Source organism: Rhinolophus ferrumequinum, chromosome 23, assembly GCF_004115265.2.
Source record: "Rhinolophus ferrumequinum isolate MPI-CBG mRhiFer1 chromosome 23, mRhiFer1_v1.p, whole genome shotgun sequence".
NCBI classification, from domain to species: domain Eukaryota; kingdom Metazoa; phylum Chordata; class Mammalia; order Chiroptera; family Rhinolophidae; genus Rhinolophus; species Rhinolophus ferrumequinum.
The window spans coordinates 4,484,537-4,549,846 of record NC_046306.1 but is presented as its reverse complement, the minus strand read 5'-3'; the positions used below and the strand labels follow the sequence as shown (position 1 = coordinate 4,549,846).

The 65,310-nt window shown below is 45.2% G+C and overlaps 2 protein-coding genes across 3 annotated transcripts; both read left to right on the top strand.

The window, feature by feature from the left end:
- Positions 1 to 32,260: 32,260 nt before the first annotated feature.
- SPO11 (SPO11 initiator of meiotic double stranded breaks) lies at positions 32,261 to 44,109 on the top strand. Of its 2 annotated transcripts, XM_033095272.1 has the most exons (13): positions 32,261 to 32,397; positions 34,304 to 34,417; positions 35,666 to 35,754; positions 36,166 to 36,232; positions 36,463 to 36,571; positions 36,921 to 37,004; positions 38,097 to 38,133; positions 38,473 to 38,582; positions 39,239 to 39,338; positions 39,645 to 39,682; positions 40,621 to 40,697; positions 42,844 to 42,955; positions 43,463 to 44,109. In XM_033095272.1, exons 1-13 carry the CDS (start codon positions 32,267 to 32,269, stop codon positions 43,580 to 43,582), a joined length of 1,188 nt encoding a protein of 395 aa, XP_032951163.1. In that variant the 5' UTR covers positions 32,261 to 32,266; the 3' UTR covers positions 43,583 to 44,109. The 2 variants fall into 2 exon arrangements, with proteins under 2 accessions (XP_032951163.1, XP_032951164.1); XM_033095273.1 differs by lacking the exon at positions 34,304 to 34,417 and having other exon boundaries at positions 32,267 to 32,397; positions 43,463 to 43,582.
- A 4,892-nt stretch (positions 44,110 to 49,001) lies between these two features.
- RAE1 (ribonucleic acid export 1) lies at positions 49,002 to 64,007 on the top strand. The gene is made up of 12 exons (XM_033095227.1): positions 49,002 to 49,066; positions 51,666 to 51,762; positions 52,342 to 52,446; positions 54,203 to 54,295; positions 56,711 to 56,797; positions 57,793 to 57,879; positions 58,001 to 58,072; positions 59,089 to 59,196; positions 61,343 to 61,449; positions 61,533 to 61,608; positions 62,188 to 62,382; positions 62,885 to 64,007. The coding sequence occupies exons 2-12, from the start codon at positions 51,673 to 51,675 to the stop codon at positions 62,969 to 62,971; spliced, it is 1,107 nt and encodes a 368-aa protein (XP_032951118.1). The 5' UTR covers positions 49,002 to 49,066; positions 51,666 to 51,672; the 3' UTR covers positions 62,972 to 64,007.
- The last annotated feature ends 1,303 nt before the right edge of the window (positions 64,008 to 65,310 follow it).

The following is a 65,310-nucleotide window of genomic DNA, read 5'->3' as shown; positions in this document are numbered from 1 at the left end:
TTTGTTCTGATTAAACTGTTTTTAATGATCCCTTCTAAGCCGGGCCTTAGTGGAAGTCTCAACAAGGCCACTCATTGAGACGTCCTTGAAAGAGCCAAGTGGAGCAGAGCACGCGGGAACCCTCCAGAGGGGCTGGCGGCCCTTTGCTCAGCCTTGGTGGTCCTGCCGCAAAGGACAACTGGGCTATTTTATTTGTTGTCTGAGATAGAAAAGGGGTGGGGGGGTTGGTGAGAGGAGGACTGTCCCACAAATTCCCATAATTAGTGCCTGCAACGTGTTAGGGACACCCACACCCACACACACACACAAACACACGGGCGCACGCACACGCGTGCGTGCAAAGTAACATCAACCGCTATCCTGAAGGGACACGTACCGAGAAGCTGAAAACCCAGAAGCTGGTAGAGTAAATCCCCTAAACGGAACAACATGTGTGCCCCTGCCCGTGAACTCGGACTGCATTAAGGGAGCCACATTTCTGCCCACTTTGCTTTTCATCTGGAGGCCTCAGGAGGCCCTTTGGTTCACACAGACTCCGGAATACAGAAGGGAAGAAACAGACTGAAGTTTGTCAGCCATGCACGGGGCACGAGATGCTGCCTGCTCAACGCCCCTGTCACAACCTGAGGGGCAGGACCCGTCCTCTGAGGGGCTCCCGGGCGGCACCTGAGGGATGTTGTCTATGTCACAACAGGAACCAAAAAGATAAGGAAACAAAAGCTGTGATTTATCCCTTGGAGAAAGTGCCGCCACTTTTAACTGTACATGGGCACTGAGATTGTAAGCGTGCTAATTTGTCCTTTTCTACAGAACACACTTTGGTTCCCCCTGTTAGTGAAGTCTAGCTCAGTGGTTCTCTGCCAGGAGTGATTCTGCCACCCAGGACACATGTGTCACTGCGGACACTTTCAGTTGTCACAACTCGGGGAGGGTGCTATTGGCATCTGGTGGGTAGAGCCCAGGGATACTGATCAATGTCCTCTGGAGCCCAGGACGCCCCCTGCCCCCACACCAAAGGAGAATCCCACTTAACTGTCCCTAGTGCCGGGCTGAGAAACCTGGGGCTAGAAGTGACCCAGACCCCAGCAGAGCCCCACCCCCTCGCCCAGATTAGAAGGAACTGGATCCTCATTTAGTTGAAAGTCAGTGAAGATCGAGCTGTTTTCTGATTGGTGGAGGCACAATTCCCCCTCCCCGTGCATTAGAACAACAAGGGGGGCTGTGGCTCTTTGAAGCGAGGGCTTTGGAGTTAGTCTTTATTTGGCACTAAATCATCTTAAATTGCATGGGGAAATGGAATACAATTCAAGTTATATTACTAATCAATCTTTCAGTGGAATAAATCATGTGGAATGATATTCTATTAAATCTGTAAGTAATTAAAGGTCATGCGGACTTCGTGGGGAAAATTCTGGACTTTCATCACATTTCCCTCATGCCCACCTCCTCCCAAAAAAAACACACCTGCTTCTATCACAAGGGACTGTCTGGAGGTAGAACATGCTTATTATTTGACATATTGATTTATTAGTCGTGTCTCTTTTCCTCCAAGAAGTAATGAGAAAGGGCTGATATCAGAGAACTTTGAACAGAGAAGAGGGTGAAACTTAGAATCCAAGTCCCAAGGTTTGAGTCTTGGCTCTGCCAGCTGTGTGACCTTGGGTAACCTGACTCCCCTCTCTGAACCTTGGGTTGTCTCATCTGTAAAAGGGAAATAATAATAGTTCCTTCCTCCTGGGGTTCTTATCAAGATTGAAATGCGATCATGGAGGTAAACTGCTCAGCTCACTCTCCGGCCCTGGGAAGTTGTCAGGGGATGCTGGCTTTATTTATGGTCCAGTGTTGTCCCTCTGCAGGTTCTGACAAGCCTGGAATAATAAGGTCCCCCTGCCTTGTGTTCTTGGGACACTCCGATTCTCTGCACCCACACAATTACGGCATTTCTGACTGGAGTCTGTGCTCCCCTTGAGAATGTAAGCTCCCTGAGTGTAGAGGAGGTCCATCTCAGGGCTTGGCACAGGCACACAGTCAGCACTCTAGATCAGTCTGACATTCATGAACGGCAAAGAGAACCTCGGACCAATGGCAATGGCCGGGACTTCTAGTCCTTTCTCTACAACTTACTAGCTGTGGATTTGGAGTAACAAAGACAACAGCCTTCTCATTCTCTTTTGCACATCTAATACAGAGGGCGCCAAAAAAATGTATATACATTTTAAGAAAGGAAAACTATTACAATTGCAATACTCCATATATACTGATAACAAAAGATGAATACAAGTCACGTGTGACTTCTGCAATTACAAGAGGTGCTCAAAGTGGTTCCCATCAGCATCCAGACACTTCTGATCACGGCAAACTATTGCTTGAGCAACGCTGACCAAAATGTCCACTTGTATTCAATTTTTTGGCACCCCCGGTATCTCAGCAGGTTCTGCCACCTCCACCTTCAAGGTAGACTCAGACGACCCAGTTCTCCCACCTGCACCTGGCTCCAGGCCGCCATCAGCTCTGCCTGGACAGTGGCCGTGGTCTCCGCCCTGGCCTCGCCCAGATGCCCACGCCACAGTCCACAGGTGCCCCACGCTCTGGCTGCCTCATCACTCGTGCTCATTCCAGGTGTTCCAACCCGCCTGGTCTCCTCCTTACACATCACCACCCAGACCACCCTATCGAAATAGCCTCTACTGCTCTGTAGCCTCACAAACTAAGGCTACTGCCCCTAAATGAGTCCCTCTCAAAATCCATTTCGGTAAAGGTTCTTCAGGAAGCTGGGGCTACCGCTGCTCAAAATGAGATCACCCCCTCACATTATACCCCCTGGCTTCTTGGCTTTGCCCTCCCCTCATTTGGACTAGCTTCTTGGTGATCGGAGGTTTTAGGGGCATTCTCTGTTGTCTCCTCATTATTCTTCCCTTTCCAGGTGGCTTTGAGGTTCGTGGGCAACCCCAGACTGACTGAAATCTGAGCTTGAAGTCTAGCATCAAGGTCCAAGCCAGCATTCTCTTTCAATTTCTCTTTTGCCATTACAGATAACAATGACCAAGGGATTACATATGATGCTTTTTATTTTTCTTATTAGTTTGCAGTTCCTTATGCATACAGGAAAGCAAGTCCCCAGGAGTTGGAGATAACTCTGAATTCCATTGGTAACTTTTACCTTTGTAGCTCATTGCAGCACAGCTGCTGCTGCATGCCATGGGTGACCACATGGCCACCCCGGAACCAAGAGTCCCTCATGTCCTGCCCTTGCGTCCTTTCTCTTCTCAAACCACATGTTTCTATCAGCCAGGCTGTGCTTAACAAATCCCACTTCTGACACCATCTGTTTCATCTCCACATACGTGCAGTTTTATTTTCCCTACACCAATCAATTCTCCACCTCTCTGGACACCATCTGGGTGGCCTACAATTCAATTCTGGCACTAACTACCTGGCGTTAGCACAGACCCCACACGGTAAGGTCTCCACCCCCAAAGACTCCCCTACATCAGATGTCAGTCGCAAGTCCTGGGTCTCTAGCACTTCTGACCAACACGCTATAAATTGGGGGTTCCCGTGACCCTCCCTCCTCAGGCTCACCAATTTGCTATAACTGTTCACAGAACTCAGGGCAACACTACTTACATTCACTGGTTTATTATAAAAGATACCATTAAAAATACAAAGGAAAAGCCAGATGAAGAGGTACACAAGGCAAGGGCCCGACGAGTCCCAACATGAGAAGCTTCTGCTCCTGTGGAGTCGGGGGGCACCCCCTCCCAGCACGTGGGTGTGTTCACCAACCCAGAAGCTCCCTGAACATCACCACTGAGGGCTTTTTCATGGACGTTTCGTCACACAAGCATGATCGATTATTAACTCGGTCTCCAGCCCCATTCTCCTCCCTGGAGATTCCAAGTTTCTAATCAAGATTTAGTCTTTCTGGGGACCGGCCCCCATCATGACGCTGTTTAGGGATCTGCCAAGAGTCATCGCTGAAGAAAAGATGTTCCCATCACTCACAAAATCCCAAAGGATTTAGGAGCTCTGTGTCAGGAACCAGAGGCAAAGACCAAATATTCTAACAAAAGATGCCCCTGTCACCCGTTACTCAGGAAATTCCAAAAGTTTTTAGGAGCCTTAAGCCAGGAACTGGGGATGAAGACAAAGCATACACTCCCCATTATGTTACAGCGTCACGCACCCCTTATCCTCCTTTCTGTTACCCCACTACCATTATCTGTAATGCTTTGGCTCATCTGCTGTGTGTTGTCTGTCTTTCCCTGGGAGCAGGGGCTTTATCTTCCTCATCACTAGATTCCTAATGCCTAGAATCGTGTCTGGCCCATTTAAAACAAAGTTCAACAAATAATTCTTGATGAACGGATTGATTTAAATAATTGATTAATTATCGGTGAAGAGTCTAGGTTCTGGAACCAGGCTGCCCGGGTTCTGACCTTGGCTGCTGTGCATTTTAGTCGAATGTCCCAGGGTATGTGCATTTGGCCTTTGAGCCTCAGTTTCCACAAAGTGTCGGCCCCGTCTTTGGTGCTATGACAAGGATGGAGTAGTGTCTACAGTACCTGCCAACTTAGCCCAGGACTGGCATCTCCGACACAGTCAGTGACTACTTGTGGAATGAGTTAATGCCTTTTATTAGTACAACACTTACTCATTTTCAAAACACTCCCACACTCTTCCCTTTTAACTGATTCAGGTAGAACCTTATGGAATTACTGACACTTGACCATTTTTGACCTACAAAAATGGCAGTTTCACAGGGTTCTGTCCACGTAGGTAGGCAGGACAAGTATATTACTGAGCTTGTTTTGCACATAAGTAAAATTAGAGTCAAGCAAAAGCTAGGGAACTTTCCCCGGGCCACACAACTGGGAAAGGCTGGAGCCAGTCTTCAATCCAGACCTTCTGCTCAGTGCTCTAACTGCGACACTTTGAGCCTTTAGAGAAGCTGGCATAAGATGCCAAGAGAACTTCAGAATTCCTTTGTTCCCCTCTGGATGTAGGAAGGAGGCCTCTATCAAAACAGAGGTGCCAGCAAGGGGTAGGGGTGGGGGGGCCATAGCAGGGAGCACTTTCCACTGAGCAGGAAATGAACTCATTCTGTGATAAGAAGATAGTTCCTACCAGGCCCCAGGAGAGCCCTATCCTCCAAGCATATCACACATTTCCCTTTCTTCCCTTCCCCCTCCCTCCCTCTCTTCCTTCTTCCTTGCTTCTTTCCTTCCCTCCCTCCCTCTCGCCTTCCTTCTCTTCTTTCTTTTCTTCGTTTTTTAATTAAACAGTGACAGGATTCCTTTCTAGAAGTTTCACAAGGGGTGAAATCACTTAGCAACCTTAATTATTTTCCACTTAATAACTTCCTGGGGTGGGGGGAGAAACGGAGCCCCCAGTAGGTGAAGCGCCTTGCTGGTTAAGCTGCGCAGAGGCCGGTTCTGGAGTAAATGAAGCGTTTGACCAAATACTTCTCATATTTTCTCTCTCCCTGGTAAGCGCCTTTGTTTGGAGTGAACCTTTTCTTCTCCCCTGATAAACATGAGTGACTACAGTTGACTGCAATCTTTTCAGCTGGCTGTAGCTTCAAAAGTTGGAGGGTTTTGAATTCCAGGCTTTTAAACTACTTTTTAAAACACGTTTTGCTCTCAGACACACCTAGAGTAGATAGTAGAAATATGAATTTCACCTTCAGATAAGAGAGCTAGGGTGGTGTGTCGTAGGGAGTCGTTCTCGTGGGGTCAGACTGGTGTGGACCATTTCCAGTGGTGGAAACCCCTCCCGTAGCTCATTGCAACGTTCTGAGCGATGACAGGAACGTGTGTTGCCGCTGTCCAGCCCACCGCTACCAAATAACCACAGGAAACGCGGACGGAGGCCTGACCATGAGCCCCCGCGCAGGTGCAAAATCATGATCCTCAAGCCAGCCCAGGAGGCGGGTGTCAGGCTTACCGAGGGAGAAGCTGGGACACAGAGACGTTAAGCAACTTATGCTGGGTCCCAATGCTCGGGAGTGAAGCTGAACCCAGAGGTGGCGTGCTTCCAAACTTGCCTGCCTCCTCAGAGGCGCTCACGCCTCGGACTGAAGGACTGACACTCTATGAGCAAGCAGCTACAACTCAAGACCAAGAAAATACCTACTTTGAAGTGCTGCTGTGATTCAATGAGATAAAGGGCATAGATTCTGGTAAGTGATTCCTTAAAAAACATTCGCCCATTTCCTGCCTCTCCCAGCTGGCAAGACACATTTGTAAATACCAAAGACAAAAAGATTCAGACAGATTAGGGCTCAAATTGGGCACTCATCTTGCTGACTGGTCATGTGATTGTAGGTGAGTCATGTAACCCTGAGTCTCAGTTTTCCTCATCCGGAAAATGGAGCTAATGGCAGTGAATATGCATGGGGCTGTGGTAACAATGAAGGAAGAAAGGTGAGGGAGTACGGATCAACATCATCTATATTTTCTGAAAAAAACAGTAACAAGCTGGTGGAACGACAGAGGTTGCACTGGCAACATGGAGTGTTTGCTGAAACGAATTTCATGATCCAGCCTGAGTGACCTTACCCAGCACCTGCTTTGTGCTCCAGCGAGCCGAGCTCTGCTGGGCCCCTGCAGTCAGTCAGCGAGAACTGCGTTCACTAGGATTCTCCCACTGGACCCTCACCACAACCCTAGGAACTGGGTCCAGGTATGAGTTCGGTTTTACAGACAAGGAAACTGAGGCTCAGAGAGACGTCATTTCTTCAAGGTCACTCAGCAAGGGCCTGGCAGAGTGAGAATTGAAACCCAGGCCAGTGCGAAGACCTCCACCCCACTTCCCAACCCCAGCTACCCATCGCTCCACGGCACTCACTTTCTGCCACATTTCCATTCACTAAAGGGTTGGCATCTGTCTTCTGTGTCCGCTGCTGAGCGACCTGACACCATCACAGGACAGCACAGTCCTGATGTCCTCACCTGCCCCCTTCGCTGTTTAAAAATGTTTTAACAAGGACAGGACTTTGGGGAAAACTCGGAGATTCTCCTATAGCTACTGCCTTCATGACACAGCTTGCAGGGCTGCTGTCAGAGGTGAACAGGGGTCGGGGTTCTTTCAAAACAACCAAATCCCACAAAGCAGCCTGGCTGCAACCTGTACAGACACCCCCCCCCAACACACACACATACAGAGCCTAGTAGAAGCGAATCCCTGAATTCTTGCAGCCCCCCCACTAGCGAGCAGAGCGTGGGTCTGGTGGGATATTGCAGCCTCCATGGTGTCGGGAGACACAGCAGGTTCTTTGTCATGTTAATGAATCATTTTAATAGAAGATTTTAACAGAAACATTCATCACCGTTTGTGCAACCAGGCTTTTCTTTTTTTGTCTGAATTAAATGGTTAAGTAGGTCATAAACGCCTATCAGCTCCACCACGACAGGCTGGTGTCCCTCCAAACCGTAAATCATCCCGGAGATTATTATTGTCCTGATAAATTAACGTGGAGGAAACTGGTAAGCCAGCGTTGGGGCTGGCTGTCCCACAGGAGCCAGAAGAACAGCTGGTTCTCTGAGACACGGCAATCTGCTGACCAGTGTGGGTTTGCTTAGAGGCGGCCACGCTCCCACCCACCAAGGCCCTACTCCCACCCACCGTGCTGCAGTGCCAAGCCAGGATGGGCACTTCTCCCCCTCAAACCCTCACCCTCTCTGTCAGTTACAAAAGGCCCTACCATGTGCCAGGCACTTGGCTAGGCCTGGGGCAACCAAGAAGAAGGAATCAGATGGCACAGTCACCCCCACAGAGTGAATGGGTTTCTGGGGGAGCCAGACAGGGATGCCCAGTGACCCAACGACACACTGTGATTATGCTCTGGTCAGCCTCAGGAAGGAGCTGGGCAGGCCCTGGCTTGGGGTCCTCCACGAGGAGGTGAATTTCTTCTGGGAGGCTGGGGTGTCTCTGTCCTGACGTGGCCAGACCAGGCCATGTATCCCAGAAGCCCGTTCTCGGTGGGTGTCTGGGCCGGGCTGCATTTATTTCCCTATAACAGAGTACCAGAATCTCAGATGGCTTCAAATGACAGAAATGCATCCTCTCACAGTCTGGAGGCCAGGAGTCCAACACTAAGGTGTCGGCAGGGCCATGCTCCCTCTGAAGCCTTTAAGGGAGGACCCCTCCTGCCTCTTCCGGCTTCTGGTGGCTGCAGGCATTCCTTGGCTTACGGCTGCACCACTCCAATCTAGGCCTCTGTCTTCAAGTCCCTTATCTTCCTTCTATGCCTGTGTCCAAACTTCCCCTCCTCCTAAGGCCACCAATCCTAGTGAATTAGGAGCCACCCTACTCTAACACAACTTCGTCTTATTATGTCGACTAATTACATCTGTATGGACCCCTTTTCCACTGAAGTCACGCCCTGAGATGCTGGCGTTAGGACTTCCGCATGTCTTCTGGGGGACACAATTCAACCAGAAACAGAAGGCCTGCAAGAGAGGTTCTTGTGAGAGTTGGAGGGAGAGAAGCGGCCACACCACTTTTGGGGCTCATGTCACTGGCACGGGGTGACCACCAGGCCTGCCACTGACCCCCTTCCCCTGGCTCCTCCTTCAGCGTGACTCCCGGACCAGACGTGTGTTCAGCTCCGTAGTGAAGGGCCCGGCCACTACGGGACCCTCGTCACACGGTCAGAGAGAACAAGAGCCGATGTGGTTCCAGTCTGCCCGGTGGGCTCCAGCTCAGACTTGTGGCTTCCCCCGGCACGTTCCTGCTCTCACCCACGTTACTTCCACCTTCCATTCTCAACTGTCTGTCCTCCAGACCCCACGTGGCAGCATGTGCCCTGGGCTCCTCAGGTCTCCCTCTGCTCTATGCAGAAGCCCCTGCACCCCTCCACTCTCTTCCGAGGATGGCACCTGGCCTGCTGTAGGTGAGGGAGCAGGAAGCACCTGGTTGTGGACGCCCAGCAGCCCTGAGCCCCTGACCGAGCACTGTGACCGAAAGCCCAGGCCCCGCCTCTGAGCGTCACTCGCACTCCAGAGATCCCTGTGGGACCCGGAACCTGGCATTGTCCTGAAGCCACCCCAAGTGTGGTGTCCTCCCACCCCCATCCAGATGCTCCTGAATCAGCATCTGGGGGTTACTGCAGGGGGACTCGGCCTCACACAGAGACATTTAGTCAAGTGGTTTCAAACAGGTTTCACACAGGTTAGGGGTCAAGCCAATCGTGTTCAAGTTTTGAGAAGCCAGCACCAGGGGCATTGTGTGCCACCGTGTGTGCATTTTGAGAGGCTTCTCCATCAGGCCGTGCTCTGTGTTCGTGGGGGCCACACAGGGTTGGAGGACTGACCAAGGAGACACCTGGCCCTCCAGGACCAGGAGAGCCAGTCGCGCAGGTTGCCCTGCCCATGGGACAAGCAGGGCCTGAAATCAGGCCCACTAGGACGGCTGGGAGGAACGGGTTCCTTTTCTTGTTAATGTTTTGGTTTGGAAGTAATGTTAGAGTTGCTGCAGAGCTGTGAAACCATTACAGAGTTCTGGAATGTCCCTCATCCCGCTTCCCCTAATGTTAGTTTCTCACATACTCATGGCACAAGGGCGTCTTTTACAAATTCACCCCAAGGTACCCACAGTTAGCAGCTGCACTCCCCCCAGAGGGAGAACGAAGGGGCAGCTCTGCCTTCTACCCCAGGGGAAGGTATTCCAGGAGGAAGGAACAGCTTGTGCAAAGGTTCAGAGCAGGAAGCGTAAGGTCTGGCGGGTGCAGCTGGAGGCCGCAGTGTGAGGGGAGTCGGGGTGGGGGGTCGGGGGAGGTGGAAAGGGCTGCCAGCTACAGGTCCACACGCTGAGCAAGCAGTTTAGACTTGATGTGCACACCCGGGGACCCCTGGCGGTTTCTTAGGGTCCTCCCTGGGCCCCAGAGCTCGCTGTCTTCACCCCAAGAGAGTGGAAAGGGAGTGGGTGAAGATGTGCCAATGAGGAGACCCAAAGAACCCGCAGAGAAGCTAGGGCATGGGACCCGTCCCCTGGGATGGCCTCAGAGTCTAGCTGGGGCAGCCACAGGCTTTCCTGATGCAATGAAGGCAGTGACCTTGTCACCCGAGGGCTTTGCAGGCCACAAGGAGGCCCAAGCCCTCCCCAGGTCCAGCACATGACTCTGGGCCAACCCTCTCCATCCAAGCACCCCACCCACCTTCGCCTTCGCAAGTGCCCAGGAAACTGCCCCTCTCCCCACCGATGGGCCAGTTCTCGTCCTCCTGGAGTTTGCAGAGGCAGCTGTGTCTCTACAGTCACCACTTAGTCACCCCTCTCAGCCGTGTGCTACCTCGCCTCAGAAATAAGTCTGTCTCCTTCCTGATAAGCCCTCAGGGGGAGTTTGGGTATCTCGGAGACAAGGTGTTGATCTAATTAGCTGAGTAAAGCAATTGACACTAAGGTGTGAATGACTGATAGGCCTCCCTTGGAGGTGGCGGTTTGTGGGTCACAAAGGGAAGCGGATGAGTCCAGACCAGTGTGCAGCAGAGGGGAGAGCAATGGGAGGGACACAAAGGCGGCTACCCCAGAAGTGCAGAAACTCCCAGAAGGGACTCACCGGGTTGTCATCTGAAAGTGGAAGGCTCACTCCCATCGTGCTTCTTCACCTTTGAAGGGATTCCCTGCCCCCGCTGCCTTCCCTGCTAAGAGCCATCAAAGCCTCACCCTGGGAAGAGTCCTGCTCTTCTGTGGATGGAACTCTGCCAAGCTCTATGCCCAAATCATCCTTAGCTGCCCCTCCAAAGGCACTCTCACTGCCATCCACCAGTGACACCAAATCCACCAACAACATATGCAGGAAATGACCGGGGAGAGGGTCACCTGAGTGGTCCAGGAACCCCTCGGGTAGCCATGGAGTTCTTATGACCATTTTATGTAAATGTCCTTTAATTTGAAAAGTAAACAGATATCCTAACCTCAAATCTCCTTGTACCAGCTGGATGATTTTCAGCAAGCAGTCAACCTGGGGGCCTTCGTGGTCCCACCGGTAAAGTGGGGCAGTAACGGTTCCTATTTCATGGGCAGCTGTGAAGGGCACAATAGGATGACACACGAAGCATTTACAAAGCGCTCTGAGGATGAGACCTCTGGTCCTCAGTGGCCCCCTTGGCTGGAAAGTAGGGAGACGCCCTGTCTGTCGGCACAAGTGTCCTTGGGCATGACCTTCCTGGAGGTCAATTTTGGAATGTGGCTCAAAATTTAAAACACACTTTTTACCAGCTGTGGGATCTCAATCACTTCACCTCTTTGTGCCTCAGTTTCCACATCTGTAAACTGGGCTAATAGTGACTGTTTCACAGATTGCTGTTAAGGATTAAATTAGTTAATAAGCAAGAAGCACTTTAGACAATGCCTGGGACCTGGTAAATGCTTGCTTAATATTATGACTATTATTTGACCCAATGATTCTACTTTCCCAATTCTAACTCCAATGTTTAATTTTATGATTCAAGTGCCATACAATATACGCATAGGTATTTGGAATAGCAAAGAATTAGAAACTATCTACATATCTACCCACACGGGAGGGAAAATGTACTATAGATCATCCATAAACAGATTCTTTGTAGCTGTTATAACAGAATGACTGATTTGGAGTGATGGTTAAGATGTGCCTCAAGTTTTAAAAAAAAGAAGGTAACGAAACAATATGCAGTGTTATTCATTTTTGTTTAAAAAGTATGGTCAAACTCCTCATTTCTGGGTACTTTTTACATGTATGTTTCAATATTTTTACAATGGGAATATATGATTTATGTAACATAAAAATAATAGTTATATAATAATAAAGATACATTGACATGAAAAAGGCCATAATTGCACTCCTCAGAGGAGGGCGGACCTTGAGCTTCTCAGAGGCGGGCAGGAACCAACCACGGAATAGTCTGACCCTGGAAAGGGGGAGAGCCTGGCTCCAGGGGTCAAATTCCACTGCAGTGACCTGGAAAGGGCTGTGACATACTCTGCAGAAGGAACCTCAGTGCATCGAGTGTGACTTTCTCGTAGGTGATCTGTGGGCTGGACTAGGAGATGCTTTGCTGTTCAGAGGTGCAGGCAGGCGAGGCCTGGTGCCTGCGGTGCCGTGTCAGCCGACTCTGGCCACAGAGAGACCTACTGGCTGCTCAGACCCGAGAGACTCTGGGCTCAGAGCTGACAAAGAGGTTCCTCCACCTTGGGATGTGGCTGCTTCAGGGTGGGACGGAAGGCCAAGGGGTCATAACCCTTTCCTTCCCGTCTCCCTCAGACCCACCTTCTCTCTGAGACTCACAATTCATGAGCTGGCACAGAGCCGTCCAGGTCACAAGCCTGCTTAAAGGGAGTGTTATCGTGGGCTTTCTCCAGGCAGGCACTGTGTGCGCTAAGCACTTTTCGAGGCTCACTTCATCTCCTGAACCAGGCCGTGGGTGAGGTTACCATCCCCTATTATAGCGTCAAAAACCTGAGGCTCAGAGATTTAAATCATCTACTCAAATTACATAAATCCTAAGTGGTGAAATTTACAACTCTGTCACATGTACATCTTTTCGTACAAATGACTGTTTTTACAAATTGTAAAAGTTGGAATTTCAACTCATTATATGTTGAAACCATCACAAAACAATAAATCTGGTTAACCAACATTCATTGCTGGCAAGCTCTGTAGAGATTCATTCCGTCATCCCCAAAAAAACATTTATTGAGCATCTTCTATATACAATACACTGTTCAACTCTTCAAGTCCTGAGATGCCTGCTAGTACCTTCAAAAGGACCTCAACCAGTCGTTTGGAATGAATGAATGAGTGAGTGAATGAGTGAATGAATGAATGTGGCTGACAATTTTTGGCATACACTTTTTAACAGTTAAGAGTTACTCTAAAATTCTTGGGTCAAAAAATCTGGTAGGTGTACTCCCTGGATGAGTTTGGAAAGAGACAGGCTAGGAGACAATGACAACACATTTTCAGAAATGTAAATGTACGGATGCTATAACTGCCCACCCTAATCCGATAAAACCGCAATCTACTGAATTTCAACACTTACTTAAAATCTTTTACAATAATGTTTAAAATTGGGCTTCCTTATACTAATGTCTGCAACAACTCCCAAAAAATTACATGAAGTGAGGGTAGAAAAAGGGATGGACAGATAGACAAATGTGAGAAAAAGCAAGTTTAGTAAAATGCTAATGATAGAACATAGGCCATGGAATACGGGTGTTCGGTGTACCATGTTTTCCCGTGTTCTATTCTTTGAAAGTTTTCACAATAAAAAGGAAACAATCTGGACTTTCTTATGGAGCAGCATGTTAAAGAGTGTTTCGATGATTGCTCATGCTGATGTCTCTCTCTTAATAAGCTAACTGATCATAAAATCTAGTTTTTAATCTTGTAACTCAAAAGGACACATGACATGAGAATGGAAAAAAATCCACCTGGCAGGGTAAAGCCAGATTCAGACTTTCATGTGAAGAAAAGCAATTGTCCTGCTGATGGGGGACTCAGGAAATTCTTTCACTGGGGGTTGGGAGGAGGGCCGATGCAGCAGTGGGGGCTTTGGCATAGCTCAGCTTGCTTGTCCTTCTCCCCTGCCCGGAGCTGTAACAACCGCGGGATGTACATGTGGGGCGCGAAGACTGAGGCACAGGAACCTCCTCCAGGGAGCGGGGACAGCCTGCAGGGGGGGCTGTCATGTCCTGCGTCGGTCAGGGAGCCCACCAGCAAGAGGTCGATCATAACTCCCCAACTTCCGCTTCTCCTCTATAAAAGTTTCCTCTCCTTTGTTTCTTGGGACTTGCGTGTCGTTCGCCATTAGATAACATGTCCTGAATGGTACTTCTTCGTTGTTCCTAAATAAACCCATTTTGCTGGAGAACTATCTGGCTGTGTATTGAAGTTCAACAGGGCCGGGGACGACCTTGAGAACCCCCTAGCAGACAGCCCTCTGCCTCAGGCCAGCCACGGGAAGCAACAGGATGTATGAAAACTTTTTCTATTTTTAAAACTCCTCCTCTAAAGGGACTTGTACCTCTCACTTCTCAAGATTAGAAATATTTAACCAAGACGTCATCCTTTTGCTGGCGTCAGGATGGTAGGCTCTAAGATGGTCCCCAAGGATCCCTGCCTTCTGATAGTCACACCTTTGTGTAATCCCTTCCCCGTGAGCCTGGGCTGGCCTAGGACTTGCTTTTACCCACTGGGACGTGGCAAAGATCAAATGAGGCCTACCCCGATGAAACTTCTGCCAACTCAGCCAGGTTTTAAGAATATAAATACCACCATCGGCAAGATTCAAAGGCCAGGGCCACGTAATGACTACCCCTCATGGCTCCTTAGTCTAAAGCAGGTTTCAGCTTGCTATGCAGGGTATGGAGCTTCTTACAGGCGAGGCTATGCAGCAAACAGCCTTACCTTGCAAGGAGCATTTCTTCTCAGCTTAAGGAATAAGAAGCACATGAGAACTGTGCTATCTTCTTGGTTCCGGGGTTCAACACTCTTAAAGCAGACATGGAACCGTCAATGAATGGACAGGAGCTAGAGCACACTAGGTAACCCCATCACTGAATGGAGCCTGGGAATGAACTGGAACAGCACGCCCACCCTGAACCGTCACTGAGGATGCTACCGGGTCATGCTGTGTGTTACTGGAGCTTTTTCCACTCACAGAGCACTCTTCAAACATCCTGCTATTTGTGAGAAAATGCTTTTACCACCACATGCCATTGAGGTCGCACTCAAGCCCGTGTCCTTGCATAACTGGGGATTTTCTTGGAATGACACGTCAGTCAGTCCAAAGCATTCTGGAAGTCAGGGGATAGTTTTGTGAGCTGGGTGTAGGCTTCGAAGCCAGTTCTAGTGTAAGGAATGGGATCTGAGTGGTGGAAATGAAGCACATTGTCTGCTTGACTTTCTTAAGTGCAATGCATTGTACAGCACAATTTTTTTGTGCAATTGTCTCCTCCCCCATAGTAAACTGCAAACTCCTTCAGGGCAGGATGGGTCTTGTTTGGCTGTGTCTGCTTACAAGCTCGCTTAGTTTCCTAGTCTGCTAATGGTTCCTGCTTGGTTGGGCTGCTATAAAGATTATATCCTTTATATGCTGTGCCTGTATCCCACACAGGGCGTCCTTCTAAGTGTGCTACCATGTTTTCCCCAAAATAAGACCTAGCCGGACAATTAGCTCTAATGCATCTTTTGGAGCAAAAATTAATATAAGACCTGCCATTATATTATATTGTTATACTATATTACATAAGACTGGGTCTTATATTATAGTAACGTAAGACTGGGTCTTACGTTCATTTTTGCTCCAAAAGACGCATTAGAGCCAATTGTCCAGCTAGGTCTTATTTTCGGGGAAACACGGTTACATGCATTACCTCATTTAATCTGGGCAACATCCCAGTGAGACAGGTACTAATGTTATCCCCATAAAGACACATAATATTTATGTATGAGGAAATTGACACAGAGGGAACCTGAGCAATTTGCCCAAGGTGACAGATCTAGCAAGTGCTGGGGCCAGAACTGAACCCAGGTAGTTGGACAGTAAAGCCCAGTCTTCTGACCACATGCCCCACTGCTCCCTAGTTCAACACGCTAATGGACGGAGAACACACACACACACAACACAGCCTCTTCATGCAGCAGTCCATAAACTGTAGTGTTTGGTCACTATGTGTGTCCTCCACAGTACTCCATACAGATCATGGAACATCCACTCATTAATATCTAGTGAATGAATTAATGCAACCGCTCATCAAATACTGACTGAGTTCCTACAATGCGCAGGGTATTTTTCTAGATGCGGGGAATGAAGCAGCCGACAGACTTGCCAGGCGTCTCCTCCAGATGTGTCCATTCCAACGGGAGGAGACAGACAGCAAACCGAGAGTCACATACAGTATCAGAAACAGTGTGAGATGGTGATAGGAAGAAAAACAAAGCAGCCCAACCAACGGGGAAGATGAACAAGAGCCGAAATGATTTAGTGTGTTTGAATAGTGGGAATTTTTATAATGGGAGGGGCAGCGAGAAAAGTCCCAAAGGGAATTTATCTGTGACTTTCTCACACTTCGGTCATGTTAACGGCCATCCCATAGCAGCAAAAGTTGTAACAGGGGTTTTGAAAAGGCCAGAGAGCAAGAGTTCCTGAGGATGGCCTGGGGACAGGCAGAAACCTCAGTCCACACCTTCTCGCCCTGGCTTTCCGAGCCTAAGGCACGGTGTGCCGAGAGGGCCCAGCCCCCAGCAGCGGCTATCCACAGGCACCTGACCAGCTGGCTTAGCAGACGTGGGAAGAGGCCTCTCGAACCCTGTATTTTTGCCTACTCTTGGGTGAGTGGCAAAGAGATGAGCACAAGAGCAGGATGTCGTTCACGTGTGACCAGCACGGAAGAACCAAGCACCCCAAGACGGAACGTTCAATGGGATCCACAGGTAGATGCTGTGCCCCCAGTTGCAGCAGCTGGACGCAGAGTGAGGAGCTCCTTGAGTCGGATTTACAAGCACAGGACGATATGGACAGCTTTCCTGGCTGCAAATCATGCAAAAGAAGGTTGGTATTTGAGAGTCAGAGACAACTGGGTAAGAAGGAAAGGAAAACAGATGTGTGTGCAATTCTGTCCCGACACCGAGTCTTTAGAAAGCACACGTGCCGTGTTCTGCAGGAGCTGTGATCCGCAGGCTGCGGCCTCCCTGCTTCTCTCCCTTCTTTGACGTCCCCAGGGAGCTCCGTGGTGACTTCATTAGTGTCCAGTTCTAATGGTCCGGAGGGAGGGAACCGGCTGTGCAGTGTCCAGATTGAGGTTCGCCAAGGAAATCCGCAGAGAGAGCCCAGGATCAAACTGAAGAGCAAACAGAAACATCCATCTTTGACCCAGGGCTTCCCCACACTGGGTGGAATTCCATTAAACAGGCAATGGCTAAGCAGGATAGCAAAGAAGACCTCCCCCGGTGCCACCCCCACCCACACCAGCACCTCACCGTCCCCTTTGGGGGCTGGTCAGATGGTAAGACCACCCCCGCAGAAGGCAGGGGGCCTCACACCATGTGATGGCCCAGTGATGGCGGTCTTGCAAGCTAACAGAGTCACCTTAAAAGAAGCACGGAAATGACAGAAGCGTGGGAAGGAAGCTGAAGGTTATCAAAAATTATCAAAACTCCCCAGTGAAGTTGGGATTTGGCATGCAAATAACAGGCCCCTCTTCACACGCTCAGCCCTGGAGACAGAACAAGCGTCAGCTGCTGTGGCCGAGTCCCTGATGACACATCATGTTTGTCCTCTGCCTCTAGCATTTGAGGACGTGGCTGGCTTGGCCATCCCCAGAAGAAATCCATCTTGACAAGAACATTCTCATTTGATTAGTGAGGCATCTGAGCCAGGGGGGTTGGCTCTTCCCTGCCTCTCTGGAAAGTGCATCGGGACCAACTGTGACACACAGAGCAGGGACATAACTGAAGGCCCTGTGCTGGGATCTCCAGGAACAGAAGGTAATTTCACTGTGCCGGGTGTGCTGGTCACACAGAGTGCTTCCACATGGGACATGCAATGGCAGGGATCTTGTCCCAGGAGAAACGGTCTCGTGCAGTGGAGAAGCTCTGTAGTTTGGGAGACAGGCCTGGATCCAAGTCCCAACTCCACCCCCTTTCTTGCTGGGGGCCCTGGGGCAAGTTCCTTAACCTCTCTGAGCCTCGGTTTCTCGCTCCGTAAAATTCCGATAATACAAGCACTGACCTCCAATGACCTTTATGAGGACTCGAGGAGCCAGTGCACACCGAATGCTCACCAGACCCTCACACGGAGTATGCGCTCCGCGAGTGTCTCTCATTTACTGTTAGCGTTACTGCACTTCAGTGCTGAAGGGCTTCCGTGTTCCAGCAGCCTAGGGCTGACATTCATCAAGCACTCACAGGCACTAGCTCTACGCCAAGTGCTTTACAAACATTGTTACCTCATTTAATTTACCACAAACCTATGACCCAGGGACTGTTATTGTGTCAGAATATGTCTGACAGCAGCTCACAGGTCAGCCAATTAAAAGTGGATTGAACAATGAGGAAAAGGGATTTTTTTTCTCCAGGAATGCGATGTCTACTGGTAGGTGGTCCCAGTCGGGACCAGTGTTCCCTGAACTCTTCAAGGACCCAGGCTCTTTCTACCTTCTTTCTCCCCCATCTACTGCAGGCCAGCTCGTCCCCTCGTGGCCATGAGATGCTGCTGCAGCTCCAGGTGTCACACAGACGGCGAACCCTGTTTGCTCCTGTCTGTCGCTCTGTATTAGGGAGAGACTCTTTTCCCCTAGGCCGTCGGTGTCATCTGCCCTCTATTTAGGCCCCTGGTTCCCTAGCAAGGAGCCAGCTGGAGGGTTCATCTTCCATGGTGGGAGGGGGGCTTTGTCAGTGAGGAGAATTAGGTGAGGGAGGCAGTCGCTAGCACCTTCTAAAATGCTAACCCACCCTTCACAAGGAGCTTAGGCGCAGAGAGATGAAGCAACATACCCAATAGCACATTGGTGGCAGGTGGCAGAGCTGCGGTGATTCCAGCTCCACAGCCGACCCAGTCCTTCCCACCTAGAACACTTCAGAAATCCTTCCCTACCCAAAGTCATTATCTCCAGTGTTTTCTTCCTGTTGTTTTGTTTTCATACATCGGTCTTAAATCCATCTTGAATTGAGTTTTGAGTGTGATATACAGTAGGAATTGAATTTTTTAACATACAAAAAAAGTTACCACAGCACTATTTTTTCTGAATAGCTCATTCTTTCCCCTTATCTTTACGGTGACCTAACAAATACCAGGCTCTCTCAATAAGCAGAGCTTTGGAACAAGTCTTGATGTCTGGTAGGGTAAGTCACCCCCAAACTTCTCCCAAATTGTCTAAGTTATTCTTTGCCTTTTGTTTCTCCATTCGAGTGTTAGGATCAATTTGTTACGTTCCACTAAGAATGTGAAATCCAAAAATACTTATTAGAATTTCACTGGACTTAAGTTGATGTGGGCACAGTCTTACCTTTATAATACTGAGTCTCACACCCACGAATGTGGCACGTATCCCCATTTATTCTGGTCTTCTTTCATGTCTTAATGTTTTGTAATTTTCTCTGTAAAGGTCTCTTCACTGTTTCCTTAGCTATATTCCAGAAACCCTCATTGGAAAGAAAAGGATCCTAGAGCTTTTCTGCTCCAGTGGCCCTACCTACAAGTGAGAGACTGAGAAGGCGTCTGGGTCTCTGTAGGGGATCCCACCTAAGCACCCCCAGGAACATGCTGCAGCATCAGGAGCCGTAGGAGTGAGAAGCAGGGAGAGGCAGGGAGGGCAGGGGAGTGAGGAAGGCCGTGTAGAGCAGATGGTCCTCAGGCACAGACAGCCCCAATCAGATGAGGGGAGATGGCACTCTGTGCGAGGACGAAATAGGAGTGGGAGATTGCAGGCAACGGTTGGAGCAAAATAATTGGGTGGGATTCCCCAATGGCGGGGAGGCAGAACTGGTTTTATAGTTAACAAAACCCAGGATCTGAAAGGGGTCAGAAAGTAGCTTTTGGCCAATAAAGGCAGATCTCATGATCACATCGCCAGACATAGACACAGAGAAGCTGTGAGCAGAGTTCGAGCACGGGCACATACTGACCTCCATGTTCATCACAGCTGGAAGATACCGATAACGGTGACGACGTGTGGGGGTAGAGATGATGACAGCTAGTAGTCACCCAGCACTGACTATGGGCCAGGCCCCGTCCGAGACCCCTCAATGTATTAACCCTCCCAACAACCTGTGAGGCAGGCACTTTACCATCCCCCACCTGAAAGACAGAGCAACTGAGGTCCACAGAGACTGATGACTTGCCCAAGGTCACACAGCGAACAGGTGGCAGAACTCTGGTGTGAATGCAGGGAGTCTGGCTGCAGAGCACATGCTACTAGTCACTATGAAACCAAAGTGAATTGTGTCTGCAACTGGGAAGTTGGGCTACTCTCAGCGAGGTTTGCTTGCTTCTGGTCCTGACTGTGGAGCCTAGAACCCATCTTTTGAAAGAGACGCCAAACCAACTCCTGCTAAACATGGTAGAACTAGGGTTCTAGGAATTTTTTTCACTTTCCCGTTCCCGAATCCCGAGATATAAACTGTTTTCTGTTCTCCATGATGAATCGTTTCCACAAAGTGACGGCCGATACTACGAACCATCTGGATTCAAGGAGCCGATTTTCCCAATTTCCCAACCAACTTTTCTTGGGATTCAGGAATGGGAAAGCAAAAAAAAATTCACGAGAACAGGCGGGAATTCCCGCCCGGAAACCCTAACTAAAATAATTCAGTTCGAGGGGCTGTCCAGACACCAGCTCTACCTCCACACGTAGGATTCACAAAACAGTTCCAAAGCGCGTGGATATGGTTTTCAATGTCGTTAGAAGAAAACAGTACACGAGGTAGAAGCTACTGCTTCATTTGCTGCTACATCCGCCACGGAGCCAGGGGGCAATTCCCACTCATGCCATGAAATAAGCTGGCAGCTAACTTTGTTTAACAACAGGTGGGCTGGGCGTTGGCAGAGAGCAAGGAAAGAGAAATGAGTGATGCCCTCAAAACGAGACCGTACTCAAAGCTACAAGACCCATCCACTCTATTTTTATTCAGCAGCAAATCAAGAGTTCCAAAAAGCACCAGGCAGGCATAAGGATTTCTGCTTTAAGAACCCCACGCTCTCTGAAGCTGAGTCAGGGAAGGGGAACAGAGTCACAGAAATACAAAGATCCTCGTTGGCTTCTATCACATGGGACTCCTCCCTTTCCCTTTTTCTTGATTACAAAGTTATCCCTACCTTATAAAATAATTCACATTTCAGAAATACAGACTGTAGAAGTTGGAGTTCCCCCAAAATATAGTCCACGACCGTGGGATTATGTGACACAAGTGGCTTTTTCACTCAATGTACCTCGGCAGTACTTTGTTCTTGTCCGCTTGTCGAATTTTCCACTGTATATATGGAAAACATTGATTGAGTCATTCTTGTATTGGAGAATATCTGAGTGTTTGCAATTTTTTTTGTTTGTTTTGTTTTTGCAAACAGTGAAGCAATGAATAAATCTGTGCCGATTTTTATGGATGTGAATTTTTTAGGAGAGACATTTGGTGTCATTACAGGCCTTAGAAATAATGATTGCTCACACTGCATGTGTCTTTACATTGTGGATGCATTTTATCCCCACTTTACAGATGAGCAAACTGAGGCTCAGAGAGGCTCAGAAACATGCTCAGTGTCACAGGGCTAGGAAACGGTGGGGCTGGGACCCAAAACGAGGCATCTGAAGAGGAAACGCCTGCGTCTAACCTGTATGATTCTTGCAGCAACACAGCGTGAAAGAATGCAAGGAGTGGGGGAGAGTGGGAGCCAGAGCACAACGGCAGGTCAGGCACAGAGCTGGTCAGAAACAAGCATACGTGGGAAGACAGCATTTAAAGTACTCGTCTTTTCGGGGCTGGAAAGATAAAACTGCCCCTGCAAGGCAAGAAAGCATCATACCTCCATCACAGGGCTTCAAAAGATCCGTCGGTGAGGAAAGCTGATCGGCAGATTGCCGAGGGGCCTCAGACACACTGACGATGGAAACAGATGCATCGTTCTCAATACCGCGGACGTACAGGTGACCTGGGAGGCAGGACAGTGGTGTGGTTAGGTCTCCAGCCTCCACATCTGGATGGCCGGGGCTCACGTCCAGCTGCCCTCCAACACTAGCAGTGCCCTGAAAAGTCCTATCACTACCTCAGGCTCCTTCTCTGTCCAGTGGGGATTTGAACACTGGCTCCTGTGATTTTTCTGAGCGTGAAACAAGTTGTGCCTCCCTTAGCACAGTATCTGGCACCCAGTAACTGATGAAACCTCTGTTCTTTTCTGCCATTGTTACTCTGTCTTCTGAACACGTTCCCAGACCCTGCCCCCACATGTGGTAGACACTCAGCTGTCATGACTGGACCTTGTGACTCTGCCCCCGATCATAAGTGACTGGGCCCAAGAGGACCTCTCAGAGGTCAGGAGGCTGGCTCTGCCACTAACTTTGGCTGTGTGACCTTGGGCAAGTGTCTCAACCTCTCTAAACCTCCATGACCTTGTATGGGAAATGGGGGTCATAACAGACCTACATCCCCCATAGGATTGAGATGAGGATCAAATGAGTTAATGCCTGAAAAGCACTTAGGATCGTGCATGGGAAGCACCCTTAGGTATTAACTATTCATATTACTATTGATCCACTTGACCGAAAGTTACTTGCAGACCTACTGCATACCAGGAGTGTTCTAAGCGTTACACGTATAGCAGTAAACACAACCAGACACACCCTGTCCTCGCAGAGATTGGATTCTAGGGGGAGAAAGCAAACAACAAACAAGTAAATGTAACATGGGATAGAGAGCGAGCGGTGCAATAAAGGCAATTACAGCAGGGTGGGTCTGCTGATACAGGGTGAGGAAGGAAAGTGGTGACACGGAGCTGCTCACCCTGTGTTGTGGATTCTCCTTCTGGACCCTCGTGACTTGGCTTTGGCTGATGAAATGTGAATGGAAGTGATAGGTGTCACTTCCAAGTGGAACTGCAGTCACTGCGTGATTTGCCACATGCCTTCCCGTTGCCACCACCATTGTGACCATGAAAACGCAGGTAGAGATGGAGCCTCGGTCAGCCTGGCCTCTGAGTGACCATCAGAGCCCCCTGGCGATGACACTGGATGTGTAGCGTGTGTGAGACATGAGCCTTCGTTGTGTCCAGACATGGAGAGTGGGGGTTGCTTGTTATTACAGCATAACATGACTGAGCCTGACCCCAAAGTCCTGTGTCTCAAGAGGGCACCTGAGCAGAAGCATCCAGGAAGTGAGAGAACAAGCCACAGGACTATGTGGAAGAGTGTTGCCGGAAGAGGGCACAGCAGGTGCAAAGGCCCTGACATAGGAGGGTACTGGTGTATTTCAGGAGCAGCAAGGAGGCTCGTGCGGCTGGAGCAGGTCCAGCAGCAGAAAGGTGTCAAGAGATGGAGGTAGAGGTGTTTGGGGTGGGCCACTGTAAGGCAAGCACAATGACTACAGGTGTCTGGAGAGGGGAGTCCCCACCAACCAGCACACCTGGCCTCCAGAACCTGTTCCCAACACCTTTAAAGTAACAAGGCCAAGGTGCAGTCCCTGGGGGCCCCCCGCCCTCCACACAGACAATGGGCTGAGCACCCCGTTCTACCCTCCTCCACCCCACGGGCGCTCCTCCTCCCTGGCTCGGGACCTTCCAGCTGGCTTCACGTTTGGCTGCAGGTCCTTGTTTGTTTGGGGCTTGGAGAGACTTTCCAAGCTGTTCCTCTCGGCATCTGTTTATGAAGATGACTCCGTTGCATGAGCCTCCCAGGGCTGTCCTGTTGGTCCAAGCATCTGTTCAGCTGAGTCTCTTTCTTTCTTTACTTCTCCAGTAAACAACCAGGGCAAAGGCAGGGTTCTGTGCTATTTCCACAACCCCCACTGCCGGTGCCAAGATCTAATAGGATGCAGAGATGACAAAGGACAAACGGAGGCCCCGTGATCTGAGCAGAACAGTGTGTGAAGCTCTGGAACCTCCAGGTAGAAGCTGCATCTTTGCTGCGAGCACCCACGGCACCAGAGGCCTGGCCACTCTGGTGGACGTCTGCTGGCTTTGTCCCAGCAGTGTCTGTTCCCTCTTTTGCTGCACACAGCATCCCACTGACCCCCTAAAGGACCATCCCTCCCCTTTCTCAGTCCGGGGGGTTTCAAAGCAGGCCTGAAGCCGGCTGCTCTGTGCCCGCCCCCCTCCACACCCCACATCCAGGAACAGATACATGGCTGAGGCCTGGCCACTGAATTTCTTCTACCTCCTCCTGGCGTTTGTGACCCAGCAGTCATGTGACCCATGCTGGACCAATGTGACCCATCCCAAGACTTGCAGGGGACCACATAGGAAAGGTGGGGTCTCTCTGTTTGGCTCAATAAGATGGCAGGATGTGAGCTCACTGCTTCTGGTGACCATCTCAGCCACCACGTGCTGAGGGAGGGGGGAGTCTGCCTGAGAATGAAGACAACACAGAAGAAACCAAAATGGAGGGATGGAAAGATACAGATTTCTTCTGAAAGTAATATTTTAGCTCCTGGATCCAGCTACGCCTGAAGTCCCTAAATTTAGGGGCTGAGTAGTTTGTGTGGTTTCCTGTCACTCAGTCAACAGCGCCCCGACCTACTTACACATGCACATCGGTAGATGGATACGTGGCAGTGGGGTGTGGTGGTGGCATGAACGCTGGGCAGGATGGGCAACGAGAGAAGGCGGATGGTGAGGAGCCCTGACAGTGACGTGCCTGTGGTGGTTTTCCACGGGTCTCAGCACCGCTGCCAAAGTCTTCTCATGCCCAGCATGCCCTGAGGGATCACCTCTTGGGCCTCCTCTGCTCTTTCTCCCTCTTGTACCCTTTGTTCTAGCCACACGGCGTCTATATCCAGTTTCTATGCTGTATAACAAATGGCCCCATTTAGCAGCTTCAAACAGCACCTATTTATTCGCTCACATGGTGAGGCTGGGTGCTCTGCTCAGGCTGAAATCAAGGTGTTAGCTGGTTGTGTTCCTACCTGGAGTGAGGCTCTTCTTCCGAGCTCGCTCCTGTCATCAGCAGGATTCGTGCCTCGTGGTTACAGGACTGTGGGCCCCATTTCCTTGATGGCTTTCAGCCACTGGCAGCTCTCAGCTCCTAGAGGCCACTTTGTCACGTGGCTCCCTCTGTTTTCAACCAGCACCAGCGCTTCCAATGTGTCTCCCGCTTCCGGTCCCCCTGCCTTCTCCTCCTGCCTCCAGCCGGAGAAAACGCTCTGCTCTTTAGGGGCTCGCCGACTAGGCGACACACACCGGGTGCGTCTCTGCATCTTCAGGTCAACTGACTGGGGACTTTCATTCCAAACGCAGAGTCCCTTCACAGCAGCACCTAGATGCACGTTTGGTTGAATAACCAGAGGGTGGGGGCATTGGGGGGCTGGCTTTAGGATTCTGCCGATCAAAACTTCCTTGTTTCTCACACATCCCAGTCGTTCTCCCCCTCAAAGCTTTGTACTTGATGCTCCCTCCTCCAGGAAAGCTCTGGCCGCAGGTGGCCCCGGCTCACCCCCTCCCTTCGCTCAGGGTCTCCCTATAAATGCCCCATCCTGGAGAAGCCTCCCCTGACCACCCAACAGAAACATCGTCCTCGCTGCTTTCTAGCCCCTTAACCCTGCTTCGTTCTTCTTCATAGAGCGTATGTGCTATTATAGATTAAATAAAGACGGCTCTGTCTCCCCCTCCGGACTGGTAAGCTCCGAGGGCAGCGACTTTGTTTGCAGAGCCTGGCACAGAGTAGATGCTCAATAAATATTTGTTGAATGGGAAGAAGGAACATGTTTCTTAAATTTCTTAATGGTCTTAGTCACCCCAAGGTCGTTCTTGTGTTTATCTGCCAGCCCCGGGCTCCCCGGGAGGCAGTAAGGCTAAGAGGAGAGCCCAGGCACACAGCCCGACAGCCGGAGCTCACAGCTCCGGGCCTCTCAAGCCCGTTTCTTCATCTGCGGCGCAGGGACGATAGTCTTACTATCTCAAAGGGCATCTGGAGGTGCTAACAAAATAGTCCAGGTCAAATGCCTGGCACCCAAAATCAGAACCATAAGGTGCCACATTTCACACCCTCAGACAGGCCCCAAGTGCAAAGCTGCCATTATCAAGGGGTGACGAGGATGGGGCGACATCCCCTGGGCGTGTGTGTCACTGCAATCAGGTTAGAGGTTCATTTGGAAAACTCGAGTGGGGATGAAGATGTGCATGTACCACGTTCCGCCTGGGAGACAAGCACAGAAGCCCTTGCCACACTGTTTGAATTGGATCCACCAATATATAATCCACATATCAACAGGATCTGACAAAACACACACGCACAGATGGGACTAGCAACAACCCAGCGTCAACTGACTGACTGCCAGACACTAAAGTAAGCACTTTCCATAAATAATTTCATTTCATCTTGAGCCCCACGTTACAGGTGAGAAATGGAGGCTCAGAGATGTAGCAATTACTTGCTCAAGCTGCGAAGTGGCAAAGTTCTGCCCTGCACCCTGGGTGGTGCGTAGGGTCGGGAGGGTGGGGGGAGAGGAAGGAGGAAAGAGGAAAATGAGGGGGCAGACTAAACGACAGCATCGCCACATCTCAAAGAGCACTCTCTCCTGCAAAATGCTAAACCTGGAGCTGCCACATGACCCAGAATTTCACTCCCAGGTACAGACCCAAGAGAAATAGACCCGTAACCACACAAACACTTGTACCTGACTGTTCATAGCAACGTGACTCGTTATTGGAGCGTTTCCTGTCTAGTCACTTGCTTTCCCAACAGCCAGATACGTGTTCCCTGTAATACATCATTATGCAATTCACGTCACGGATTTGGGTTTTTCTTTATGAGTTCCCCACCAAAATAACCAGCCGTGTGTGTGCGGGCACTTGGTGATCTTGCTCTTCGTTGAAGCTGCGGTGCCAAGAAAAGCCCTGGGCACCAGGAAGGGGCCTGTCTGCAGGGGCTGGATGAATCATGGATCTGTCACTCTGCACATGGGGAAGTCTTCTGGTGGCCTGTGCACAGTGAAGATGGGGATGTGGAAAACACCTTAGGAGTTTTTATCACCTAACATGACTCTGTTCTTTTGTAAAAGGTCTCTTTCTATCAAAACCAGTTGCCGAGACGTCTTTAAAATGGAAAAAAAAAACAATGAAAGAAAAGCAGCAGCAGTGGGAGAAGACAAGATTGTCTTTATTTTTAAAATCTCCTTAAATTAAAGCAAGTCTCTGTTTAGTGTCGGCTGATTTTTCAAATAAGGCAGAGACTAGACATTGGGGCCGCACTGGAAAACAGTTGTGGTGGGGTGTCTCTAGGTCATGGCTTCAGGAAATCCAACAAAATGGGTGGGGGGCAGGAAGAGCGACTAGCAGCCAAGTGGGGCATAAGAAAAAAAGAAATAAAAAGCAGAGGATGAGTCAGGCTAGGCTGTGGCAAGAAGCTACCCTGCCTGCTAGCAAGCAGAGAGGGAACCAGGTTAAGGAAACTTCCCTGGAAATCCACGGGACAACTGGATGCAGCGGTGGGAACCGGGGCTTCTAAAGCGCTCCCCAGACTTCCTCCTCTGAGTTGGTGTTCTTTGCTGGGATTTTGCTGAGCACGTCTGAGCCTCCCAGACTCAGACTCCTTGGCTTCTCCTTCTGTTACTGAGAGACTCAGGCTCCCTCAGAACGTCTCGACCTGGAGGCCCCAGCCAGAGAGATCCTGGAAAGTTCTACTGGAGGCCCTAAATATTTCAAACACCCTCTGAAATATTATTACTGAAGAAAAAAATCAAACCAGAAACAGTCAAGCCTCTAAATCTAACCACCAATTTATTAGAACTACCAGGGATAGAAAAACATGTTAAATGATACCACAGGGATGCAATGCACAAACAATTGCACAAAACTCTCTGGGACAAATGACTTTGTGTCTTCAACAAATCAATTGCCAGGAAAGAAAAAAAGGGAATCTATAGAATTAAGAAGACTTAAGAGACTTATCAACCAACAACCATGAATGGATGGACCTTATCTGCACTCTGACAAGAACGACCTATAAAAACAATTCATGGGCCGGCCCGGTGGCTCAGGGGTTGGAGCTCCATGCTCCTAACTCCGAAGGCTGCCGGTTTGATTCCCACATGGGCCGGTGGGCTCTCAACCACAAGGTCGCCAGTTCAACTCCTCAAGTCCCGCAGGGATGGTGGGCTCCGCCCCCTGCAACCAAGATTGAACACGGCATCTTGAGCTGAGCTGCCTCCCGGATGGCTCAGTTGGTTGGAGCGCGCCCTCTCATCCACAAGGTTGACAGTTCGATTCCTCGAGTCCCGCAAGGGATGGTGGGCAGCGCCCCCTGCAACTAAAGATTGAACATGGTACCTTGAGCTGAGCTGCCCCTGAGCTCCCAGATGGCTCAGTTGGTTGGAGCGCGTCCTCTCAACCACAGGGTTGCCAGTTCGACTCGCACAAGGGATGGTGGGCTGCGCCCCCAGCAACTAGCAACGGCAACTGGACCTGGAGCTGAGCTGCGCCGTCCACAACTAAGACTGAAAGGACAACAACTTGACTTGGAAAAAGTCCTGGAAGTACACACTGTTCCCCAATGAAGTCCTGTTCCCCTTCCCCAATAAAATCTTAAAAATCTAATTTCTTTAGAAAAAAAAACACACAAAAAAAACAATTCATAAAATAATCGGGGCTATTTCAACAGTGATGGAATATTTGGTGATACTAAAAGATGATTGTGAACCTAAGGTTTGGTATGATAATGGGACTACGGTTATTTTTAAGAGTGCTTTTTTTTTAGAGATACGTGTACATGTTCAAATACGTATGGATGAAATAATATACCTAGGATTTGCTTCCAAATAATCTGGAAGGGGGTTTGGAAAGGTGATGGATGCAGATGAAAAAGTTTGGCCATGAGTTGACAATCCTGGAAGCTGGTGTTGGGTCTATGGTAACACATTATAATACTTTCTCTCTAAAAACAAATACCATGCCTTCATCAATAAGATGATCCACAGGCTTACAAATATTTTGGTGATCTTATTAAAATTCAGTTTAACTTTCCTCTATTGATCTGCTTTACATCATACATCCAGCTATATAATCACTGGCTATGGAAAATGGGCAAATGAATTCATCGATACCAAATGACCTTGACTTTGAGGCAATACCACACGGTGACTGAGAGCAGAGAAACTATTCCTCTCAGCGTTTTGTCATTTGTATCTCTGACACTCAGCACTTTTATTTATACCTCTCAGATCCTTGACTCTCCCCTGTAACATGGGAGACAGTAAATGAGGTTTGTGTGTGTGGGGCCCCTGGCCCACGGTCTGACCATCAGCAAACTGCAGTTACCGTTAGGACCAGTGGCAGTGATACCAGAAGAATGTAGAGTATGGTCTTATTCATATAAAAATGTATGCTTCTCCTGGCATGTGTAGAAAGACTCTGGAATGTTACAAATCGGTAATAGAGATCATCTGCCGGGCGTCATTCATTCATTCAACAAACACTCCTGAGTGCCTTCTGTGTGCCAGGCACAGGGGACCTGTGGAGCCCAGGATGAGTCAGTCCCTGCTCTCCTAGGGTTGACAGAGTAGAGGAATGCAGGCATGTCGAGACAAGGGGAAATCAGGGGTCAAGACTTCCTTAGGCGTGGTCCAAGGAGATGTGCAGGTGGAGATCTGAAGGCTACAGGAGAATTAGCCAGGCTGGATTAGAGGAGGGAGGGCAGAGAGTAGGGAGAGAAAAAGGAGAAAGAACTCCAGCTGCGAAGGGAAGAGCAAGTGTAAAGGCCCTTGGAACAAGAAGGAATAATTCCAGGTTCCCAAGGATCGCAGAGTCCAGAGCAGACGGATCAAGGTGGAACAGCAAGTGGCTGCCACAGCCAGAGTTTCACTTTTACTTCATACCCTTTGAATTACATCAGTATTTCATGAAAAGCACGTATCATTCTTATAATTTTTAAAAAAGTTAAAAAAAAACATACAAAAGAAAACACCTCATAAAACCCCAAGAAGAAATTATTATTGCTTTTTCTCTCAAGCATCTATGTTAAAAAATTCACCTCCATTTGCTAAAGAACCCACCTTGTTTAAAAGTAACAAGCATGACATCCTCTCCTCTCTGGCTCACTGCTTTTCTTCCATCCTTCCCTACCTCCTTCCCCCCTTTTGGTGAGTTAGACCCAATGCAATAATTGTGCCTCATTTAAACGATACAATTTCCTGACACAGAGGCTCTGGTCCTCAGACAAGTGTCAGGACATCAGGTTGAGTTTGGAGGAAAGCAGGGCTTGGGGAAAAGCTTTTCATTTTCACAACCGAGTGTAGCTTGAGCACTGTGCCTGGGCCAAGCATCGATGGCCCCAGGAAGGGAGCACTCAGCATCGTATGGGGACTGCCCTGCAAAGGGGCATCTGCCAGTTTCACCCACGACCTGCTGCTGGGATGGGATACGTTTCTCTGGTTTCCTCTCATAGCTTGGGGCTGCAGTTGATTTCCATGTTGAGGTGGTGCACACAGCATGCATGCAAGTTACCTGACTGGGGCTAGATACCTGGACGCAGAGGCACAGCCACCTGGGAGGATGTGCTATGGCCTCCCGCTTTGGTCGGCCGCGGTGAGAACCCCAGCAAGGCCCTTTCAAGTCTGCACCTTGTGGTTTCTCCCCACAGAAATGCCAGGTTTATGACGCGTCTGTTCCCTTCACTGTTTTGATCCCCTCCCTGTGCCGCCCAGCTCAGACCCTTTTATTTCATGTCAGATCTAGTGTGGCCACTGGCTCCCGAGTGTGGCACCACATGATCCAGAAGGGTCTGTCCTCACGAGAGACAGACAAGGAGCCAGATAGTTCTGGTCCCAGGAGAGAGGCACCTCCCAGAGGACAAGCCTCATGGGTGTCGTTGACTTGGCCTCTCCTTTCAAAAGCCTTTGCTCCTCATTAAAAATAATAAAGGAAAGCGCCCCTACAGCAAAGCCTTCATCTGAAACATGAACAAACTGGGGCCAGAGAAGCCCCCATCAGCAAAGAAGCCCCCACAAAATTCCAACATGTTCCAAGCCAGACCAACAGTGGTGAGAGTTCACATTTGGAGTCAGGATTTACCTCTCAGCTCCGTCACTTACCGAGGTGCCATCTTGCACAAACCGCTCAACCTGTCCGTTCCTTCACCTGTGAAATGGGGATAAAAATGTTTACCCCTTGGGGTTGTTGATTTAAATCCCCTTCTCAGCCTGCCAACTTTATTATTCAAATGTTCACCTATGTAGCCCAGCCCCCCACGCCCACCCCACAGAGAGCTCCCTAAGGGCAAGGACGCTGCCCGCCTCGTTCGGCAGCTGTGTCCTCAGTAACTAGCGCTTCCTGGCCCAGGGGAGGTGGTGAGCATTTGTGAGAACAGTAAGAAGGCCCTCGGCTAGTGCTTGGCAGAGGCAGCCATCATCACCACCGGAGGAAGCCCGTTATCATCGAGGAGGAAAAAGCGTTCTCGTCTCAAAACTATTAAATCACCGGGAACTGAGGAAACAAAATAGTTCTTTCGAGTGGGCCTGCTGCCAGGCGGCTTTTGTGGGGCAAGATCCCAGGACCCCCATACGCAGGACCAGGCCCTCACAAGCCTCGGACCCAACTTGCTCCACCGTCTGTCCCACTGGCCTCTCTCTCAAAGACATCGTCCCCCAGAGGCACGACTCCTTCCCTGGGGCTTCAAAAGGCCTGCCTGCTGCTCTAGAAGGCTGGGGGAGAGCGGGGAGGAAGGTCCAGCCACCAGATCTGCAAGGGGAGGACGCGGTCCAACGGCAGGATTGCTAGATCAAGTCCTGGATGGACGGCCGGCAAATTGGAATTTCAGAATAAAATTCATCTGTAGTAAAAGTCTGTCCCCGCGGTTGCATGGGATCTGGCTATCCAAAAAGAAGAAAAGAAGAAAAAAAGTATTCGTTGTTCATCTGAAATTCCCATTTCGCCGAGGGTCCTGTGATTTAATTTGCTCGGTCTGGCGGCCCTACGAAGCGGTCCCGCCGGGATGCTGAGCCAGGCCTGCCTGAGCTCGCGGACCTCGCTTTCTCGCCTCCTGCACAAGCCCCACCGTCACATGAAGAACGTCCCGGGGTGCTTACGGGACTTCGAGAGGCAGAGGCGGCGTGAAACGGGCTTCGTAAGCCCTCAGCGGCTACATAGATGTGACTAAGCGCAGGGATTTCGTTTGCTTCGATCACGGCGGGACCCGGTGCCTAGAACTGGTGCCTGGCACACAGTTGTGCCGCCGTAACTATTTGTTTTAAGGAAAACAATCTCTGGTACTACTTGCCCCCAAATAGTCAAAAACAAACCATAAACCCATTTTAAGGAAATATAGGTCCGACATCCCAACCTTCCCCAGCTGGTTTCTGTCGCTTTCCAGACGACGCTTCAAGAAGAGCCCAGCACGTTGACCCGCGGGTGGGACTGCCTGACGGAGCCCCGAGCGCCTGCGCACTCGACTCCGACTCCGTGGGAGGGGCTTTGCGCATGCGCCTGTGCATCCCGCCGCGAGGGGTGAGGTGTGCGCGTGCGCTGGCGGATCCTCAGCCGGAAAGGGCGGGAAAAGCGGGTCTGTAAGCGCGCCCCGCAAGGGCGGGGCAGAGCCGTTTGGGGACAAGTTGAGTTCCTGTTCTTGGAGCATTTCATTGCTGGCCGTGTTCATGGCCTTTGCGCCCATGGGGCCTGAGGTCTCGTTCTTCGAGGTTTTGGATCAGCACAGGGCTTCCCTGCTGGCCACCCTGAGGAGAGGTGGCCGGGAGCCCGCGGGCGGGGGGACACACCTGGCCTCCAGGTATAAGGGGTCCGCTGGGGCGCACGTGCCCGGGAAATAGAAAGCGCGAACTGTCCTTGGGCTGGCCGGGCCTTGGGGTGCTTTGTAGGGGAATGTCCAGGTGCCCCTTCCTCTCTCCTGGGTTTAGGAGGCAAAAGGCTGCTTCCCGGGTGTTGAGGCCACAGAGGGGCCCCCTTGGCCTACCATCCCTGAATCCCGAGAAAGCACCTTCCGTAGCGCGTATTCCCGTTTCTTCTTTTAACTCTTGTTTTGAATTCAAAGAAGCCTCGTGACAGGCCCTGGTGTCTTCTAGAATGTTCCACTTCTAGAATGTTCCAGGAGCTTCCCACCGCTGAGCTCGCAGGTTTCCTTAGATCCTTACAGGTCAGGGAGTTTAGGGCACAGATTGATTTTGGGATTGTTTAAAAAAAAAAAAAAATTGGAAAAAAATTTAGCTTAAACTTGAAGGATTTCCCGGGGTGGTGGGTGGGGGAGAAAGTGAGAGAAAATGACTTTTGTGAGTTCTCGTGTTTTTGTTTTATTTGTAATCAAAATGAACAAGGAAGTCAACATTTTAAGTAGTTTATACTAAGACAACGGTTTTCTTGTGTCGGAAGACAATGTATCTATTTTAAATGGTTTCATTAACATCGATTGAAGCAGTTAGCTGGTTAGCTCAGAATGTGGTCCCGATAAAATCAATTACAGCGATTCCCTAGCTACCCAACTTGGAGTTAACTACAGAAAATATGTTTATCTTATTGCCAAATTTTACTTAAAATGCTCTGTAGTTTTGCTTCCTTGATCTCCTTTTCTGGTTTATCGGCAAAGTTTTTCAGCCTAAACAAACGACTGTCTTTTATTTTTAAGCCCAAATCAACTATCAAAAAACCAAACCAAAACAAAAAACCCACAAGCAAACAAAGTTTTACATAAGGATTTAGTTTGAGGGAGAATTTACGAGGGTGAGGGAAAGAAGGGAGTACATATCCCTTGTTTATATTTCAGATGTAAATTAATCTGATTGTATCTTAAACTTGGTCAACATTATCCTGCAACTCTTTTTCAATTGGAAAAAAATAAATGAGATATGAGTCAGTTCTTATCTTGTGATATTAGGAAATAGTGAATGTTTTAAAATTTATTTTCTGATACATGCATTTCCGATGAAAGCAAGTTCCCGTGGAAATTAGAACAATCTACATTCTGCCCATTTTTTAGATTTTATTTCCCATCCTAGGCAATATGCTCATGGTATTTATAACTGAACATGTTTTGAAGCTGATGGCTTGTGAAATTAAAAGTCAGCTGACGGAAAACTGGGCTGAGTCTTAACAGTTTGCTGTAAAGTGGCGTAATAGTTGCCAAATCTTTTCATGGTAGTGATTAAACTTTTTTCTTTTTGTATCACTAAAATTCAAAAGGGCTGATTTAAGGCATGAGATCAATTAGAGCAATGTGCTACAACAAGAAGTATTTCTTTTGAAATATTTTTGCATTGCATTTTTGGGAAAGAAATTAAATTCAAAGCCAATATTACATCATTTTTAATTAAAACATTTATCAGTAGTATTTCAAGCCAATGTGTTTGTATTTAAGTAGGTTAAGATGAAAAGTAGACTGAAATATATTTATAAATTATATTGTCTAGTTATTAATCTAAAAGATATTACTTCAATGGGTAATTGTTTGAAAAGTAAAATTACAAGCAAATGAAATTTCACTGTAAATACAGTTATTTTAATGCAGTACCTATGAATATGTCAAAATTTAGTGGGCGATATCATTACTGACGTGGATTACTTAGTCTTAAAAAAAACAACCAATAAAACAAAAAGTTATTTCAGTATTGATCTGGGAAAATGTTACATATTGTGAAGGCCTAATTTAGAATTAAGATTGAATCATGGTGTGTTTATTGTTTCAGTTCTGAGGTTCTTGCATCCATAGAAAATATTATCCAAGATATAATAACAAGCTTGGCAAGAAACGAAGCACCTGCATTCACAATAGACAACAGATCAAGTTGGGAAAATATAAAGTGGGCATTTTGCATTTTTTATTTTTAAATACAGTATCTATGTCATTATTTGAATTTATTCATGTTAGAGTTTTAGTCAGATTTCATTCTTTTTATTGCCTTTACCCTGCCTAAAAGGATTTAAGGAAGTTTACAAAATACATACCATGCAAGTAGGTTAAATAAACTAGAAGTAGGTAGGAAAGATAAGGCAAAGGGAAAACAATGCTAGGAACAAAATATGGAGCACTGAAAGAGGTTACAATTCAAAATGTAAATGATAAAGACTTACAATCCTGCCAAAAATAGGCTCCAAACTTAGTTCTAAGCTTTCCAACATTCAAAGGGGGAAATTCTCATCTACACTGCCACTTGCTCAGGGGACCTACAACCAATCCTGATACTGAGACCAAAATGAATGGATCTTGAACACAGAGCACATTTCAAAGGCTCTTTCTCCTAACTGATCTCCCCCTGCTAAGTTACGTGTCCAAGAGGGTAAAGTCAGCAAACAGCTTTGTCAAAATCCTGGAGCCTAGTTACACAGTTTGTTTTTCTGAGATCCTCAGCCTATAGAATCTTTCCACTAAATAATGAAAAACACTACAAGAATAGTTCTCAGTTAGAGTTACAGAAACAGAATTAAAGTAGTTTCGAGACTCCCTCCGTAGTCACCATGTATTCTTTTATTCAATATAATTAATATAAAATGTAAACTCTTGAATCATATTTTGCTTCATAGTTTGCAAGATGCATCAAGCCTTGAAGCAGCTGACACCTGGCCTGTTTGCCTGGTGCTTTCTGCCACCTTTAGGACAGGCTTGGTAGTTCAACTTAACAACCAACTATAAATGATATTTCATTTAACATAACTTTGGAGGTAAATCAGAAAAAAGTTTAATTTATTAAATTAAGTTATTGAGAAAATTATTAAAATTAGCAAAATGCTACTAAAATTGTGAAATATTTGAAAATAGTTCATATACACTAAATGTCTTCCCAGGAAATACACAGATGCACACACACACTTCATAATCAAAGGTCTATAATTCATTTATTTTAAACACTTTCTTTTAGTGCCTCTATATGTCACAAAACTAATCACCTCATTACCACCTGGAGTTATAACTCAGGTTATCCTAAAGCATTAGTGCTTATACTGAAAAGTAGATTTAAATGATATGCAGAAGAGGGCATTAAGTGTATATTGTTTGGTGTTCAGAAATTAATTCTTTTTATTTTATTTCCTTGCTTTAAATAAAATGATAGGTTTGAAGATTCTGTGGGTCTTCAGATGGTATCCCACTGTACCACAAGAAAAATCAAAAGTGATTCACCAAAATCAGTTAAAAATTTTGGTAAGTTCATCTTTCTTAGCTTTCAGTAATAAATAAATTCAGTTATCTTCTGGGTTTTAGTTGTTCCTAGTTAAATAATTTTGTTTGTTCTTTAACAGACCACCTTGTACTTGAAATAAATTGATAGAATTTTGCACTGTTCATAACCATGGAAGTAAATTGTGATTCCAGAATTTTCAAGGTGCACGACTAAGTGGAAATGTATTCTCTCAGTTTTGCTGTTCATTTAGCAATTAATTTTATCTGATTCTTCAGACAATTATATTCTGTACTTAACACTTCTATTTTGGAAAGGTAATTTTTTTAATTTATGGAAAGTAATTGGGGGACAGTTAAAATCCTTGATAGAAGTATGTTTTGAATTGCTAAAAGAAATGATGAGTAACTTGTTTGTTGCATCTTATTTTCCAGCTCTAATTCTTAAAATATTGTCCATGATTTATAAGTTAGTACAGAGCAACACTTATGCAACCAAAAGGTAAATACATTGTTCCGGTCAATTACTCTTTAAACGGCAATACGAGATTCAGTTAAATTAACTTTCATTGTATGTTTTGAAAAGTTACATAAGACTAAACTATGAGTAATGGGTTACTTTATTTACATGGGTGTTTCATCCAGTTAAAGCTTCCTGCAAACAATACTCCAATATTTGTCATATTCAAAGAGAATATGGTTAATTAAAAATGTATGTTTTAAATTTTATAGAGACATATATTACACTGACAGCCAACTCTTTGGTAACCAGGCCATCGTGGACAACATTATCAATGACATTTCTTGTATGCTAAAAGTGCCAAGGAGGTGTCTACATATAGTAAGCAGCATTTAATACAAAACGTTTTACTTTAAGACAAACCGTTTGTATAAAAATTGTAATAGAAGAATACATGTGAAGTGTGCCTTCTTTTGATAATTTTTGGTACTATGTTTTTCTCACTATAAATTTAAATAATCTATTCTCAATATATTCTCTTGGATGAATGAACCAAATTAGATGAATTACCAAACATTTTTCATTCCTAAATACTCTTACATATTTTCTCTTTCATTTCTTAAATTGCATCCTAAGCTAAAAAATACATATCAGCAGGTGAACATGAAGAGTGACTCTGCAGTATAAATATATTCGTGAAAAAGCTTTCAAATATCTATTATTTTTTCAGTTATCAACATCAAAAGGTTTAATTGCTGGCAATTTAAGGTATATCGAGGAAGGCGGCACCAAAGTGAATTGTAGCTGTGCAACAGTAAGCATCATTAATGTTTCCACATGTTTTAACTCCCTTTCGGTCCTTTGTCTTTGAAATGTATTTTATTTCCTGCTTTGTAATGTAGTTTGGAGCTTAAGATTTTAAAATAAAACTGAAGGATGAATAAGTATATGCTTTACCATGTTGTACATTAGTTTCAAAACATGCCATTTTTGTCAAATGTCATTGAAAAAAACGTACACATTTCCTTTTAAAATGTACTGTTGTTTTCAGATGGAGCATGGCTTGACCATTTTAGCATGGTTATTTATATACTCTTCATAACATTTTCTGGTTCTGAAATTAATGTTTAAAACTAAACTGTTTGCTAGGCTTTGGTACATAGAAGGCCTTTGGTACATATAGAAAAAGCATAGGCTTTGGTACATAATATTAAACTAGCACAGCAGCATGGAAAGGGCCAACTTACCAGTTTGGAAAGGAAGAAGGTGACACCTACCGTGTTTCCCCAAAAATAAGACCCAGCCGGACAATCAGCTCTAATGTGCCTTTTGGAGCAAAAATTAATATAAGACCTGGTCTTTGTTATATTATATAATATATAATATTATATGTTATGTTTTATGTTATGTTATGTTATGTTATGTTATGTTATGTTATGTTATGTTATGTTATGTTATACCCGGTCTTATTTACTTATACTTATACTTAAAATACTTATAAGTATAGTAAAATAAGACCAGGTATACTATAATATAATACCGGGTCTCATATTAATTTTTGCTCCAAAAGACACATTAGGACTGTCCAGCTAGGTCTTATTTTCGGGGAAACACAGTATGAGATCCTGCATAAAGAAGTCAGTCTTTCCTTCTTCGGTTTCTGTTTTTTAAGACGCATATCCACAAAGTTTCCAAGAAATCCCTACCTGCTGGAAAGTAGTTTGGGTCATGTGTTCTGTTTTCTTACTGAAGAATAAATCTGTTTCCTACTGTTTTCTTACTGAGGCATAAACCTCTGATGACAGGCATATTTTTTTAAATGAAAATATAGGATTTTTGTGATAAATTTTAAAATGTAGTTATACTTTCTTTTTATTTAAAATAAAAACTGTCTTTGTTAACTTAGGCTGTTGCTGTGCCATCTAATATTCAAGGAATTCGGAGTATCCTTTGAATAGGAAAATTATTTAAACTTCTAGAATGTTCACTCACTTATTACTTTGATAAATCAAACCTTCTGATGTGTAACCAACAAGCTAGACCCTACAGTGGTCAAGATAAACACACCATGGTCCCTTCTGTAGGATTCTTTTAGGAGCTCACCATCTGGTAGGAAAGACAGATATCTCCATATATGAAAAGATATCTGTTACATATTTGAAGGTAAAAATGAAAATACTATATCGATAGCTGCTTTTGAATTGATCTATATGGCACCATTAATTAGTTGGTGGTTAAATTGAAATACTCTTGCCTTAAATTTGTCAGCCTTAACTTCACAGATTTAATTACAGATGCAAAATTTCTGTTAATTGTGGAAAAAGATGCGACATTTCAACGACTCCTAGATGACAACTTTTGCAGCAAAATATCTCCATGCGTCATGGTTACGGTATATTATCTACCTTTATTAGAATCCAGGAATAACGGTGATCGGTAAGAGGGTTTATAACATTGTCTAAACACCTTGGACAGCAATCTGTTACCAATATGATGCATCCTTTGGGGTTATAGAACAAGAAATTTCATTAAATGTTTAAAGAATAGCCAAGAACATGGAAGAATGCATTAAGGTAATACAGGGAACTACAGGCATCAGTTAGCAAAGGGTAGTAAGCTTCCTGCTCCAGGGTAATGTGGGAGGAGTTCATAAAACTGGAGGGATGGATGATACCTGCTGGCAGAGGAAAGAATGAGGTGAGAATAAAGGAAGCTTGGGCTGTGGGTAGGTGGACTGATGACAGTATAACAGAATGGATCAGGTTCCCCTCCCCTGTCCTGGCTTTCTTCTACTTTTACAGATCTTTATAAAAACCTAGATTTTTGAAGGAGAAAAGCTCAGCTACTTAAAATTCTTTGGGTTTTTTTAGGTTAACAATAAGGACGATGTTTGGGAGCTTTGGTATGTTTGTGCAAGCAGTGAGGAGAGCTGCCCTGGAGAGGAAGCAGGATGTTAACTAACTTTTAAATTATTAATAAAATAAGGATATAATTTTATCAGTTTCATTCTACTGGAATTAAAATGCGTAATTTAAAACTTGCTTTTAGGGGAAGGGAGTACCTGATCTGAACACAAGACTTTTGGTCAAGAAGCTGTGGGATACATTTCACATCCCCATTTTCACTCTAGTAGATGCTGATCCACATGGTAATTTATCACCGGACTATTTGAAACCATCATAATTAAATCATTTGCTGTGTTTTTCTGATTTTAGAACACCTCCATAAATATTTTTAAAAGAATATAATTATTAGATTAAAATTATTAGATTAATGACTAATTATTTGAGGCAATTTATTGCTAATTTAGCCATATTAAGCAGAACCATAAATTTTTCATTGGTGATGGCCACAAAAATAAAATTTGCAGATGTTGGATATAATTTGAGAGTGCCAATGATCTAAGCTATAATATACCAGAAGTCTAATTTTAAAGTTAACTTTCTTTTAACAGGCATAGAGATAATGTGCATTTATAAGTATGGATCTATGGTACGTATAGAAAAGAATTTTTCCTTTTTCCACTATTGAGATATTTTATATTCGTTGGGGTTAGTTCTGCATTTACTTATCAGCACCTAGTAAGCAGAGGGCCCCCAAAAGGTACGAGGGGAGCTGCTGTCCAAGTCTAGGGCCAGTCTGTTTCCCTAGCTGTAATTCCAGCTTCCACCATGACCAGTGCGACCACAGATGACAGAGTGGGATTAGCTGTGGGCAAGAGGCATCATTATCCTCCACTCCCGGCCTACTCAAGTAAGCTTGGGCCTCAGGGTACCAACATTGTCTGATCGCCAAATAGACTCTGATAAAACTACATGTAGCCTTGAATTCTGACTTTGCCAATTCACCTTCCTCCCGCCATAAGGAGAAATGCAAACACCACCCAATTTCACACTAGACTGCAACTAGTATACATCAGTGTTTCTCAAAGTGTGGTCCTGGACCCAGCGTCAGCATCGCCTGGGGACTTGTTAGAAATGCAAGTCTCAGTCTCTGTCCAGACCTCCTGAATCCAGATGTCTAGAGGCGGCCCCTCCAAGTGATTTTGACCCAGGGTAAAGTTTGGGAGCCACTGGTATACACCTTAAGTGTCCCAGGCGTACGCATATGTTTATAGCGGATGCAAAGGATGGTGGAGCAAGGTGTTCAGATGTGGAATCACAGTAATACAATAATAAATGCAGATAAGAGGTTCATTTGTGGTTTTGCTTTATAGAAAATCAACCCAGAAACACTACAGAGTTTAAACAACCTTCACTGAAAGACTAGCTTAAGGAAGCGCCAGATGATTTTCTTACTTCTGTTGGGCTCTGGGGTGTGAAGTCTTTAGTACTTGTTCTTCTAAATAAGTGAAAAATTTGGCTGCAAAAAAAGTGTTCTAGTTCTCTGCAATTTAGCCTTACCTAATATGCTTTTGCTTTTGATTTTAGTCTATGTCTTTTGAAGCCCATAATCTCACAGTTCCAGCTATTAGATGGCTTGGTCTCCTCCCTTCTGATATTAAAAGGTTAGACAGTTTAGTAGAACTGGGATATTTAAAATAATGACTCATTGTAATGTGTCACGATAAGCCTCAAAAGTCACTAGGAGGGAAAGCTCTTAACATTTTTTATTTACATTGTTCATTATGACTCAGAATTACATAGTTATGAAGTAAATTCATTAATGTTTCTATTTCAACTACTAAAATAGTTCACAAATGAATTTGGTTAATTGAACTTTCAGCTCGCTGGAAAACATTTTTTGTTTTACCTTTATGGTTAAAATATTTTGTAAATTTTTTTATACTTAGTGTAAGACATTGAATCTAGTTAAATGGTAATCATTGACAACATCAATTAATATATGAATCAACTGTATCCTATATTTAAAATTTTAATTTCATAAGAAATCTCATTTTAAGATTATGTAAAGTTTGGGAACCTAAAGTTTGGCGAGTTTATTGTATATGTTCATTATAGAAAACAATATTAAGTAATAGATATTACCTACAGATGAACAGCTTTACTCTTGTAGGTTGTTTTCTGTGCATAGTCATAGCTTTTTCACAAAAATGGGATCATACTCTAATGTTATTTTGTAATCTCCTTTTCTCGCACACATGGTGAGATCCCTTTTCCATATCAATAAATACATTTCTTTTCTGAGACCTCATTTTACTGCCTTATATCACTGAGTTCAAATTCTGCATGTATCAGTGTTTATCCAGCCGATCCCTCAAAGTCAGGCATTTGGGTGGTTTCCAAATGTCTGTTCTGATAGATGGTGCTCTGATGGGCCCTCTTGTAACTGAATCTTCGGCTGCAGCTTTAATTAGTCCCATAGGCTGGATTCCCAGAATAGCTGGGTCAAAGGGTATGCACATTTTTAAGGCTTTGACTGCCCTCTGGATAGGTTAATTATTTCTCTTTCCCTGGAGAGTAAGAGCCCACCTGTCCCACAGCACAGGACGTCATCCCTTTTATTCATCTCTACTAATGTGATATTTAAGAATATTTTATTATTGTTTTGATTGGCCAGTGACAATGAACTTAAACATGTTATTGGATTTAAGCAGTGAGCAAACTTTGGTAACAGGTGCCTATTTCTTAAATATGGAATATGAACAGGTTTGGGGTGATTGCCACTTCTTACAAAATGAGGGCACAAGAGAAAACTTTCAATTTTTGATTTTTGAATATTTATACTCTAGTGAATCAGAGTTTTGTTCAGTTTAGTATTATGTGTCAAAATCCCTCGGGGGTGATTTATTTGTATGAATATCATTTCTAACACAAATTCAAGCCAAATGATCTCATAATTATGAAGGTGGAGGACTTAGAGAAACACTAGTTGCAACTCATAAATTCCATTAGTGCTCTCAAAAGCCACTCCAAAATAAATGTGCAATCAAAGAAAAAAAAAGTGTGCTAGCTTCACAAACATGGCTTCAAGGGAAATCCTCCCTTTCAATCAAATTGTCATGCTATCCAGGAGCTGCCACTAGCAAGTGGTCATAATTATGGGGACATTGAAAAAGACTATTTGAAACTGGAGCTCTCCCAGGAAATCCGGGATTTGTGACTTCAAAAAGTAGTCCACACCATAAATCCTGACCTCTCATGTTCTATTTTTAAAACACATACCAAGATAAAATTACATTCTACTTTTAAAAATTTTTAAACTAGATAGCTGTGTATGTACGTGTGTGCACATATGTGCGCACAGTGAAAAGTGAGAGATCTAACTTCCATGGCCCAGAAACTTCTCACTGAATTACAAAGAATTAAGTACTCGATGGGACCTAAAACCCCACAGAGAATCTCGCAGCTGGCCACGCATGTGGAGCTCTGGGGGCTGCGTTGGTGTTGATATACATGATGCTAGTGCTATTGGCATTTTATAACTAATGTCTGTCTTCCTGTCATCGTCCTGTGAGTGAGCTGTGAAGAAAAACAACATAGAACAGACTTCCACTATGAATGTAACCCTTGCTGGTCTAGGACCTGCCAGATTCCCCAAGTTCTGGATTTAAAAGGTGGAGCTGTACTAATTTTCTTACCTGTCATTTCTGAGTTTTTTGAACTAGTACAATAAATACAAGTGAGTATTTCGTAATTCAAGTTATAGGAGTACTTTGATTTTACTAATTTTTTTCATCTATTTCATTCCAGGTTAAATATACCTAAAGATACTTTAATTCCAATGACAAAACGGGACCAAATGAAACTTGACAGTATCCTGAAGAGACCTTATGTTACTTGCCAACCATTTTGGAGAAAAGAAGTATGTTTCTTTTTAAAATTCAAGTGTTGTATGTTTTAATGACCTTTTACTTCAGTAGTGGCTATTCACATAATATTTTGAATTTCAAACTTCTTTGAAATTTTATGTAACCAACAACTAAGGTGGGTGTTGTTTGGGAGTACATGGTTGTGGAAACATGGAATTATGAATGCTAATAGATAAGATCACCTGGATGGAGCTGATCTATTTTTATCCTTATCATAGTTATATACCCATTGTCTATGGGTCTATCATAGTTTAGGCAGGGAAAAAAGAGAAAGAAATTATAAAGACCCCAGACCATTCCTAGTTATTGAAGGCATCCACATTTGGTATTCCTCTGATATTTTCTAGCTGTTAGCACCTCTAGAATATTCTGGCTGACCCTAAAGGCTATTATTGCCCATGGTTTTGGAGAAAAAAACAAGTCTAGATTTACTAGTTTGTTGAGCTGACAGAACTATAACAAAGGACTCTGGTATGACTATATTTTACCTTTTTTGACAGATGGAAATAATGGCAGACTCTAAAATGAAGGCAGAAATTCAAGCTTTGACCTTTCTATCATCCGATTATCTTTCCAGAGTATACTTACCTAACAAATTAAAATTTGGAGGATGGATATAAAAAATATATCAGAATATATCTCATGATTGCAAGAGGATTCTCATTCTTCTTCTTTTTTTTTTTTTTTTACTAGTAGATACTGTTGTGGAAAAAACATATATTCATAATTCCAGGGGTAAAATAATTTTCCATTGATTTTTGTCAAAACAAATACTGTAATTTTTTTTAGAAGGATTTATTTTATCCTTCTCTATAGAGACTGCTTTCTATCCCATGTTCTAGAGTAAATTATAAACGAATGTAATTTTGAGTTTTAAATTTTATTTGAAAAAAATATTCTCTACATGTTATCAAAGTCTACAAAAATATTTTACTTACTTTCTACAATACAACTAATGTTAAGGCACGAAATATCTTATTAGTAACAAAAATAATAAGAACCTAAATTTGAGAAGTTGCAAATGAATTACAATGTCTGGCAGTTTCCTCTTAGGTGCTTTTTTTTTTTTTTGCCTTCATAGTATAGAGGTCATATGTCATTCATTCACTTGTGAAATTAGTACATTTTATTAGGAATAAATATTTGGGTTGATGCAGTCTTCATTTTGTTTTTGAGCATACTTTTTATTAATAATATATTTATTTGAAAATTTTCTCAAGGGTTTGATCAGTTCTCACCCAAATTCAGGTAACCTGAATTCTTCTCTAGTCTAGGTTTATAGAACAAAGAACTTCTCCAGTTTCAAGATTTACAGAAGCCTCGAATTTTAATAAGACCTTTCTGTAACAATAAAGATGGGATCTTTTACCCTCATAAACCTATCTTAATTTCTCTAGAGATGAGTTTTATGATTTTATTCTGTACCTTCAGTAAACTTTGAACTGCACTGAAAAGTTTCTTGTAATTGTAAGCAAGAATATGTATTTATAGGAGAAGGACAGAAATGTTTGGTTACTTATTCTATCAAGATAAATGCTAATATTAGGTTGGTTACAAAAGTAACTGTGGTTTTTGCGATTGTTTTTAACCTTTTAAACCGCAATTACTTTTGCACCACCCTAATAGTAATGGATACCATTTCTGAGAACTTCTGTGTGCCAATCACCGCTTACACACTGTCTCATTGAACTCTCCCAAGAACCTTGCCTACTGAGAAGCTATTACACCTATAGCTTACAGGTGAGAAGGCTGAGGATGTTGCTTGCCCAAAGCCACTTAGTCAGACGTGGCTGAATGGGGACAATAATACAATCAACCTCAGGAACAGGACCAGCTGCTGAATACGAAGGGCTCAGTGCAAAATGTAAGCATAGGGTCCTTTGTTCAAAAGTTATTAAGAATTTCAAGACAAAAGCAGCAGAGAATTAAACCAAGCACAGGACCCGTCTTAGCGTGGGGCTCTGTGTGACTGCACAGGTTGTACACCCATGAAGCTGGTCCTACTCAAGAGGCTCTAGGAATGATTAAATAAGGTAATACAATAAAGAAAACACTTTACGTAACTAACACTTATTATGTGCCAGGTATTTTTCTAGGTGCTTATGAACATTAATTAATGTCAGCTTCACAGAAACCCATGAATGTGCTAGGTACTTATCATCCCCATTTTACGGATGAGACAACAAAGGTACAGAAAGTTAAGTAACTTTCCCAAGGTCACATAACTACTAAGCAGTGGAGCTGGGACTTAAACCCAGAGTCTGGCTCCAAAGCTCAGACTTTCACCGTGACACTGGTACACGTAGAGTGCTTCATGTGTGGCCGGCTGTGCACACTGCTCAGGAAAAGTCTCCAGTTCTTATTGTTGGCTAGCTGTCCAGTCAAGGTCCCTGAGGCCAAGCCTGTGATGTGAATAATTATGTTATATTCCCTGGTCATATCAGAACTAAATATTTCATTTTGAGAATGTTCTGGTATACTGTTCATTTGACTTGTGAGACTATCAAAAATCCTAAAAAAATTTTATAAATCACAATTTTTTTCTTTGAAGTTACACTTTACATCTTCCATTAACATCTAAATATATCCTTAAACTTTGACAAGTTTTATAAAGAAGAAGATTGCTAACTTAGAAATATATGGTTAAGCCACAAAATGTCTGGATCTGAATAAACTGTCCAAAGGGGAAAGAAAACTGCAGAAAAATCTACAAGTCATTAAAATTTGAACTAAATTTGAAAAAGTCTTGCAGATACATTCAGTTTAGATAATTAAATTCATCTCAAGTTTATGATTGGAAATTTACTTAAAATAATTTTCATGTATTTGGGAAATGAAAGTGGAAAGAGAAAAATACACTATATTATATGCTGATAAAAATTAATGTTAGTTATTTGGGAATCATCTAGAATTCTAATTTTTAAGATTTGTTACTAAAAAGGATTACTATAAAATAGGCAGCTATTGAAAATGGCAACTGACAACAGCTATCCCCTCTACTATCATCTACTGTATTTATTTTAAATATTTCCATAATTTTAATGAAGAAAGAACATTTGGATTGGAATCTGTTTTTAATTAAAGTGAACAAAAACTAGTGCAACATGAAGGTGTTCAGAGTATCTTTTTTCCGTATGGGTTCATAATTATAACCTCATCAAATAGCTTGTGCAATATCCCCAGGTTTCTGGGAAATTTAACTCTCATCAATGATGATGCTAAGTGATTTCAGAAATCACGATTTCATAGGGGAAAAAAACAAAATAGGCAAAAAACACTCCAGGATTTCTATCTGACTTTCTTTAGTAGAATGTCTCAGTTGAACTGTTTGATATAGAGACCTGTTCAGTGGTGCTGAAAGGAAAAAATGCTCTCAAAGCTAAGACACATGTACATGTACATTTAAAAAATATTTTTTTCAACAGAATGTTTTTGTAAGAAAGTATTGAGAAACGTTAGTTCTGTTCATTAGTAATGGTCTGGATCCCAAGAAAACAATCCCGTAAAAATGAGCCAAGGTCGACCTCTGCTGGCAAAAGCTCTACTGCTCTCTCAAATCCTGTCATTACTTGGGATGGACATTTCTTTAAGACATTTTCAAGTCATTGTTTTAAGGAATGGGGTTAAAGAGTCTGAGACACAACAAAAGAAGGAATCCATTTTGTATCATCAGCTTTGGATGCCCCCAGTTCCTTTACAAGCAACACTGAGTGTGTGCTTCTTTGCAACCGAGCTATTAATATTTACACAACTTTAAACAACATATTAAAAATATTTATTAAAATTTCAGAAATAAAGACCACTATAAATGAAAAGGAACGGATGGAAAATTACAAATATATTCCATTTCTATTCACTTAGAAATGGAATGTAAACTGTGTAGTCATTCATAAACATCCCGTGTGTAAAAACTGCAGAGGGGTTTACCAGTGTGAATGATAGCCATGACCAAAACTTCATTTTAATTATTTTTAATAATTTTTCACCTGTAATCTATGGCTCAATAGTCATAGCCATGGGCACAGAGTGTAGCGATTCCCTTTCTTGTTTGTAGGGGGAGAAAGTAGGACGACTCAGCACAATGTGCCGTGTGTGGAGGTGGAGAGTCAGATCTGGGGGACAGGCTCCTCCTCCGGATTCTGCTGCTACTCACCGCCCCGTGGCTGGGACAAGTTTCCAGCTGGCCTTGGTTTTATGGACTGGAAAATGGAATAACAATGATCGCGCCTATCCTATAGAGTCACTGTGACGATTAAATGAGATAATTCATGCCAAGTGTGTGTGTGAATACCACCCTTTACAAGGAGTCAAGGGATGCTAGTTATATTTGGTTGAGCATGCGGCGGCTGCTGTTCCACTGATAGTATCTACAAAAGCAGCTTTTCAAAAGAACCCTAAATAGCAGAACTAAAGTAAGCGTATACAAGAATCTGCATCATAATAGGTGCATCTGGAAGATTCCTCAGGCATAGAACAATATAACTCAACAAATACTACTACTGAATATATGTAAGACACTGCTTGATGCTGCAAAGGGTATACCTGGGAGTAAGACATAAAGTTTAAAATCAAGGAAATTAGACGAGGCAAATACACTACGTCATGAGGCAGAATGTGGTAAGTGCTGAGCGAGCTTGGAGAGCTTAAAGGAAGGATGGTATGAGATGATCCATTTGGGAGAGAATGGGGGAAGGTGTGGCTGAGGAGGGAGTCGGTGTCCGAGGTGATTGCTGGGTTTTGCTGGTAGAAGTTAGGCACAGGACCCACTTCACTGGCTCTACTACTTATCAGCTGTGTGATCTCTGACAAGTCATGTTACCTCTCAGCCTCACCTTCCTTGTCTGTAGAATGGAGGTTATTATAGTAACTATAGGACTGCTCTGGAAATTTCAGGAGGGGGGTCATCTAGTGCACAAAATAACATTATTATTATTATTATTATCATCATCATCATCATCATCATCATCATCTAGACTAGAGGTTGTCGATCTTGGCTGCATCTTAGAATCATTTGGGAGCCTTAAAAATATATGAATTCCCTCAGTTCCACCCCAGGTCAACTAAATCAGAATCTGAGAGTGAGGCCCAGGCATCAGAGATTTAAAAAGCTCTCTTAGGTTATTCTAAATACCTGCTCCAGATCCTTGGTGCTCAACTGCGGTGTGTGGCCCAGCAACCCCAGCGGAGACTTCGCTAGGAATGTGGGTTCTCAGGTCCACCCTCGACTTACTGAATATGCATTTTATGACAAGATCTCACGGATCCTAAAGCTCCCTGCAGATATCAAGGCTCTTGGCATGCAGACCACACTGAGTAGGAAAGGGGAAGATCCAGTGCATGTATCTCAGGAGATGCCTTCCTCTTTTTTCCTTCAGACATTCCTGAAAGGGGAAAAAAGCGACCAGCTGAAATTTTCGAAGTTGGCACGTGTCATAACAGCCCCTTAACATTCTTATGGAACCTTACACTTAGCAAAAGTCTTTCACGTATGTTACTTCACTTGAAACTAATTAAGAACGGCCCTGGAAGTTAGGCATCATTATCCCCATTTTACAGCTGCAAACAGGTCCAGAGAGCCCCGGATAGCTCATGATACCCCACTCGCAAACAATGAAGCCAAGGCAGGAACTCGGGCAGCGACTTATCAACTTCTCAGAGGGTGGCCTTGGACTTCAATTGACGGCAATCAGAGTTTTGTTTGACTTTTAATTCACTAGAGAAAATACTACCCTCCACCAGCCGGGGATGAGGATTTATCAAAGCAATGTGAACTTCCGACCAATCCGCAAATTGCTGGCAGAAGGACTTCCTCTCGGCGTCAATAGTATTTCTGCGCATGTGCCTCCGCCTTGCGGCCGGAAGAGCCTTATTCTTTCTTGCCTTCCGGGCCAGACAGGAAGTGGCTCCGAGGCGCATGCGCAACGTCTCCACGGTGAATGGGGCCGTTTCCTCCGACGGCGTGAGAAGACCTCGGTCTCTCAAGATTCTGGTTCGCGTCACTTCGCCCTCGCCTCCTCCGCGCCGGAGCGGGGTCGCAGGCTCCCGAGTCCCTCCCACTCCTTGCCACCGGCTTCCCGGGCTTCCCGCCGCAACGCGACTCTCAGGTAGGCCCCGCACCGCCTTCTCCCGTTACCCGCCGCCATGGCGCCGTCGAGGCCGGGTCCCCTCGGTCGAGTGCGCCCGGTAGCCAGGTACTGGGGCGCGAGCCGGACTGTTGACGAGCTTCGTTAGTGGCCCCTGGGAGTGACGTTAGAGCTGGAAGGGCCTTAGCGGTCATCTCGGGTCTAAACCCTCTCGTTTCTCTTGTGGGAAAAGTGAGGCACCGGGACGGGTCACAAGAGTTGATGGCAGCGACTGTCGCCCTGTACTTCCCCGTGATGTGTCTGGTTTCTTACCAGACACCTGTCACCTCCTCGGAGACCTTCCGTGACCGTTCTTCTACCGAAGGGCATGTCGTTTTAGTCTCTTCCAAGTCAGGCTGCCTAGTTTCCCCCGTTGCACTGGTCACTCTCCGAAACGAAGTCTTCATGTTTCTGTCTTCCTCCGCCAGGTACACGTACACACTCCCTCCACCACCCCCCAGGCAAGTATGTGTTAAACACCAGCCGCCCTAGGCCGGGCCCTGTGCCGAGCGCCAGGTGTGTGTTAGGGAAGAACCCAGACAGCTCTCTGCCCTTTTGGAGCTGGCAGTCTCCTGGGGAAGGGGTTGATTGCAGACAAGATATTCCAGATGGAGCTATGAAGAAGACAAGGGGATGCGATGGAAAGTCGGGTATGTTAAATTAGGAAGGCAGGGAAGCCTCTGAAGGGATGACTTAGAGAAAAACCCGGAACGTCTGACAGCGTGGTCAGAGTATAACTTACCTGCTGTAACCCATTTATAGTGTACGTTTGGATGAGTTGGGGGAGTTGAAAAGACAGTTGTGTAAACATCACCACGTTGTAGAACATCTCCACCTCAGAACGTTCTTGGGGGCACTTTTTCAACTGGGAGCTGAAGATTCCACCCAAGCGAGCTGGAGGCTTGGGGGCAGGTGAGGGAACAGCGAGTAAGAAGGCTCCAGGCTGGGATGCGCTTGCTGCGTTCACGGGCGGAAAGGAAGCCAGCAGAGCCAGCGGGGCTGCAGTTCCGGGAGGGGAGATTGGGTAGCTTGGAGACAGGTGTCTTCGGAAGTTCTTGAGGCTTCCCAACGTCCTGCGGAACGTGGTCCACGTAGGCCGATTGGCGCTTGAATGAGCCTCGCTCATCCCTGAGGCCACCGCTAATGGCAGAGATGTTCTCTGCCGTGTTGATGGCTGAAGAGGGGGAAGGAACTGTGGGTGTGAGCTCGCTTGGTTTTCATAACCCTGTGACGTGGGCATTAGTGATCGCTTTTATGGACGAGAAGACCAAGGTTAAATAACCTGTCCGAAACCGTATGGCTAGTCCCTGCACTCTGATTGCAGAATCCTTGTGGTTGCTTTGTTTGCTCATGAGTTAACTGGTATTTGGAGTACATTCCTGAAACATTCAAGACAGAGGTAGTCGGCAAGCACTACGTCCTCTCACGAAGTCGTTTTCTGAGATATTAATGTGCTCATAGCTGTTGCTTTTACCTAGTGTGTCTGCACTTGCTTATTTTTCATGAAGCTCCAGAAACTCGAATGCCTCTCCTAAAATCCTAGCAGTTTCCCCATTCTGTGTTGTCTTCTTTAGAGATGCTACCCTGTTAGTGAGTGTCACTCAGCTCCTAGGCTCCTTTGGGAGAGGTGACTGACGTCGGTGTGAAAATACGGTAACTTATATGACAGAATGAAAATGTGGCATCAACACATGAGTCATCAGGGGGTTATAATACATAGACTTTCTCCTGGCAAGGAAAGTTGTTTATTGTACACACACTGGCCTAGACACTGCACTTTCTGCATAGATAACCTGATTGGATCTGAGTACCCCTGGAGAAGGTGTTAATATTCTGTGTTTGCAGAACAGGAAAATGAGGTCTCTTGAGAATAGGGTCCTAGCTCTGGTGAGTGGCATGGTGCAAACCCTGGTAGGCCTACCAGACCGGGTGATCAAGAAAAAATTCAAAGTGGGATTCTTGCTAGTAAATGTCTAGACTTTTCGGTGCTCAAGCAGACCAAAGTGGGTTACTTTTTTAAATTTCTCCTTCAAAGAAATTGCTGAATCGCGGCCAGGACTGGTTGCTTTTGTAAGTATAATAACTTCATGCGGAGATATTGACCTAAACCAGCCTGCAGAAATAGTAAGAAGAAAGTGGACCCTCACTAAGGGGGACCCTGGAATAATGAGGCCTTTGGCTGGCTTTCTGTTGTGTTTCTGGTGCTCAGCTTCGTGTCTCTGTGTCAAGAATGAGCGAATTGATTTTCTAGCTGGTGACTGAGAAAGTACTCACTGTAATGCGTCAATATTGGTTTATTAATGGAAAATGCAAAAAGGAAACTACATGTGGGGTGTATGGGAACTCGCTTACATTTACATTTTTCTGTAAGTCTAAAACCACTCTAAAATAGAAAGTATATTTTTAAAAAACACTCTGCTTATCATATGCGCGTATTTAGAGCTGTTTAAAAGAAAGAGACCTGGCATCAAGCCATTTAGACTTTATTTCCCTTCTGTGACTTAATCAGCTTTATATTGCTTCTCAGTGATATTTGTTACTTAAGAAAGGACCTGTCCTTAACATTTCCATTCCTTTTTAGGATCAAAATGAGTCTGTTTGGAACAACCTCGGGTTTTGGAACTGGTGGGACCAGCATGTTTGGCAGCACAACCACAGACAACCACAACCCTATGAAGGTACCAGGGGGGCTCCTCAGGCTTGTAGAAAGCGCACAGGCTGGAGTTTCCCACAGCAGTGACCGCGGGAAACACCGAGATAGCTGGGAGCCTCCTTTGGGGTGAAAGCTCTGAAACTTTGTCTAGCTGCTTTCTCAGACATTGGAGCACAGAAACTGTGTCCCCTGGACTAGTGTCCTGTTCCCCCTGCCTTTCCCAAGCACCAGAATCAGCCGAGGTGCTTGTTAAAATTGCAGGTTCCCAGGGCCCGGCCCACACTGTTGAAATCAGAATTTCCACGGGGAAGGAGGGCAGGTGATACCTATGATGGAGCACTTTGGGGCAAGAGTGAACTGGTGGGCCGTCGTCTGGAAACGGGGTGGTGGGCATTTCAGTTAGAGCACTGCTTCTAGTCCCAGCAGTGCTAGTACTTTCACTGGTTTATTCACTTCCTTTTCTATCAAAGTAAGACAAATCTAATTCGGTTAGTTCTTGAGCATACAAGGAAAGTCCTCTCTGAGGTGTTTAGTGAGAAAGAAAGCAATTTTGAATGAAATTGTGATGATGCATACATTTTAACGTTGGCTTTCTCCCTCCCAGGATATTGAAGTAACGTCGTCTCCTGATGACAGCATTGGTTGTCTATCTTTTAGCCCACCAACCTTGCCGGGGAACTTTCTTATTGCAGGATCGTGGGCTAACGATGTAAGTGCTCCTTAAATGCATGTTCCGTAGGTCCTGTCTTCTTGTATGGGCAAGGTTAGCTTTCCTTTTGGCGCCATCCTTGCCAAGCAAAGGAAGCCGAGTTCAAGTTATTCCTGGCCCGTTTCTAGACATTCCTGCTCTTGTCCAGTATCTTGAAGTGTATTCCCAAATCAAATGTAGTAGTCATTGAGAATGAATGATGTCCGTGGTGCTATACGCAAATTTTTCTTCTTGGTATCCTGGAAGTGTTCTTCAGGCATATGTTAAACTTTTTCAAGTTTAGATATAGCACAGAGTCTGCACAGACATTATTCTGACCTGTTACACACAAAAAAGAAAGACAAAAAAATCATAGTGTACAAAAAAAAAGATAAAAGCTGGTAGAAAAATCAGCAAAGGATCAGAAGAGGCACTTCAGAAAAGGAGTTCAAGAGGCCCATGAAACTTGAACCATTCAACCACACTTACAATCAGATAAATGCAAATTTACGCGATAGACTTTTTTTTCTATCAAATTAACAAAAATAAAACATCTAAAAGACTTGCTTGGTGCTAGCAAGGATAAGCTAAAGCCTGACGTGCACTACTGGTTAGTTACGTAAAATGCTGCAGCTCTTCTGAAGGGTAATTGGCAGTATTTATCAGAAATCCTTAAGTTTACACCGTCTCAGTGACTCCCCCTTCTGGGGTTTGAGGAGGAGCTCCGGTGTGTACTTTCTGTGTGTAACTGAATTAATCTCTACAGCAGCTAAAGCACTGTGAACCTACTGTCATCTCCAGCTTATGAAACTTCACATGAGGCTTAGAGAAGTCAAGTAACTGGCCCAGCGCTCGCATCTGAGTGAGTGGCAAAGCCAGGATGCTGATCCACGCAGTTGGCTGGCAATCTGCTCCTAGCCACTACCCGATAACTGCCTCATTTGAAAAGGTCGTCATGCGTGAAAAGTTAGAAAATTGTAATATGTACTAGCCGTGGTAATTTTTGGTATGTCCGTATGATGGAATACCATTTTAAAAGTTTTGGGGAAAGTTTCTGCAACAGGGAGTCAGCAGTGCAGTGAGGGGGTGGGGGAAGGGGAACAGCGGGGAAGGAAGGTAGGCATGGTTGAGCAGGCTTGGTTTCTACGTGTAGTTTTTGGAGAGTCTTCAGTCGATTCTTTGCTTAAAAAATGTTAGAAGGATGTTTTTTGGCAACTAATGCAAGTGAGAAAAGCTGCAATTACCAAAGTGAAGATACTGTGTAATCTAGTTTTTTGAAGAAAATATGTGTGCATAGAAGGACTGAAAGCACATTGAACTATCAATTCTGGTTTTCAGGTAGGAGGAAGGTGACTTTTATTTCCTTATATTTATGAAGTCCCTAAAATACATTACTTTTATAATCAGGAAAAAGATGATATAAAAAGTCAAAGTAAAGTATTCTGAGAAGAAAGGTAAGTTCCACTTCGGTCTTGATTCTCTGAATGGTAATGGATGGCATTCTACTTTAGAAGATAGATGTAGCTCATAGCGGTGATGAGAAAATAATCTGCAATTTTAGATGAAGGCAAAAGAATCTGTGTTTTAATGGCTTAGAAATAGGGATAGGAAAATAGCTACTTGCATATACTTTTCAATTGCTTCATTCTTGAAGTTAGATACTTAGGTTGATATGAGAAGTCCATGTGTATTTCAGTTATATCCCAGTAGTTTTTACGTGTTAAATACGTGTAATTTATCTAAATTTCTGTGTCGGCATTAATTTGTCTTACTGTAGGTTCGCTGCTGGGAAGTTCAGGACAGTGGGCAGACTATACCAAAAGCCCAGCAGATGCACACGGGGCCTGTGCTAGATGTGTGCTGGAGCGACGTAAGTCTCATTCCGTTCTTCCTGTTTTCTTCTGTGAAGGATTCAGAAGATCTGTGTATTTTCTGGTTTTATGTAATCTGAAACACAAATAGCTTGAATACACATTACAGGAGTTCTAAGTTTCTGAGTTCTAAGTTTCTTATAGATATAAGAAAACATGCAAAGTGATGCATTTTTTACAGATAAAACTTATTTTTAATTTACATGTGGGAAGATAGCAACTTGAATAGATTTTAAATATTTCTATTTTATTTTGCCTGTCTTTCTTTGCTGATCTGGTAACGGATCAGAATTGTAAAGTTTCTGATAAAGTATGGTAAGTAGTAGAGTTAACTGACACAGGGATTGTTTCCCAGATGTTACTGAGCGGCTGTTGGCATTTACAAAATGAATGCAGCGTACGAAGTTTGGGAAGGGTGCCGTGAACGCTTCATTAAAGAGGCAAGAATTGAGCTGAATGTTCAGAGAAAAGGGAACCACGTGCCTGTAGCTTTTCGAGCGTCCTCTCATCCAGTTCAGGCCCAGGTTCAGATTTCAGCTCTATCTCCTCCAGCTTTTTGACTTTGGCAGGTTACCTCATCTTTCTGCATCTGTTTCTTCACATATAAAGTGAAGATAATAACTACAACAGATAATAGCATTCCTTACTTCAGCAAATAGTTATCAGGCACCTCTAGTATGCTAAAGCACTGGGGACACAGTGGACATCACAGGAGGCAAAGTAGGTAAGTCCTGTGCTCGCGGAACTCGTGCTCTCAGGACAGACGCAAACACAAAAGGATTTCAGAGAGTGGCAGTCTATGACAGCTGGACCTAATCTGCATGGTACCTGTCACAGAGCGCCTAGGGACTGGCCTGAGGGACATAGCAAGTGAATGGCTGAACCCAGACCCAGACCTGCCTGTCTCCAGAGCCCATGCCCTGGACAGCCTCCCTCATAGCGACTTCCAGGAGGAGCATGAGCTAGCCTGGGGGCGGGGGGAGGGTATTCCAGGAGAGGAAACCACGTTTGTAAAGGCACAGAAGCACCAAAGAGCCACAGTTCCTTTTGGGGCAGAAAAGGCAAACTTGGTGAAAGTGGTTCTTCAGGATTCTAAGGACACGGTTGCTGTGTGGCAGAGCAGGTAGGCCTCAGAGCAGCTGGGTGGAGAGCACTTACAGATAGCGTTTCTCTGGCCCGGTCGGCCTGTTGACAGATTAGCCTCTCTGTCCAGTGGGACGTGGTGTGCTGCTCCCCCGCCACCCCCATCACAGTGCTGAGCACAGCTGGGAGGGTCAGTATTTTATAACAAGACTCAGCCAGTGTTTCAGCCAGCATCGGGGGGGGGGGGGGCACTCCTTACATGAGTATCTTTCCTCGGACGTCCTTATACCTTCATTAATGGGGAAGCAGGTATTATCTTATTTCAGATGGAGACTGGTGATTTCACATGGGAAGAAATTTTTTGCCAGGGGAAGGTGGTGGTCAATCTTTGAGCTATGGAAGCAGAAATGAAATAGTTTGCACTAGCGGTCAGCAGACTATGGCCCCCGTGCCAAAGGTGCCCCATGGCCTATTTTTGTAAACAGTTTATTAGAACACAGCCACACTCATTCATTCACATAACGTGTATGGCTGCTTTCAAGCTGTAGTGACCGAGTTAAGGAGTTGCAACAGAGGACTATACAGACTTAAATATTTACTAAATAAATGGCCCTTTAAGAAAAGATTTGCCAACCACTGGTCCAAACTTTTCCACTTAGTACTTTTTAATAATTATCTTGTACTTTTTCATATTTGTCTGACCTACTTTATGAGTTCTGTATGTGAATATTTTAGAAACCATTACACAGTGAGTGTAGTTTTATTGCATGCTTTTTGGAATGCTGCTAATATGGAGCTGAACAAAACTAGTAATAAGTATAGATATATGTGTGTATAGAGAGAAAAGAAATGTGGCAAAATGTGTATAATTGGAGAATCTAGATGAAAGGTTTACGGGTATTGTTTTATTTTTGCAACTTTTGTGAGAGCTTGAACTTGATCAACATTAAAAAAAAAACTAAGTGGCCTCTGGTACTACACATAGATACACGATATGCAGAGTCTTTTCCTGAAGGGTATGTCAGTGGCCCATGACTGCTTCTGAGAGGACAGCTAGGATCGAGTGGGAGAGAGACGGTTTTCATTGTATAACTTTAGGTGCCATTTGAATTTGTTTCATCCTGTTCACATACCATCTCTTGGAAAAATAATAAAAAATAGAGCTGAAAAATGTGTTTTGTATATAACAGTGTAGTTTACAATATGGTAGCCTCAAATAACTGGAAAAATAAAAATGGCAGAACAAAACCTGCTTGAATATGTTCAGCCTAATATCTAAATATACACATAGATTTTCTTTTTCTTAGAATGACAGATTTTCTCCATTTTAGGATGGGAGCAAAGTATTTACGGCTTCTTGTGATAAAACTGCCAAAATGTGGGACCTTAACAGTAACCAAGCAATACAAATTGCACAGGTAATAGAAACTTGCCTTCTAAAAAGGGCTGGTGCCCCGGGTTGTGATGATTCTTCAGTTATAACTATAATTCTCTATTACAGAAAAAATCAGTCTGACTATACCAAATCATATCAGTTAGATTTAAGTATACCAGAAACCCCCCTTTCATACAAAAGTAACACCAGTTTTGTATCCATTCTCGTTCCTACTAGCCTTTCACAGATTGTTTTATCTTGGGTCTCCACTCTGTGTGGGTGAAGATGGTACCATCAGGCGTTAGTGACTTTAAATCTGTGAAAGACAGATGTTCCAGGTGGCCCTCAGCATTCACGTGCTTGACATCCCAGCAGCCGTGAGTGGCTTCCCTTGTACCGACGCGTATGGTCACTTGTTCACCTGGCCAGGATTGAACGCATGCCTGCCATGTGCCAGGTCCTGTCACTAGGGAGAGAGGTACAGCGGTGAGAGGAACCCTTCCACATGCCCATCGAGCTCTGAGAGTCTCCTCAGGGACAGCGGGCAGGTTCTGTATGAAGGCTGCCGAGGAAGGCGGAGGTAGCAAAGCAGAGCGGACCTGGAGCCACAGGGCCTGGCCTGCTGAGGAGGAGCCCGTGGCACCGAAACATTTTCAGGAAGGCACCACATACTCTAGAGCACAGTGCTGTGTGTGAGAAGCATTTCCTTGATCTCTGAATTCATGTCATGTCAGTAAGAAAGTAAATGGTGGTGGAGTTCCCTGCTAGTTATTTCTGATCATCTCCCTCGGGAGAGGCTAACTTTCACTCTCATATACTAGTTAATTACGGGTAAAATCAAACTTGAGAACGGAAGGTAGATAAACGCTCTCATGTTACACTGAATGTTTTGGTCATGGGGAAGGGCTAAGATTTCCTTTTTGTTTGGTATGACGTCAATATTTAAATTAGTTCCTTCTCTTTGGATTTTCAGTACTAAAGCTGTTCAGCACATTGTTACATTTACCTTCATCTGTTTTGGTTTTGTCTTGTTGAAAGCATGATGCTCCCGTTAAAACTATACATTGGATCAAAGCACCAAACTACAGCTGTGTGATGACCGGGAGCTGGGATAAGACTTTGAAGGTATATATAATACACACTGTTGAGGACCACATGGCCCAGCCAAGATGGCACTTCTTCATTTACTCCACTCTTTGGGCTTTAGCTCTGAGGGTTCACTTCCTGGCTTTTTTTTTTCTTTTAGTTTTGGGATACGCGATCATCAAATCCAATGATGGTTTTGCAACTCCCTGAAAGGTGTTACTGTGCTGACGTGGTAAGGAATATCTAATACCTATTTCCTTTAAAACATAAAAGCATTTTTTATGATATCCCTCAACTTTAGTAATAGCTGCATGGGATATAGTTCAGATTGCCTCCGTCATCTCAAATCAGGAGAATTTTGTGCTGCATTTGTTCCTGAATTACTGAAAACTAGGTGTCAAGGTTTTTGGTTACTTGTTTTTCAAATATTAAGTTGGTGGAAAAGTAATTGCGGTTTTTGCAGTTATTTTTAATCTTTTAAACCACAATTACTTTTGCACCAACCTAATATAGCGATAGCTACATGCCATCAGTATATGACATTTATCGTGTGGCTGTAGGAAAACGAGCAGTAACTTCCTGGTGTATACTAGATCTTTGGGGACTGTCTGAGTGGGAGAGAAACTGAAGAACTTTCTCCGTCTGTTTAGTCATAAGTCTTAAAGTTTTGTACCATCTGCCCCAGTAATTCCACATGTAGGAATTTGTCATGAGAAAAATAAAGATTCAAATGGTCTTTGTTATGTGTAATATAGTGAAATATCAGACATGATTTCATGGGCCAACGAGACAGACATGGTTAAATGAACTCTGTAGTAGGTTCACTGGAGAGACTATCAGACGGTAACTACTAGTATTCTTGGAATACACGCTCTGAGTTGATACAGATTTCGTAAAAACATACACATGTATGTATGTATAATGCTCAGAAAAAAGACTGGAGTGAAATATAGCATAATAGTATATTTTCTAAGTATTTACATATTTTATAGTTTTAAAAAACAAGTCGTAAAAATATATGAATCTTCTACTTTCAAATACGATTTCTCTAGGTTTTCATGAAACATGTTGATAACATTGGATTTTTAAAATAGAAAAAATTCAGGCTTATTTTTGTGACTCTAAAAAGTTGATCCAATACTTTGGTATAAAAAAAGCACACTCCTGGCTGGGGAGGATGGGAATAATAAAAAATAAAGAGCACAGTCCTTTATTTCCAGCATGTGTCTGCTTTCCTCCATGTCCTAGATATATCCTATGGCTGTGGTGGCAACTGCAGAGAGGGGACTGATTGTCTATCAATTAGAGAACCAGCCTTCTGAATTCAGGAGGATAGAATCTCCACTGAAACATCAGGTGAGTCAGAAGTCAAATCAAGAAGCGTGTATTTAGCACCTGTCATACGCCTGCATGTGGAGTAAACTTGTACTTTTAAACACCTGTAAGTGTTTTCAAAGGGAGTGACTCTAAGGATACAAACAAATACTTAGTGAGTGAATATTCTCCATCTCTAGATATACCCCCCTTTCCTGTCCTCCCCAAACTTCCCTCTGGATAGCTGAATGCTCCTGAAGAAACTTGCGCCTCAGTGGATTGGTTCCATTGTGAATAAATGCATAGCTTTCAACTGTGCCTTCATCGCGTCCAGACGGTCACTAGGTTTTCCTCTTTGGCTCAGTCTTCCACTTGCTGTGGACTCTTAGATCTTTTTTACTCTCTTCAACTCCTAGACACTCCCTCCTTTAGCCTTTGTCTTAGTACAGATCAGCTCCTACTGAGAAAACAGAAGCCGGTGGTGGGGAACTTCCTTATCTTCCTCCTGCGGAGTCTACAGGAGGAATCTGCTGCACCTGCACTGTCCCTGCCCTTTCCCACATGTTTCGGTGCGGACAGTGTTCTCCAAAACAGTGTTGTGGTAGGTCCCCCTCCCCCACCCCGCGACCCTCTCGGGAACCTTAGGCTATTGATCTCCCACCTTCTTCCTGTCTCTTCAGTCTCTCGCCCTATTCGTACTTCTCCATGAGCACTGAAACATGCTCAAGTCTAATTCATCCATGAAAACAAACCTCTCTTGACCCCCGCACCCTCCTCCAGTACCACTAGATCCTCTTTTCCCTTCACAGTTGAGTGACAGTAAGAGTTCAGACCTGTGCCCTGCTCCATTCCCTCCCCCACAGGAGTCAGCAGGCTCTTACAACCACACATCGGACCTGCCACGCCCCTGCTCCCAGCCCAGTACTGACTTCTCATTGCCCTCTGGGTAAATTCCAGACTCCTTGATAAAACCTAGTCTAGTCTGGCTTCACTTCCTGCCACCCCTGCTAGGCACCCTGGCCTTTCGTTGGTTATGGGATGGATGCCATCAGCCTTCGCATAGGGTCACTGTACAGTTGTGTTCTTGTAAGTTGCACCCCTGGAGTTGTGCGGTTCCTGGTCTGTGCAGTAGATGCTGTGCTGAGCTGGGGGAGCACAGCTCGACCAGCTATGGTTCCTCCTGTCCTCTAAGAACTTACAGACGCTTGTCTCTTCGTTAATGTTTTCTTTATTCACAGAAGTAATGGGCTTGCTATTGAAAAAACAAAAAAAGGCAAATAGTCCACAAAGAGAACTAGCGTACAATTTTCCACAGAGGAAATTTGCATGCTCTGGCATCATTCATGATAACAGAAATGGCTTTTCACCTTTGTCTAGTGTGGCTTAGCCCCCAGGCCCTGGTCCTGCCCCAGTACCTGACTGAACTCACAGGAGTCAAAAATGCCCAGTTTGGGAAGTAGGTGGTCATGTTGGTTAGGCCAGAAGGCAGAAGTGAGGACCCATGTGTGCCCCAGCCCCTGCTCCTCTGCCCCAGGAGGCTGGGTCGTGGGCTTTCTGTGGGGTCTTTTGTAGAGTCCAGGAAACCCTCCTTTGGGTCCCCAGATTCAGTGTTGGATCAAGGGCAGAGTGTCACGTCTGCGTAGCATGTTCATAGTTTAGAAAGTGCTGGCCCAGCCGCTGGCCCACTTGACCTTTGTTCCCCTGTGATCGCCAGGCAGACATTGCTTCACTTTCCTGCTGGGGACGCGGAGGCACAGAAACACGGGGTGACTTGATGAAGGGCGCCCACCTAGTCAGTGGTGGGCTGCGAATCAGAATGATTGTCTTGCTCCCCACGAGGTGCCAGCGCCAGAATGGCAACTGGTGGAGGTTCCAGGGGGGTGTGCTGCTGGGGTGATGGTTAGGCCTTCAGAGGGTGGCAGAGGAAGAACGAGCAGTTGGGTGGAAGCATGTGCTCGGCCGTTTATCTATAAAATCATGTGGCTGAATACAAGTGGCTATTAAACAGTTACTAGGAAATAGTGCTTAGTGGAGGTAGAGAAGTATCTTCTTTATCACATTTGAGTAACACGTTTCTGGTTCTGCTAAAACCCAAACATGGCGTAAAAGTCATTTACCTTCAAATTAGTGATGAAATGTTGTGTTTTACATTGTGATAATATACTTTTCCGTTTTTCTTAAACTGTAGCATCGATGTGTAGCTATTTTTAAAGACAAACAGAACAAGCCGACTGGTTTTGCCCTGGGAAGTATCGAGGGGAGAGTCGCTATTCACTACATCAATCCCCCGAATCCGTAAGTGGGACGCCATCAGCTTGCAAGTTCTCACTTGAAACTTTTTTTTTAAAGGAAAACTTAGTTGGGCCTTTGTTTTTCAGTGCCAAGGATAACTTTACCTTTAAATGTCACCGGTCTAACGGCACCAATACGTCAGCCCCTCAGGACATCTACGCGGTATGTTTTAGAACTTTAAACTTGACAATGCAGCAGAAGGTAGGGTTGGAGGGGAAGCTGAGTCATTACGGGATCAGAAAAAATCATAGTGTCATCAAGTGTGTTCTCATCTGGAGATAAACGGCTTATACTGTAGGTTTCAGTTTTCTGTTTTTATGAACATGTTGACTATCTTTGTTCTCTATTTGCTTCTGAATGCCAGCTTTAGACTTTTGGGGGAGAGTCTCCCCTCCTTCATGGTGCTGGTAGACAGTTTATAGACTTAGCTGTTAATAAAAACCGAGAATTCTGTTTGCTAAGCAAGAAAATGTCATTTTCCTGAGGTTCGCGCCATGGTGTCACTAGCTGCACAGTTGTTAAGTTCTATGATTCGTGTTCATCACAAGAGACAAGATTCAGTTCTGGGCTGGCAATTGGTCTGGAAGCGTGGCTGGTTTGTCCTGTGATCGGCCCGCGGCCAGCTCTAACCACAGGACTATCGGTGTGTTCTCTTTCCTAACTGAAGCAAGAAGCACACGTTGGCCAAACGGATTTCTCCCTCCTCTCTCTACTTCTCATCATGCATGTCAATCCTTACAGGTGAATGGAATCGCGTTCCATCCCGTTCACGGTACCCTTGCAACTGTGGGATCCGATGGTAGATTCAGCTTTTGGGACAAAGATGCCAGAACAAAACTAAAAACTTCAGAACAGTTAGATCAGCCGATATCAGCTTGCTGCTTCAATCACAATGGAAACATATTTGCGTATGCTTCCAGCTACGACTGGTCCAAGGTGAGGGTCCCCGGGCCCACTGCACCCCTCATGGGCACAAGCGGGCACACTAACCACCACTCACTCGTACTTCCCCTTCTCTCTGGGTCTGTGGGGCAGCTCGCCCTGGGAGGAGCCCTTGCCCCTGGGAGGTCATAGGTCAGAGGTCTCCTGTTCCGTGAAACCTCCAGAGGTAATCACCCACCGGCTCCCAGGGGGCTTGCTCCCTGAGGGCAGCCATCATGGCTCTAAAGTGGCAGCAGGTTAAAAAGAGTCAACACCTGAAAGACAAACTCCTCCAAGGGGGACACTGAAGACAGATTTCCACCAAGTCCTCAGGCTCTTCTCTGAGGACTGAAGTTTTTGTTTAACCTCTGGCTCTTTCTCCATCTGCCTGTTTAGTTCCTCCAGAGAGATTTCTGCTTCATGCCTGTAGCACAGGACTTGGCATACAGAAAGTGCCTACAAAATGCTAACTTTTGTCTTTTCATAATAAGATCACTGTGTTTTTTTCCCCCTTTAGGGACATGAATTTTATAATCCCCAAAAGAAAAATTACATTTTCCTGCGTAACGCAGCTGAAGAGCTGAAACCCAGGAATAAGAAGTAATGGCGGAGACTGGTGGGTTGTCAAGAGTTGTTTTCTCTCCATGCTGCCTCGTCTGTACGAATTTGGATCCCAGCTTTTGGAGGGTTGTCAGCCATGGATGTGGATTTCAGCCCCTGGGGAAAACAATGGCCCTGTTTAGCAGTCAGGGGCCCAGCGGGCCACAGCAACTGTTAGTCTCTCCATTCCACTGCCCGATACAGATTTCCTCTGTAGCTCAGGGGGGTGGTGTCTTTGTAGAAGTTAGATTCGTGGGTGGCCGCCAGGATTTCGCAGAGCTTCGTTCAGCAATGTCTGTGTTAGAGAACGCTGGGAAACATTTCATGAACCCTGTACTGTACTTTGTAATAAAGCATTCTGAAGGCTGCCTGCTAAGCTCCCTTTGTCCATCTTTCCGCCCATCCCGTAAGCCTTGAAGGGACAGTCGTGTGCTGCAGCGTCGTTGGGTTTTCATTTGTGACTTCCCACACCCTTTGGAAAATGCAGAGATCTTGCTCCTTGGGAAACGGAGTCCTGAGCTGTGACTTTCTACCACGTGGGATGTCTAGCAACCTCTCCAACCACCGGTGGGCGGTTTGAGGGTGGTTTTCTCTTTCCTCCTTCATTCCTTCTCCACCATCCCTGGTGCTTTTTGGCTACGCTGGGCAGCTGTCCTGGTGACTGAAATGGGGAGTGTCCTTGTGCTGAGGGACAGGCCTCTGTGGGTGTGTTTGTGTGGCCTTCAAGTCAGAACCCACGTTCCTGGCATGGGAAGTGCTCTTTACTTGTGCCCCCGGTAGTGGTAGTTTTGGGGTGCTGCTTTGTTAGTTCATGTAATTTAAAATTCCTGATTGGTAAGTACCAATTGAAATTCGGCTTAATTCATGTTTGACTTTTGAGTCTGTTGCTGTGTTTTTACCCTGTGATTCCAAATGCTTCTTATGCTTTACCGTTCGGGGCTGATATGTAAACTAACTTGCTGAGTCTGGAAATCTGGTGTCGGTATTGTAAGATGTATTTCCTACTCAAAAAGCAATGAAAATAAAATGTTTTGTTGGAAGAGATTGCCTCCATGGTTTAAATTCTTTGGTAGTCGGATCACAAATGAATTCAGACCCATTACTCTTTGGCTCTTTTAGCCTGAAAAGTTATTTTTGGGGAGAGAAAAGGGCAGGTACTGTTAGAAATCTGAATTTTCATATTGTTTACAGCTTGTTTTCCGCTCTTTATGAGTCAGCCCTGTGGCTCTGTGATCTGTTTGCCCCGGAAGATAGAGCAAGTGGGAAAGAGCCGTGAGGAGAGTGAAGCTTGACTGTCTCAGCAGCCAGCTCTCATTAGAGGTGGGAATAGATTTACAGCTTTAGTTGAGCCCTAGTGGCATTATTCTTTTTACAAGCTATGGTTGAAAATGACCACAAAATAATAAATCTAAGTCATGAGGTTTTTAGAGTGTTCTTTCCCCTGATTGCGCCTTGCCACATTACCAAGGGGATAGTTTATGTAATTGGCAAATTTGAAACATTTGCCCAAGTCTAAGGTTGGACTCCAGTGGCCAGAAGCAGGAGTGAGGGAGCTCCTCGTTGCCCACCAGGAGCTTAAAGCGATGAACCAGAAGGTATTTGTGGAAATCACTTAACTTAAGATACTTGTTTTCATGTTTCCTAAGGCTTAGGGAGTCTTGAAGAACTCATCAACTTCCGTGCCCTAAGGGCACCAGTACTGTATGTTGCATACAATAGGTGCTAAATCGGTGTTTGTAAATCTGATGGCATCTTCTACTTCAAAAAGAAGTGTAATCCTGACTTAATGTGAGGTCATTCTGCCTTTAGAAATTTACTGGCTACCTAGTTAAAACTAGAACATAGAGTCTCCAAACCTCATGGAAAAGACGTGTTAGGTGGTTCACTTATTTTTTCCCAACATATGAGAATTTTCAGACGTACAGAAGAGTTGAGAGAGATTTACAGTGAACATACACCTACCACCTGGATTCTGCCGCTCACATTTTGCTTTCACTTGATTTTTCCGTTTGGTTTTGCCAGGCTTTTGTCCTGCGTGTTTGTAACACCACTTTCTTGGTTATTGAGTGTGGATGCGATCGGGTGGAGAGGACTGCATGTTCAGATTTAGGAGTTGTATTCAGGAGCGCTATTTCCGTTCCTGTCATGTTTGGTCTGACCCCGTGTTCTAGGGGGCCAGATCCTGGAAAAAGCATGCAAATGCGCTTTGTGTGCGTGCCCGTGCCCTGCCCGCCCCAGTCGGGTCTGCTGACCCTGCCCGCCTAAACCCCCTCTACGGTGGCTTCATCTGTCACGAGCGTGGGGTTTGGCAGGCGGTGTGAGCCTGGGCTTACTGCAGTGAGG

Coding starts and splice junctions, on each gene's coding strand:
- SPO11 (XM_033095272.1), top strand. CDS start 32,267: ATGGCCTTTGCGCCCATGGGGCCTGAGGTCTCGTTCTTCGAGGTTTTG. Junction 39,339..39,644: donor AGTAGATGCTGATCCACATG/GTAATTTATCAC, acceptor TTCTTTTAACAG/GCATAGAGATAATGTGCATT. Junction 40,698..42,843: donor CTCCCTTCTGATATTAAAAG/GTTAGACAGTTT, acceptor ATTTCATTCCAG/GTTAAATATACCTAAAGATA.
- RAE1 (XM_033095227.1), top strand. CDS start 51,673: ATGAGTCTGTTTGGAACAACCTCGGGTTTTGGAACTGGTGGGACCAGC. Junction 61,450..61,532: donor TACATCAATCCCCCGAATCC/GTAAGTGGGACG, acceptor TTTGTTTTTCAG/TGCCAAGGATAACTTTACCT. Junction 62,383..62,884: donor CCAGCTACGACTGGTCCAAG/GTGAGGGTCCCC, acceptor TTCCCCCTTTAG/GGACATGAATTTTATAATCC.